The sequence below is a fragment of the Drosophila ficusphila genome, unplaced genomic scaffold (assembly GCF_018152265.1).
Source record: "Drosophila ficusphila isolate 14025-0441.05 unplaced genomic scaffold, ASM1815226v1 contig_47, whole genome shotgun sequence".
NCBI classification, from domain to species: Eukaryota; Metazoa; Arthropoda; class Insecta; order Diptera; family Drosophilidae; genus Drosophila; species Drosophila ficusphila.
In genome coordinates this window covers 770,643-842,731 of record NW_025064388.1, presented here as the reverse complement: position 1 = coordinate 842,731, position 72,089 = coordinate 770,643, and the positions used below count along the sequence as shown (strand labels likewise).

The 72,089-nt window shown below is 36.8% G+C and overlaps 1 protein-coding gene across 3 annotated transcripts; it reads left to right on the top strand.

The window, feature by feature from the left end:
* Positions 1-15,393: 15,393 nt before the first annotated feature.
* On the top strand, positions 15,394-56,850 carry LOC108098771 (catenin delta-2). 3 transcript variants are annotated; one of them, XM_043208423.1, is made up of 5 exons: positions 15,408-15,466; positions 15,522-15,670; positions 28,140-28,970; positions 44,913-45,469; positions 55,750-56,850. In XM_043208423.1, the coding sequence occupies exons 3-5, from the start codon at positions 28,147-28,149 to the stop codon at positions 56,688-56,690; spliced, it is 2,322 nt and encodes a 773-aa protein (XP_043064358.1). In that variant the 5' UTR covers positions 15,408-15,466; positions 15,522-15,670; positions 28,140-28,146; the 3' UTR covers positions 56,691-56,850. The 3 variants fall into 3 exon arrangements, with proteins under 3 accessions (XP_043064359.1, XP_043064357.1, XP_043064358.1); XM_043208422.1 differs by having other exon boundaries at positions 15,400-15,670; XM_043208424.1 differs by lacking the exons at positions 44,913-45,469; positions 55,750-56,850 and adding an exon at positions 41,167-41,185 and having other exon boundaries at positions 15,394-15,670.
* Positions 56,851-72,089: the final 15,239 nt, after the last annotated feature.

Sequence of the window (72,089 nt, the reverse complement as noted above, 5' to 3'; positions counted from 1 at the left end):
CGACTATGACGCATGAGCCGTATCAGGATAGCCTTATGAACGACACACATAGGGCAAATGCTTTGCGGGTATTCATTTCTGGCCTCAAGAAGAACCTTAAAGACATATTGTTTGCGACTCAACCTAAAGATTTGCCATCGGCACTTGCACTGGCGCAAGAGCTTGAATCCAATCATGATCGGTATGCGTTTGCGTCGCAATATGCGAAGTCAATTGAGGATAGAGGTCATAGACAGACACAACAACAAGGGCGTAATGGCCAGAGATGGCCTGAAGGGGCTTTTGACCAACAAGCTAGGCATAGTGGGAAAGTTCCATTTTTTGTGAGAGAGCGAACTCCTCGTCAAGTCAGCGCAGCTGCACTGGTCCCAGTAGAGGAAATGGATGTGGATCCGTCGTCTTCAAAATTTAGGCAGTCTACCAACTTCCAGCAGCAACAAAGCCAACGAACACTTGCTCAAGGCCCACCTTTTCCTCAATCGTTCGGAAGTAGTCGTCAGCAGGGGACATATAACAGGTTTGCAAGTTCGCAGAGGGTATCGGTTCAAAGGCGCCAGAGAATACATCATCTTTCCTAAGGAGGCCAGGCGCAACCTCAGTCGGACCGGCAGTATGATGAGGCGGCCGAGGATGCTGTGGACAATATAGAAGCTGGCCAGGAAATTGATTATGAGGATGACGATGTTCATTTTTTAGCACAGCTTCCCTGCTTCCGTTCGTACAAAGAACAGTAGCAGGGAAACATAGAAAATTTGTGATAGATACAGGGGCAGCAAAAAGCTAAATCAAAGACAGTATAGAAATGCCAACCCCAGTCCCTGTGCAGTCTTCTTTTAATGTTAAATCTATGGCTGTAATAAGATAAAAAAGAAGTGCTACTTGAATATCTTTGGTGTCTTCTACCCGGACTTACAATTTTTGATGGTATTATAGGACTCGACCTACTAGCACAGGTAGGCGCATACATTGACCTGGAAAGAAAGACTATAATTGTCAATGGGTGTGTTGAGGCACTGCAGTTTCACAGTTGCGCGCAGATCAATTTCACGGATATCAGTGACATAGTTGTTCCACCTGAAGTGCAGACGGAGTTTTGGGAAATGATGTCTTCCAATTTGAATGCTTTTGCTGACTCGAATAAACTGCTGCCCTTTAGCACAAAGGTTGCGGCGTATATCCGAACAGAAAATAATGAGCCAGTTTATTCAAAAATGTATCCATTCCCCATGGGAGCTGCAGATTTCGTACACAAGGAGATCAAAGATCTGCTCAGAAACGGTATTATCCGACCACCGAGTTCCCCCTATAATAACCCTATATGGGTTGTGGGAAAGAAGGGTACCGATGGATGAGGGCTGCCTAATAAAAGACTTGTGGTTGATTTTAGGAAATTAAATTCGAAGACTATTGCCGACAAATATCCAATGCCCAGTTTTCCAATGATACTTTCAAACTTGGGAAAGGCAAGCTATTTCACAACCCTTGATCTTAAGTCTGGGTATCACCAGATTAATCTCCCGGAGTGTGATCGAGAGAAGACATCTTTTTCGATAAATAGTGGAAAGTACGAGATCTGCCGATTGCCTTTTGGTCTAAAAAACACTTCCAGCATTTTCCAAAGAGCAATCGACGATGTCCTTCGAGATAAAATTGGCCATTGCTGCTACGTCTACGTAGATGACGTGATCTTTTCTCGAAAACAAAGGAGGAGCATGTTTCTCATGTTGGCGAAGGTGTCAAAAGAAAAGTCACAATTTTTTATGGAAAGCGTTGAGTTTCTGGGATTTGTTGTCTGCAAAGAGGGAATAAAAACGAGTTTAGATAAGGTAAGGGCCATAAAAGAATTCAAAAAGCCCAGTAACGTTTATGAGCTTAGGTTACTTTTGGGTCTTGCTAGTTACTATCGTTGTTTCATCAAGGATTTCGCAACGATAGCAAGACCTTTGACTAATATTCTAAAGGGAGAAGCGGGTAAAGTTAGCAAATATCGATCAAAAAATATGTCTGTTGATTTAGACGATGCCGAACTCAATGCGTTTGACAGACTTAGGAACATCCTTGCCTCAGAAGACGTAATCCTAAACTAACCAGATTTTTCAAAACCATTTGACCTGACAACAGACGCTTCTTCTACAGGCATAGGTGCGGTTTTATCGCAAAATAAAAGACCAATAACTATGATTTCGAGAGCGCTAAGGGATAGGGAGGTTGACTACGCCACAAATGAGAGAGAACTTGTGTCGATTGTATGGGCTTTAGATACCCTACGTCATTACCTATACGGAACAAATGACATCAACATCTACACTGACCATCAGCCTTTCACGTTTGCGGTCTCCGATAAAAACCCGAACTCTAAGATTAAGCGCTGGAAAGCGCGCATCGAGGAGAGCGGCGCTAAGGTTCTGTATAAGCCTGGAAAGGAAAATTACGTAGCGGTCGCCTTGTCCCGTCAGGACATTCATGCTTTACACAATGCGCCAGAGTCGAATGCCGCGACAATGTACAGCGAAGAATCATTGACCCATGTTATTGAAGCTGCTGACAAGCCAGTCAACTGCTTCCAAAATCAGATTGTTTTAGAAGAAGCAACTACCTCTAATCACAGGATGTTTATATTGTTTGGATCGAAGACACGGCACATTATTACTTTTAGCAGTAGGGAGGGTTTATTAGATTTGGTAAAAGATGTCGTAACTCCGAACGTAGTAAATGCGTTACACTGCGAGTTGTCGATTCTGGCCCATATTCAAGATAAATTGGTTAAGCTATTTCCTGCTACTAAGTTCTGGTACTGCAAGTCCAGGGTAGCTGACATTGTCAGAAGGGACAAGCAAAAGGAAATAATGGTTATAGAGCATAACAGGGCTCACAGGGCTGCCCAGGAAAATGTTAGGCACATTTTACTCGAATATTATTTTCCGAAAATGGGCAAGATAGCAACTGAAGTGGTCGTCAACTGTAGAATTTGCGAGAAGGCGAAATACAATAGGCATCCTAAAAAACAAGAGCTTGGAGTGACCCCTATACCTACGCGTGTGGGTGAGATGGTACATATTGATATATTTTCAACAGCCGGAAAATATTTCCTCACGGCAGTCGACAAGTTTTCCAAGTTCTCATTGGTGCAGCCCATTCCCTCGCGTACTATTGAGGATGTAAAAGCTCCAATTTTACAGTTGGTCAATGTTTTTCCGAGAATAAGGACTATATGCTGCGATAATGAACCGGCTTTTGTTTCCGAAACGATCCGATCTTTGTTAAAAGGACAATACGGTATTGATATGGTTAATGCTCCGCCACTGCATAGCACTTCAAACGGCCAGGTGGAGAGGTTCCATTGCACGCTAACAGAGATAGCGAGATGCCTTAAGCTGCAAAAGAAGATAGGTGACGTTGTCCAGTTATTTATGCAGGCAACAATAGAGTATAATAGATCGTTCCACTCTGTAACGCAGAAAAAGCCAATTGTGGTTGTCTATGCGAGTACTGACCTTGCTCCGGACATAGTGGAAAGATTAACAAAAGCACAGCAGGAGCAGCTGAGTCGAAATAATCCTGCTCGGCAAAATAGGGTATTTGAAGTAGGTGAAACAGTTCTCGTGAAGTCAAACAGACGCTTAGGAGACAAACTTAGCCCACTCTACGTAGAAAACACAGTTGAAGCTGATCTGGGTACCACCGTTCTGATAAAAGGAAGGGTGGTTCATAAAGATAATATCCGATAGACATCACTTTACTAACTTCTATTTCTTTTGCTATCCCTAGGCGCATTTCGATCTTTTTTGTTTTATTACTTAAGCGACATAGACCAAGACAAGAATAGCCAATTTTGCTCAATAAACTTAGACATTGCCATACTTTTTTCTAAAATAATCACAGAAAGTAATTAAATTGAGTAAATTAAAGGCGATAATGAAAGAATTTCTTTGAAGGTCGATGTAACTCAGCTACTTGATTTGGCCAAATTGAATGTAGTATTAATCTATAAGATATTCAATATTTTGTTTTTTTCTTCTTTGGCAAAAACTAAACAAATAAGCATAGCGGCGACACACTCAGCGCTTCCTTGTACAATGGGCCAAATGCTGCATTATTTAGAAGAAGATGCGAAACCTGCAACCCGCATGGAGTATCTAAAAGAACGTTCTACAACTTGGGTTTCTGACCTGGCTCAACGTTACACGCCAACGGCTTTTCCTTGGTTATTTAATGAATTGGTGAAAATCTCTTGCTAGCTGGCACTGCTGTGTGAAAAGTCATGGGTAATATGGACGCGGTCGATTGTGACACATCAATAAAAATAAGAGCTGATCAATATCGTGTCTCTTCATTTATCCACGTGGTGAAGGTCTCTGGTGTGGGACTTCCAAACTCTACTGGCTAAGACTCCATCGAGTCCCTAGCAGTAGCACTCAAAATAGCTGCAGGCCTTCGCCTCCGCCAGCCTCAGAGGGTGCAACCGAGATCCGGTGCACAGCGATCTTGGAAGCCACGTCCACCACGCACAGTGGGCGATTTGGTCTCGCTAGCGGCATTTAATTAATAACTTCTGAACTAAAATAGATATCTTCAGTCGGTTTTTTTTCACCGATCAAAAAAAAAATCATACAATTTTTTAAGTTTAAAAAAATTTTTTTTTTTTTTTTTTTTTTAATTTAAAAAATAATTTTTTTAATTTTAAATTTTGTTTTATTTATATGTTTTTTAAACTTGAATCAACATATTTCATAAATAAACTGAACTAAAAAAGGCTAGAATGTTATTCGGAATCATCGGAATCAGAGAGAGGAATACTAAAAAATACTAAAATATACTACAAAAAGATCCTTTTTTGCTACTGACATTGTGCCTAAAAAGTTCTATAGTTTGAAGGCTAGCTGGTAATAGCAGTTGATATTACACATTTTGGACGCCACTGATTCACACTTTCGGCTAATAAAAGAGTTAGACTGAATCCACTTGAATCAGGTAAGTTCTACTCCACGAAAGACAGGTGTACGCTAATTCGGACTCGTTGTTAATACACTGAATTACCACTACGTTTTATGAGCTACACATTTATAGACCGGTCACAAACATTAATATTTTTTGTAATTAATCTTGAGTAATCTTGAAATTAATAAAAAACCAAACTTTTAATAAATTCACTAAAAATTCTAAATTTCCGAGGAACTTGAATTCGATGCACGCAAACAGGTAAAATTTTATAGAGCTCTTTGCAAAATCGTATGCTGTGTTTTTCCGTTCACAGCTAATGATCAGCTGATCGTAGAGCTTTTAAAAAGCTTGGATAAATCTAATCAAAGTATCTATTATCGAATTTTGAAAAAAAATCATCGCTTTTTAAAAGTTGAAATTTGAATTAAATGCCGCTAGCGAGGCCAAATCGCCCACTCTGCAACAGAGAGGATTTATTCAGAATTAATTTGTACATATATGTCCATATGTAGATACCCTGCAGTTCTGGCTGTCACCTGGTGTCTTTTGGCATACAAGCAATCAATGTGTAGGAAAGGAAAAGGGATATTCCTAAGTTTCCCCCTCTTTCTCACTCTTCGAATACGATCTCGTTGCTTGCACCCGACGGCGGCCCGACTCCAAATTTGTCTTCTATTCTTTCGTTTTTCTAATTGCACTGTTGTCATTCTCCGTTAGAAACAAAAAATTGGTTTTCGATGGAAAATACGGCTAAGGGGCGCTCGACTTATGTATACTCTTTTGATGTTAAAGTTCTTAAAATATTAAATATAATATATATATAAAGTTATATACTTATATAATATATTTTATATATACAACATTATTTAAATTATTAAACCAAGATAACCATAACATAACATTGATTGCAAATATAGATATAATATAACTCGCGTGTCATTTATGGTCGGTTATACCCAAAAAAGAAGGGTATACTAAAAGGGTGCAAAATAAAATTTAACTGCTCATTCTTTTGCGTTGTACGTTGACAGTTAGTTGTGAAATTACTTAATTTGCGCAACGGGCAGCGGAATTGTTTTAAAATCATGTAAGTGTCGTTAAGATTACAAAAATATTATGTCTTTTACTACAAACTTATTTAAATCTTTTTAGGATTCAGCCTGTATGTACGATAATTTCGTTTGAAAGGTAAGTTCGCTTTAAATTAAAAAAAGTAATACATATATAATATGTAATAATAAAAATATTTTTTGTACCATAGATGGACGCAAAACAGCCGTTGTCCTGCAAATATTCCACATAAATGGTAAACAAAAACTTTCTTATTTCATATTATTTATATACTTATCTCTTATGTTTCAAAATAAGATTAATTAATAAAATAAATATATATATATATATATATATATATTGTTTTTCATATGAATTTGGGGATGACATTTTAGACATTGGCATAGATGACAACATCGCCTCCACGTCAGCAACGAAAGCTTCAATAGCTTATACGAATTTTCTCCATACAAAATTCGTATAAGCCATCGATGCCTCGCTCGATGACTCGGACAAAATGGTCATCGAGAGCGACATGCATGTCAAATCCTTTAATGCCATACAACAACTTTATATGAAATGGCATCAGTGCTGCTCCAGGTGCTTCGGACACTGGCATCAGTGGGTAGTCGTCCATGTCATCCACGAAAAGGCACTTTTGGAACTGCAGGGGTGTTATGGTTATCTTGGTTCAATAATTTAAATAATGTTGTATATATAAAATATATTATACATATATATAAGTATTATATTTAATATTTGAAGAACTTTAACATCAAAAGAGTACACATAAGTCGAGCGCCTCTCAGCCGGATTTTCCATCGAAAACCAATTTTTTGTTTCTAACGGAGAATGACAACAGTGCAATTAGAAAAACGAAAGAATAGAAGACAAATTTAGAGTCGGGCCGCCGTCGGGTGCAAGCAACGAGATCGTATTCGAAGAATGAGGAAGAGAGGGAAACTTAGGAATATCCCTTTCCCTTTCCTACACATATGATTGGCAATTGCAAAAATTCACTTGTAAACAACCAGAACTGTAGGGTTTGAACATGCAAATTCCAACAAAGAACATAAGAAAAAGAATAAGGAATTCTAGAAATATAGAAATTTCAGTAGGAGATAAAGTACTGTTAAAATGAAGTAGGGCATAAGTTAGAATACAAATATACAGGTTCGTATAGAATAACGGAAATAGGAGAAACCGAAAATATTTTAATCTCTAATAATAAAAACAAGAAACAAACAGTTCATAAGGATAGACTTAAACTTTTTGCAGAATTAGATTTTTTAGTATAGAAATTTATAGTATGGACAATGGCCATACATAAAAAAAAGTAATTCAAAAATAAATAAAAAAAATTTAGATTCTATGCATTACTCTAATTTTCTTACGTTTTAAAATTAAAACAAATAAACATTTGTACTGTCAAGTGTATTTTGAGAAATCGAATAAATAGAAATAATCGAAAATTTCTCCATTATATTATGTTATTTTCCAAAAGGACGGAGATGTAATATGTTCACATATCGGGTACCCACTGTACCCCTTATATTTCAAATAAATACATAGTGACATTTGCCCAAAACCAAATGTTAATAACCCATGGCATGCGCGACCGATTTTTGTTATGTCCCCGACAGCGTAGCTGCGCAGTCCATAGCTTGACTAATTCTTAGAGTAAAGATAAGAAAGCATTGTATTCTGAATGGCCGAATAATAAAAATTCGGCCGCGTTTTTTTTGTTTGTTCATTTTAATTCACAAAATGAGTGTCAGTTTTGTTATGAATGCCCTTTGTCATACAAAACTCTACAATATAAAGATAAACACAATAGAAGTGCAAGTGCAAGTGGATGCATTTGTTGTTTTTGTGTCTCTGTCACTTTCAAAAAGCCTTCCTTTTAAATAATTATTTTGCAGTCTACCCGGGGGCGCCCTGAAAATGAAGAATAGTTTTTCAAATTTTTAAAAGACGAAAACTTTTGGATGGCTGTACATAATTAATTTACTTCATTTGGCGAAAACGAAAAATGTACGTGCTCTCGATCTGATTCACTTTCAACGATTATATTTTTCTCTTTTTCACAAAGCCTAACAAAGGTTGGCGAAGACGGGGCGAACTCACAGAGAGCGAAAGAGAAGAGAGCTTTATTGCCCTAAACTAACTTTCACTAGACATCAAAATTCAACTTCAATAATAACTTATATTATATTATATTCAATTCAATTCTAACACCATTAAAAAATCAAAAACTTTCTTCAGCCAACACAGGTCGTGTGGCAGCGTAACTACTACCGAAAGACTTTAATGTGATGACTGGCACACAGTGCTTGTTCAATAATGTGAAAGTTGTCACGGGTGCGTACGCAATTCACACACCAAATAACGCTACATCGCCACCATATAAAAAACTTTTCTGGGAGAGCATATTTTATCACAAATGGATATGTATATACAGTCGAATCCCGATAATTCGTACCCCGCTAAATCGAATATCGCGATAATTCGTAAAAAATTCTGTTTCCTTGATAAATCGAATTCCCGTCCAATTCGTAAAAAAAGTGATCCCCTTGCCATTTCGAATTATCGGGACTCGACTGTATTACTGTTCGCATGGGGACGAAGGTGTCCACGGCAAATTTATTGCGATAACGGAAGATCTTTTGTTGGCGCTGCTACTTTTCTGCGCATAATTTGTTGCAAGCTGAAAAGAATCTATGACTTCCTGGAGCACCCCATATGGGAGGCCTTAGGGAGACCGGTAGCCACAGGAAAAAACGCTACAAAGTGCTTTGCATGGTTCTAAAAAAAAATTAAAGCCTGCATTAGCATGGCCGCTGTGTGCCATGATAGAGAAATCGGCCGATATGCCACTTTCCGATTGGTGGACCTCTCCTGTCTACCGTCAAGCCCAAAATCAAAGGCTCTTCTTTCCATAGTTAACTTCTGACAACACCTAAAGTCTACCCAACAGCAGTGGACAATGGAAGCAGGAGTATATTATATTTTGATTGTCACTGACCCGAAGCAAAAACCACCGCAGCGGACGCCAACGACGTCCTGCCCCCAGCTTTATGGACTTTTGCTGTAGAAATGATTTGAATTATTCAACCAATGCCTGATGCAAGGCATCTTCTAATACGTTAGCTTCACCAGATTTTCACTTGATCTCGCGATAAGGTCTCTTAAGGGGCACAACTAGTGTAAAATTTGAAAAAAAAAAAATCAAAAAAATTTTTTTTGCATGTTTCGGTAGATTATACCTTTAAAAATAACATATTAAAATTTCAAAAACGATATCTCTAATAGTTTTTGAGTTATAGCAATTCAAACAGCTGCCGCTCTTATAACAGCGCAAACGATCATTTTATCTTTAAACGCGTTTTTCTGAAAACACCATTTTCCGAATTTGCTGCGGTCATTACTCAAAAGCTAATGATCCGATCACTATCAAATTTTTTTACATTTTCTACATATACATAGTTCTCCGTACAATGAACTATCGATTTTTTGATTTGAATAAAAATCGAATTTTGGCAGTCCTAAAACGACCAAAATTTTGGGAAAAATTGGATTTTTTTTAAACGCCACCATTTTGTCAATTTTGGTGTTATTTTTTATTGTACAGTCGTATCCCGATAATTCGTACCCCGCTAAATCGAATGTCGCGATAATTCGTAAAAAATTCTGTTCCCTTGAAAAAATCTCGATAAATAGAATTCCCGTCCAATTCGTAAAAAAAGTGATCCCCTTGCCATTTCGAATTATCGGGACTCGACTGTAATTCATTATACAATATTATCGAGTTTAACGAGAATTTTTTATTTTTTGATTTCATCAATCACTACAGCAGTTAAGGACCTTTTTTTTAGCGTCGTTGGAGATCGACTATAACTTAAAAAACAAACAAAAAATGTTATTAGCCCGTTATTTTGTTTCAAAACCGCGTCAATTGCGTAACTCGAGGCATTGGTACTAATGTGTGTATATAGTAGGTATACAGTCGAGTCCCGATAATTCGAAATGGAAAGGGGATCACTTTTTTTTACGAATTAGACGGGAATTCGATTTATCGAGATTTTTTTCAAGGGATTTTTTTCAAGGGAACAGAATTTTTTTTACGAATTATCGCGATTTTCGATTTAGCGGGGTACGAATTATCGGGATTCGACTGTAGTTGGTAGTTTTTTGAGCATTGAATCTAACGGCTTTAATAAAAATTCTCGGCTCGTCGATCAAATAAAGCATTTAATTTTTACCGAAATGGTGCCAGCTGGAAAGGCATAAATTCTTTGATAAATTTACAAAACCAACTAGGATAATCATCGTATTTTTTTTATCTATAAATAATATACAGTAGAATCCGCTTATAGCGACTTTCAAGAGACCGACGTTTTTTCGTCGTTATACCGGGAAGACGCACTAAGCAGAAGGATTTAAGTGTATAGGTCTGTCTGGGGACCAATCAAGCCATCGAGTTTTCGTCGCAATACCCGGACGGACACTATAAACGGAGTCATTATAACAGGATTCTACTGTATTTACAACTAATTTATTCTTCTCTGAAATTTTGCTGTTGGTAGAGTGGTTTCCAAAGATTTAAAAAAATCTTTATTCTCTAACAGTTGCTGGAACCTTGCAGTTCCAAACTCATCGATTCATTAAAAACATCTTACATTGAAACCAAAAACTATGTATTGATGCAATTCTTGAATAGCAAAATTTAAGTGTTGTTGGATAATTATGATTTTTTATAGTTAGTAAAAGTCTGGTACAATCATCGATGATTATTCTATGGAAAAAAGGCCGTAGCTAGCATGGGTGGAGTGGTGCCCCAGAGCCCCCGAGAGGAGTGGGCACCGCCGGAGCCCTTTATTGTTAGCCATTTTTTAGTCCTGAAAAAGTCTTAATCTGCCAAAGGCTTTAGGACGCGCCGTTGCGACTTTGACATGAAGTGTCAGAAACTTGATACAAGCAATAAATAGTTGTTGTTTTACACTGACAATCGGACTAATTTTTTTTCCTTTACGCTAACCTCAACAAGAGTAATTGCGATGGAAATGTGTGAGAAGTTTGAAAAAAGATTTGGTAATACTTCGGAATTTTGACTCCAGCTATATTTAAGCCCCAAAAAAAGCTGCAAATCAAATCAAGGGTTTTTTCATAAGATAATAACCCCCTTAAGAGGGGCAGAAGGTTTTTTACCTTGGAAAATGGAAATTTCCTCGCAAAATCGGCGAAAAACTCTTACATGCACGTCAGTGATCGGCACCCTTGCTTGTGTGCGTAGCAGCGACACGAAGGATCTTGCACTGGCACAACTCTCTGTTAGTTTTAGCTGTTGCCTTAACAACGCTGCTGCGAGAGAGAGAGAGTCGAAGTGCAATGCCGACGTCACACTGTGTGTGCAGACCTCATAGTCAATTTCATGAGATGTCCCGTTATATTTCTAGTTTTTTCTGCTTTTTTCCGAGTAAAACTGAATGTTTCAATTTGCCAAATGCAATATGTGCAATAATAAGCTCATTCAGTTTTCAGTATTTAGAAAAACCTATGTTTTTGAATTTAATTTATTAAATTTTTCGTTTTAATTAAAAAATTAATTTGATTTATTTTAAAAACCTATAAAAAACACAGCAACCATAAAATAATCAAAAAAAAAAATTTATTCCTCCTTTTGCTTAGTGCGTCTTCCGGTTATAACGACGAAAAATGGTCGGTCCCTTGGAAGTCGTTATAACCGGATTCTACTGTAATTAATTTACTTCATTTGGCGAAAACGAAAAATGTACGTGCTCTCGATCTGATTCACTTTCAACGATTATATTTTTCTCTTTTTCACAAAGCCTAACAAAGGTTGGCGAAGATGGGGCGAACTCACAGAGAGCGAAAGAGAAGAGAGCTTTATTGCTCTAAACTAACTTTCACTAGACATCAAAATTCAACTTCAATAATAACTTATATTATATTATATTCAATTCAATTCTAACACCATTAAAAAATCAAAAACTTTCTTCAGCCAACACAGGTCGTGTGGCAGCGTAACTACTACCGAAAGACTTTAATGTGATGACTGGCACACAGTGCTTGTTCAATAATGTGAAAGTTGTCACGGGTGCGTACGCAATTCACACACCAAATAACGCTACATCGCCACCATATAAAAAACTTTTCTGGGAGAGCATATTTTATCACAAATGGATATGTATATACAGTCGAATCCCGATAATTCGTACCCCGCTAAATCGAATATCGCGATAATTCGTAAAAAATTCTGTTTCCTTGATAAATCGAATTCCCGTCCAATTCGTAAAAAAAGTGATCCCCTTGCCATTTCGAATTATCGGGACTCGACTGTATTACTGTTCGCATGGGGACGAAGGTGTCCACGGCAAATTTATTGCGATAACGGAAGATCTTTTGTTGGCGCTGCTACTTTTCTGCGCATAATTTGTTGCAAGCTGAAAAGAATCTATGATTCCTGGAGCACCCCATATGGGAGGCCTTAGGGAGACCGGTAGCCACAGGAAAAAACGCTACAAAGTGCTTTGCATGGTTCTAAAAAAAAATTAAAGCCTGCATTAGCATGGCCGCTGTGTGCCATGATAGAGAAATCGGCCGATATGCCACTTTCCGATTGGTGGACCTCTCCTGTCTACCGTCAAGCCCAAAATCAAAGGCTCTTCTTTCCATAGTTAACTTCTGACAACACCTAAAGTCTACCCAACAGCAGTGGACAATGGAAGCAGGAGTATATTATATTTTGATTGTCACTGACCCGAAGCAAAAACCACCGCAGCGGACGCCAACGACGTCCTGCCCCCAGCTTTATGGACTTTTGCTGTAGAAATGATTTGAATTATTCAACCAATGCCTGATGCAAGGCATCTTCTAATACGTTAGCTTCACCAGATTTTCACTTGATCTCGCGATAAGGTCTCTTAAGGGGCACAACTAGTGTAAAATTTGAAAAAAAAAAATCAAAAAAATTTTTTTGCATGTTTCGGTAGATTATACCTTTAAAAATAACATATTAAAATTTCAAAAACGATATCTCTAATAGTTTTTGAGTTATAGCAATTCAAACAGCTGCCGCTCTTATAACAGCGCAAACGATCATTTTATCTTTAAACGCGTTTTTCTGAAAACACCATTTTCCGAATTTGCTGCGGTCATTACTCAAAAGCTAATGATCCGATCACTATCAAATTTTTTTTACATTTTCTACATATACATAGTTCTCCGTACAATGAACTATCGATTTTTTGATTTGAATAAAAATCGAATTTTGGCAGTCCTAAAACGACCAAAATTTTGGGAAAAATTGGATTTTTTTTAAACGCCACCATTTTGTCAATTTTGGTGTTATTTTTTATTGTACAGTCGTATCCCGATAATTCGTACCCCGCTAAATCGAATGTCGCGATAATTCGTAAAAAATTCTGTTCCCTTGAAAAAAATCTCGATAAATAGAATTCCCGTCCAATGTCCCGATAATTCGAAATGGAAAGGGGATCACTTTTTTTTACGAATTAGACGGGAATTCGATTTATCGAGATTTTTTCAAGGGATTTTTTTCAAGGGAACAGAATTTTTTTTTACGAATTATCGCGATTTTCGATTTAGCGGGGTACGAATTATCGGGATTCGACTGTAGTTGGTAGTTTTTTGAGCATTGAATCTAACGGCTTTAATAAAAATTCTCGGCTCGTCGATCAAATAACGCATTTAATTTTTACCGAAATGGTGCCAGCTGGAAAGGCATAAATTCTTTGATAAATTTACAAAACCAACTAGGATAATCATCGTATTTTTTTTTATCTATAAATAATATACAGTAGAATCCGCTTATAGCGACTTTCAAGAGACCGACGCTTTTCGTCGTTATACCCGGAAGACGCACTAAGCAGAAGGATTTAAGTGTATAAGTCTGTCTGGGGACCAATCAAGCCATCGAGTTTTCGTCGCAATACCCGGACGGACACTATAAACGGAGTCATTATAACAGGATTCTACTGTATTTACAACTAATTTATTCTTCTCTGAAATTTTGCTGTTGGTAGAGTGGTTTCCAAAGATTTAAAAAAATCTTTATTCTCTAACAGTTGCTGGAACCTTGCAGTTCCAAACTCATCGATTCATTAAAAACATCTTACATTGAAACCAAAAACTATGTATTGATGCAATTCTTGAATAGCAAAATTTAAGTGTTGTTGGATAATTATGATTTTTTATAGTTAGTAAAAGTCTGGTACAATCATCGATGATTATTCTATGGAAAAAAGGCCGTAGCTAGCATGGGTGGAGTGGTGCCCCAGAGCCCCCGAGAGGAGTGGGCACCGCCGGAGCCCTTTATTGTTAGCCATTTTTTAGTCCTGAAAAAGTCTTAATCTGTCAAAGGCTTTAGGACGCGCCGTTGCGACTTTGACATGAAGTGTCAGAAACTTGATACAAGCAATAAATAGTTGTTGTTTTACACTGACAATCGGACTAATTTTTTTCCTTTACGCTAACCTCAACAAGAGTAATTGCGATGGAAATGTGTGAGAAGTTTGAAAAAAGATTTGGTAATACTTCGGAATTTTGACTCCAGCTATATTTAAGCCCCAAAAAAAGCTGCAAATCAAATCAAGGGTTTTTTCATAAGATAATAACCCCCTTAAGAGGGGCAGAAGGTTTTTTACCTTGGAAAATGGAAATTTCCTCGCAAAATCGGCGGAAAACTCTTACATGCACGTCATGCGTTGCATCGCCCGCTACCAGCCCTCACTATTATCGGAAATTTAAGGCTCGATATCTCGTAAACGGTGCGAGAAATCGAAAAATTGTTTTTATTAAAAAGTGTTTATTTTGGGCCAATTACCCAAAATATGTCGCGCGGAAATGCATGACGTGCATCTAAGAGTTTTCCGTTGATTTTCCGAGGAAATTTCCTTTTTCCAAGGTAAAAAACCTTCTGCCCCTCCTATTATTATCTTACGAAAAAACCCTTGATTTGGTTCCCAAGTTTTTTTGGGGCTGAGATATAGCTGGAGTCAAAATTCCGAAGTATTACCAAAGATTTCCGTATGGGGTGCCCCAAATTTACTCATTGCCTCAAAGCCCCTGAGGCTCTAGTTACGGCCCTGTATGAAAATGATTCAAGACGTTGATGCGTCCCTGACGCATGAACAACTTGGTTACTTAAACTTAAACTTATTTTAATGTATCAAAATCATATACTTCTTAAAATAAATTTCCCAAACTTATTATATACGTTTTGGAAAATAGGAACCTTATGGGACAGTTCAGCAAATTGGATGGTGTTCTGTGGAAACACACTATAAATTTATTTTCCCATCTCTAAACCACAATGCCAAGCCCTTTAAAAACAATGTCAACAACCCGAAACTTAAAAGTAGTTTCAACAGGACAGTTAACGTTTCTAAATGTTTGACTTAGTGTGAATACCTTATCCCTGATTTAATGAATAGTATAAATGGTCTCTCTCGTAAAAAACCGTACTTAAACTAGTTTTTTTTTTATAGCTAACTGGATCTTTTGTTGTATTTGAATAAAAGCAAAACATTGCAAAACCATTTTGTTTTACTATTGGACGCGCAACATGATTTTCAAAGTGTAGTGAATGTGTAACTTATCATATGCAAGAAAAATAACGTGTATCTACATCTTTTGGGTATGTGAAATTGCACGCAATATGTACAATTGTTGTAAAGTTCTGGGTCCTACAAAAAGGTTTTATGCTTAGAGTTGTCTTGGCTCTAAATTAATACCTATTGAAATTTTATCTTCGAAGAAGAGCTTATTGTTAATGTTACTCATATAAAAGTTTGAAAAATCAATACAGAAGCATGACTTAAACAAATATCATCCTAAAAAATAGAGGTTTAGAAAAAGTTTAAAAATTATATAAATTTATTTTGTTTATGTGTTATACGTTTTGCAAAACAGCTTCAACCGTATAAAACATTGCTGTCCACAGTTATTTTCTATTTATGTACATATGTACACCAAAGCGGGTGTGGTTTTTCTTCAAAAAGCAACTGCTTACAACTTACACTTCAAAAAAGAATGAATGAACAAGAGTGGCTGCCTTACTACGTGTGAAAAAGAAACAAACATTTCTCGGTTAATTTTTTAGTTTTTTATTCATTCTACTTATAGCCAAACAAAAGACATAAAGATTATAACCTTATAAAAGGATCCTACATACATATGTATATTAAAGTATGCAAATATCTGCACATACAAACATATGCATATGAATATTGCTAGGTTTAAGGAATTTGAGTTCGACACGTCCTGGCTAACGCACTTTACAAGTTTTAACTAAAATCGATAGAAATACAATTTTTTAAACTAAAATACTAATACCATCATAAAAAAAACAGTTTTTCGCGGACTCCCATTAAAATTCCAATCTTTTCTTTTTTAGACTTCTGATAAACACAAAAAATGTAAACATTAAAGTGGCCTTAATATACTAAATCTCGAGTTATAAACTTGGGTTTAAAAACAGCGTAGTTTTGCTCAGTAGCTTGCAAAGCTGTGGAGCAGACACCTCGGACCCAATAAAGTACAAATTATCTACATATATATACATATGTATATACGTTAGTGCGCGCGCACTTATCATTGATACATATGCTACATTATTTTTTGAGGTAATTTTTATTAACAAAAAAATCCGTCAATTTTTCTTAAAAAACAAAAAAATTTCATTAATTAAAAAAAAAATTTCCCAGTAATTTTTCTAAAAAAAAAAAAAAAAAAAAAATTCAGTAATTTTTTTCGCCCGTATCTCGCCCGCCGTGACGTGTAACGGCCGCACTATCAGCCGACATTTAAGACTTATTAAAAAGTGTTTGGCACGATTTTAGTTTCCGGGCCAAGATTTTGGGTAATTGGCCGAAAATGAACACTTTTTAATAAACAAAATTTTTCGATATCTCGCACCGTTTACGAGATATCGAGCCTTAAATGTCGGCTAAGTGCGGCCATTACACTGGAAAATTTTTTTTTTAGAAAAATTGGCGCGCACTTTTGCATTGATACATATGCTATATTATTTATTGAGGTAAATGTTATAAAACTTCAAAAAAATAATATAACATATGTATCAATGCATAAGCTAAAAACTGAAAATTGGCGGAATTTTCTTTTATAACAATTAACTCAAAAAATAATAAATAATAAAATCGTGTATCTACATTTCGTTTCTGTTTTGCTTAATGATGCCTATTATACATTTCCTCCTTTGTTTCCTCGAAGAAAACTTTTCCTTCATGAATATACAATTTATTAAATGTATCCTCTGTTAAAATAGTTCCTAGTTTATCTGGATATGGGACTATTTTGAAAATTCAATTAATTTATTAGGAATTTGAGAAATACATATATTGATATATTGATTTTTATCCCAAGGACATGATTTTTGGAACATCGATTTTTTTTTACTACCCTTCAATCGAGAAAAAAAATTCCATAGAAATCGGACTACTCTAAAATATAGCTGCCATAGGAAAGATCAAAATATCTATGTAGAATAAAAAAAAAAAAAAAAAAAAAATTTACATTCTGTTACTCCACCCGGGAGCTTAGAGCCCCTACAATTTCTTGTAGAGGATTCATTATCATTGATTTTCGATCGTACCGGTGATAAGCCAGTAGCGACTTATCCTAGCGGTGGGGTAACCACCTGGCGCCATCTAGGAGTGACGAAAATTCTATTGATGGGTCCATAGTAACGTGGACGAGGGGGTGTGCGGGTCCGGGGAGCCGAAATTTGTTACTAATGTTAAGTGAGCGATAGAGCATAGAAGTGGTGGAGATTTGGAAAAAGAGACCGTTTCTTTTTCTCGGGGAGCCTGAGGCTCGACTTGAACCCGGGCCTTCCGGACCGGAGGCCAGCGCTCTACCTGCTGGGCCACCGTCCCCTAATAATAGAATAAACCTAAATAAAATTATAATTATAAAAGGTTAAAAGTATTTTTTTGGTTTTTTTATACCCTTGCAGAGCAAAAGGGTATTATAATTTCAGTCAGAAGTTTGCAACGCAGTGAAGGAGACACCTTAGACCCCATAAAGTATATATATTCTTGATCAGGATCACCATTTGAATCGAAATATGTATGTACGTCTGTCCGCCTGTCCGTCTGTCTGTTTCTCTTCAAACTTGTCTCTCAGTTTTAAAGCTATCTTGCTGAAACTTTCCCAAAAGGTGTGTAGTTATTGCACGCAGTATATAAGTCGGAACGAGCCGGATCGGCCGACTATATCGGATAGCTCCCATACGAGGGAATGAAATGAAAAATTCTCACGCCGTTGTTTTTCATCAGATCGACTTCAATTCTTCAAGATGGCGTTTTCTAACTGTTATTGAATTTCGGATTAAATTTGATCAAAATCGGATAACTCTATCATATAGCTGGCATAGGAGAGATCAAAAATTATATATAGAATTAATGGAAATAAATTGATAACATCGTTGTTTTTTATCCCACGAGCATGATTTTTTGAATATCCAGTTTTTTAACAACCCTTATATTGAGAAAAAAGTTTCATAAAAATCGGATAACTATATCTCATAGCTGCCATAGGAAAGATCGAAAAATCTATATAGAAATAACGGAAATAAAATTATAACATCGTTGTTTTTCATCAGACAAGTTTGACTTTTTCGGTATATATACTTGTCTTACGACTCTTGAATTACAAGTTAAATTTGATCAAAATCGGACAATTATATCATATAGCTCCCATATGATCTATAGTCGAAAATATGGAAAATTAATAGAAAAATCGTCATAGGTTCGATGTTGTTTAGCCTTTATGCATTTTGTTCGACATATTTTATGACTGCAAGAGTATATAAGCTTCGGCTTGCCGAAGCTAGCTTCCTTTCTTGTTTCCTAAAAGACCAATATGTTCAGAACATTGTGTAAACATTTTAAGACAATTAGAGTCAAATTTACGGAGTTACAGAGTTTTAAATCAAACCAAACCAAATTTTGACTTATAAAAAAACTTTAAATCGATTTTCCGAAAACGTTATTGTGAAAGTCGGTGAACATTAGGAGGATTTTTTTTAATTTTTATACCCTTGCAGAGCAAAGGGTATTATAATTTTGGCCAGAAGTTTGCAACGCAGTGAAGGAGACACCTCAGACCCCATAAAGTATATATATTCTTGATCAGCTTCACGATCTGAATCGAACTACGTCTATACGTCTGTCCGTCTGTCCGTTTCTGCCCAAACTAGTTTCTCAGTTTTAAAGCTATCTTGCTGAAACTTTCCCAAAAGGTGTGTAGTTATTGCACGCAGTATATAAGTCGGAACGGGCCGGATCGGGCAACTATATAGGATAGCTCCCATACAAGAGATTGAAATATAAAATTCTAACGTCGTTGTTTTTGATCAGATCGACTTGATTTCTTCTAGATGGCGTTTTCTAGCCACTTTTGAATTTTGTATAAAATTTTATCAAAATCAGATAACTCTACCATATAGCTGCCATACAAAAGATCAAAAAATATATTTATAAATAATGAAAAAAAATTATAACGTCGTTGTTTTTAATCCCACGAGCATGATTTTCAAAACATGGAGTTTTTTAATAACCCTTGCATCGAGAAAAAAATTTCATTAAAATCCGACAACGTTATCATATAGCGGCCATAGTAAAGATCGAAAAATCTATATAGAAATAAGGGAAATAAAACTATAAAATTGTTGTTTTTCATCAGACAAGCATAATTTTTGGAATATAGAGTTTTCTAACTGCTCTTGAATTGCATATTAAATTTCATCAAAATCGGACAACTACATATATCGTATAGCTGCCATACGAACAATAGTCGAAAATATGGAAAAGTAAAAGAAAAATCGTCATAGTTTCAATGTTGCTTAGCCCTTATGCATTTTGATCGACATATTTGATGACTGCAAGGGTATATAAGCTTCGGGTTTGCCGAAGCTAACTTCCTTTCTTGTTTTTATATTTTTTGAAATAATGAATTAAAAGCGATCTTTTTTAGGTTAAAATCGCACTTTTCACTTTCAAGGGCTGGAGAACATACACAAAAACAAGAAAGGAAGCTAGCTTCGGCAAGCCGAAGCTTATATACCCTTGCAGTCATCAAATATTTCGAACAGAATACACAAAGGCTAAGCAACATCGAAGCTACGACGACTTTTCTATTAGTTTTCCATATTTTTGACTATTGTTCAGTTTTGATCAGTTTTGTCCGATTTTGATCAAATTTAATTCGTAATTCAAGAGTCGTAAGAAAACTCTATATTCCAAAAATCATACTTGTCTGATGAAAAACAACGATGTTATCATTGTATTTCTGTTATTTCTATATAGATTTTTCGATCTTTTCTATGGCAGCTATAAGATATAGTTGTCCGATTTTTATGAAACTTTTTCTCAGTATAAGAATTGTTAAAAAACTTGATATTCAAAAAATCATGCTCGTGGGATAAAAAACAACGATGTTATCAATTTATTTCCATTAATTCTATATATATTTTTCGATCTCTTCTATGGCAGCTATATGATAGAGTTATCCGATTTTATTAAAATTTTATCTGAAATTCAATAACAGTTAGAAAACGGCATCTTGAAGAATTCAAGTCGATCTGATCAAAAACAAAGGCGTGAGAATTTTTTATTTCGTTCTCTCGAATGGAAGCTATCCGATATAGTCGGCCGATCCGGCCCGTTCCGACTTATATACTGCGTGCAATAACTACACACCTTTTGGGAAAGTTTCAGCAAGATAGCTTTAAAACTGAGAGACTAGTTTGCGCGGAAACGGACAGACGGACAGACGAACAGACGGACAGACGTACATACATATTTGGATTCTAATCGTGATCCTGATCAAGAATATATATACTTTATGGGGTCTGAGGTGTCTCCTTCACTGCGTTGCAAACTTCTGACTGAAATTATAATACCCTTTTGCTCTGCAAGGGTATAAAAAAGTCCCAGATTCTCTCGAGAAAAACATCACTTTTGAAACCCATTTAAAATTTTTTGGTTCGGTTGATCCGCTAACGAGTTATGATGTTCACCGCAAAACTACTTTTTCAAAGTTTTTTCTAATAGGGGAATGTCGTCAAGGTTGGACAGTTGTCAGGGTCGGACATGAATGTGGTATTAATTGTTTTCACTGTGGGAAACTTTTCATCCCAAGCCGCATCCCAGAACTGTTAATTTTCCTGTTTTGTTGACATAGTGTCGTGATAGTGACGAAAAAAGTATTGGAGAACGCGCAATAAAAGTGGCATAATTCAGCGGAAAATATGCCATCCGCAGGATAAGTTTAAAAATACGTTAAGTTGTTTCCCCTTAACGAAATCCTAAAAAAAAATTTGTTCTAAATAAAGCGATTTGGTGGTTATGTTGTGCGGTAGGGTTATGACCAGGGCTAACAGAGTTATGTTTTTAAATGAAAAAATATTTATTTCCATATTTTCGCCTTTTTTCCTATAAATCCATATTTTACACAATCACTTGAATAAATCCATATTTTGAGCATTTAAGTGTCTGAAAACCTATAGAAAGATATGTTTGGCTCAAATATTATGAAATTTCTGTCGTTTGCCTTAAACAAAAAAAAACAAAACATCGTTGCGTCGTTAATCAATCAAAATATGTATCATCGAATGTAACAATTGAGCGTTCATTTTCATCATAATATGATTATATTATAAATTTATATTATAAACACATATTGAGTGACAAACGCCGTAGTTTTGTTTTTACTAATCTGACACAACATTTCATATTGTTCTGCAATGATCTTTGAGACAAACGGCGCACTTTTGTTTGTAGCGATTTCTAATTGTTCATTGTCATAAAAAGTTAATATGATCGATATAATCGTCTACGTTTATCCATTTTTATACCCTTGCAGAGCAAAAGGGTATTATAATTTCAGTCAGAAGTTTGCAACGCAGTGAAGGAGACACCTTAGACCCCATAAAGTATATATATTCTTGATCAGCATCACCATCTGAGTCGAAATATGTATGTATGTACGTCTGTCCGTATGTACGTCTGTCCGTCTGTCCGTCTGTCCGTCGGTCCGTCTGTCCGTCGGTACGTCTGTCCGTCTGTCTGTTTCTATGTAAACTAGTCTCTCAGTTTTAAAGCTATCTTGCTGAAACTTTCCCAAAAGTTGTATAGCTATTGCACGCAGTATATAAGTCGGATCGGGCCGGATCGGCCGACTATATCGGATAGCTCCAATACAAGAGAATAAAATAAAAAAATCTTACGCCGTTGTTTTTGATCAGATAGACTTGAATTCTTCAATATGGCGTTTTCTAACTGTTATTAAATTTCGGATTAAATTTGAACAAAATCGGATAACTCCATCATATAGCTGTCATAGGAGAGATCGAAAAATATATATAGAATTAATGGAAATAAATTGATAGCATCGTTGTTTTTTATCCCACGAGCATGATTTTTTGAGTATCAAGTTTTTTAACTAGCCTTGATTTATAAAAAAAAATTTCATAAAAATCGGACAACTATATCATATAGCTGCCATAGGAAAGATCGAAAAATCTATATAGAATTAACGGAAATAAAATGATAACATCGTTATTTCTCATCAGAAAATCAAGATTTTTGGAATATAAAGTTTTCTAACAACTCTTGAATAACAAATAAAATTTCATCAAAATCGGACAACTATATCATATAGCGGCGATATGAACAATAGTCAAAAATATGGAAAACTAATAAAAAAGTCGTCGTAGCTTCGATGTTGTTTAGCCTTTGTGTATTCTGTTCGAAATATTTGATGACTGCTTGCCGAAGCTAGCTTCCTTTCTTGTTATACCTATATTTATCCGTTTTTTCGTCTATATTTATCCACTTTTTTCCATATTTGTCAACTTTTTCGTCCATATTTCGTCCATATTTCTCTATTTTTTCGTCCATAAATCCATACATATTTTGACGTTTTTAAGAACATAACTCTGTTAGCCCTGGTTATGACTCATGTTGTCAGGGTTGGACACTTTTTGTTGTCAAGGTTGGACACCCTTGGTTTTTCCCTTTTGTCAGAATATTTTAATTTTTCCAATGTTTTTTACAGTTACTACAGTCGTAATTAATTACTTGATTCAACAAAAAGTGAATTAATTAGTAAATAAGTAAAAAAAAAAAAATTCTTTGAGTAATGAAGAGGTTCACGCTACAAGCAAACGACGGAAAGAGGTAAAGTCGACTTGCATAATGCTGTCCTGGCCATTAAAGCAGTTAAGTTGGAGAAAGGAAAGTTAAAGACAGGAGCAAGAGCTTATGACCTGCCTAGAACGACTTTGCGGCGATATATTAAAAAAGTAGATTTAGAATATGAGGACATTTCTACTGTTACTGACGACGATCTCGAGAAGACCCTGAAAAAGTTATTTTGTTTGTCCTAATTGCGAATCTGATTAATTTTTTTTCATACTTGGTTGTAAAATTTGTTGTTCACAATAAAAAAGAGTCAAAAGACATAAAATACACCTGATCCATGGATAATGTCCTCTTTTATTGCTACTTTTCTGAAGTAGCAATTCAAGTGTCCAACCCTGACTCCAGTGGCCAAGCCTGACTACATTTTTTTTTTTTTTTTTAAATACTCGCCCTTTTTTATGTTTTTCATTTCACAACATAATTGTCATAATTGTCAGACATACCTTTTGCCTTTACCTTTCAAACTATTTACGCAAATGATCTTAATTCTTATTAAAACGATAATTATGGGCAAGGGTCGAAAGTGTGTCCAACCCTGACGACATTCCCCTACTCTTCAAAAATTTTACAGTAATATGTCATTAAACTTAACGGGAGGTTCTTTTCTTTTTTTTTGAAAAAATAGATTTTTTTTTTTTTAATAAAATGAAAGTTACATGTATACGTGCCAAAGGATATTTCGATACGACGCGTATTTCTTGAGCTAGAGCGTGTCAAACATACCCATGTCACATGCGCTGTGGTACGCTCTAAAAATTTTAAACGCGTTTTTCTCGGAACCATGTTTTCAAACCTCTTGTCGCGCACAGGGGTCGTTCTATTGATCCGATTTCCTTCATTCAAAAAATTTTTTGAAAGTATATACATTTTTGTATGCCTTATACCTAAAATTGGCATAAAAAATTGTTTATTTATAATTTTTAAACGAGATCAAAGTAAAAAAAAAAGTCCATTTTTTTTTAAATGTCCATAAAATTGGTTTATTTTTACCAAAATTGATTCTAGTTAGGTATAAGGCATAGGAAATTCCATCAATTTTAATAAATAATTTACATTTTTAATTTCGGTTCACTGCCAGCGGCCCGACACTCGACAAAGCTGAAAAATAGAGGTCTACGAGATCCGCCATTTTGAAGCCGCCATTTTGAATTTCCTGAATATTGAATTTTTTTTAATCGTTAATAACAACGAAGAATCGGCATACGAGTCGGGAGGTGTTTTTTGAGCAGTGTGACGATAACGAAATTATATTAATATAAAATTTGTTTTTTTCAAAACAAATTCCATAAATAATTATTGTGTTTTATTTTTTCGATTACTAGCTAGTGATTAATTAAAAACAAAAAAAATAAAAACGGGTAAAATTACCCAGAGGAAAATGGCCTCCGAGGCCAAGGGAAAAACCCCATCCTCGGAGCAGAGTATTTTCAAGAAACCAAAGTTATCACCGTTTTCAAAAAAGAAGAAAATAATAGAGGATGTAGAAACAAGTTCAGATAACGAAGTGGAGATGAAAGAGGTCATCGAACCTGGTAGTCCAAGCAAACAAGTAAGTGACAGTATTACGGTTCCTTTTAACAACGAAGAGGCAGTAAGAAATGAGGATGTAAGCGAGAAAACTGAAAATAACGGGTTCCTATACCACAGCTCCCACAAAGGTCCGTTTGTGGTATATATTGACAAAGCGATTGAAACAAACACAGACAACCGTCATAATAGAGTACCAATCAACCCACTGGAGTTGAATGCGGTTTTGCTTAAGTTAAAAATCAAAGATATAATTTCTGTCAATAAAATAGGCTATGGGCGCTGCAAAGCTGAGTGCAAGTCAGCGGCGGCAGCCAACAGTTTGTTATCTTCAGATTTAAAAAAAAATGGATATGAACCTAAAATTTTTAAACATTTTATTTTCAAGATGGGCATTATTTTTAATATCCCAGTAAAATTCTCGGACTCAGAATTAAAAGAGTATATTTCCTCCCCAGTGCCAATCCATGATATCATTCGTGTGAAAACCAGAGATAAAAATAACAAAGTTGCCTTTATTAACACTTCAAGAGTTAAAATTCTGTTTAAGGGCGCACAAATCCCTAATGAAATTGTTTTTTTGTATACAAAAATTAGTGTTAGTCCCTATGTTCCCTTTAGTCAATGTTTTCGGTGCTTTAGATTTGGACATTTTGCTCAGAATTGTAAACAAAGAGAACAAAAATGTAGTAAGTGCTCACTCTCTCACCCTAAAGATCAGCAGTGCAATCAGACGGTCTGCGCTAACTGTAAACAAAACCATCCAGCCACCTCTCTTGATTGCCCAGCGCGGAAGAGAGCGTATGCCATCCAAAAGTGTATGACTTTAGAAAACTTGTCGCGAACAGAAACTAAAATTAAATACCCTTCCCTTTTCCAAATTCTAGACGAAGTTGATATCAACGATATTTCCCAATTTCCTCAGCCGTCATGGCAAAAAAAATCGTCAATCCCTGTTTTACAAAACAACACTAAAGCTGTGGCTCAGCATATACACCTCCAAAACCCATATAGCAAAGTAGTTAGAAACTCTCTTAACAAGGTGAACGAAGAGAAAAATGCCCGGGAAACTATGACCAGCTGGAAAGCTGCTCTTAAAGATCAAGAATACACTGCAAATGAAAAGTTCACTCACATCCATAGTAATATTTCTAGTCAATCAGCTTCAGACAACGCTGCTCTTGTAGCGGCGGAAAAAAGTTTAACTCAATTTGCTTCAGATATTTCCTCTTTTCTAGTCAATGAATCTATTAATTTAGTTCCCGAGTCTAGAAATTTTTTAGAAAACCTCAGAAATAGAATTGCTGTGACGAACAACAAAATTGATTTGTTTAAAATTAATCAAGTAGTTTAATTATTACTACTAAATTTTAAATAATTCATTTTTATTTATTTATTTTATTTATATTTTATTTACTTTTTCTGTATTTGTTTTTTATTTATTTATTTTTTTGTTTTTTATATGTTTATTTATTAGGCTTTGTCTAAATACTTGTTTTAAAAAAAAAAAAAAAAAAAAAAAATATAATACAAAATTAATGACTTTTAAAATTTTACAATATAACATTCAGAGCTTAACTGCTAATAACAATAAACAACTATTGGAACTTTATTTAGTGAATAACAATATAGACATTGCATTATTATCCGAGGTTTGGATTACAAATAATTCCAGGTGTAGTTTGGTGTATTGCTCCAATTTGTCCTTTCTCTCTTTTCACACGAAAAATTTTCTTGGATACTAAATTTTTCAAAGGCACCTGCCCTAATAAGAATTCTGCTAATGATCTTATTATAAAATCCCTGTTAAAAGAAAAGCTAAATAACCTTGTCAGCAAAAACGTTGAAATTATTTATACAGATGGTTCCGTATCCGAGAATTTTACAGGTAGTGCTTTCGTCCACATGAAATCTAATACAGTACAAAGTTTTTACTCAGACAAAAAACTGTCGTCGCTGACTGCTGAACTCACAGCCCTAGAAAAAGCCGTTGACTTTGGCATTTCTAACATCTTTTCAAGTTTTGCCATATTAACAGACAGCCTTGGAGCTATCCAAACTATTAAAAATCAAGACTCCAAAAATTGTATTGCCCAGAGCATTTTGAAGAAAATCATAAACTGCAGCACTCTTCGTTCTGTTGAATTTCATCACATTCCGAGTCACGTTAACATATGGGAGAACGATCTTGCAGATTTGGCTGCAAAAAATGCTAGATACAACGGCTCATTCATAAACATCAGATGGACTCTCAAGGATGCCATAAACCATTTGTTCTCGCAAATCAAACAAGATTGGGAGAGATCATACAGTCAATTCTCTCTGGAACGCAATAAAGGTTACTCTCTTTTGTATCCACATTCGACCTCCAAGCCTTGGTTCCACAATAAAGAAGATTTCTTTAATCGCTTAGAGACTAAACAACTTAATCGTATCTTAAGTGGACACGCTTTTGATAAACACACCTTGTCCAAAATGAAAGTTTTTAATAACGATATCTGTGATTCATGCAACACTTCTGAAGATATTTCACATATTTTATTAAAGTGTACAAAATATACACAAATAAGACAAAACTACCCAACACTGCTCAAGTACAACGATATATATAGCCTATTTAGACATGAACCTGTTGAAAACTGGACCTCGATTACAAATTTTATTAACACTGCTAATATCGATATCTAATACACATAATCACACCACACAACTCTGCTCATTTCATTCACACGTTTAACACTCATCACTCATACAATAACAATTCATAAAACACGATAACGCATTCATCGATTACACCTCATTATTCACCGTTATCGTACACATTAAAAACACCATAAAACACGCATTTTATCTAAATAATCTCGGTTTCTTGAAAGATAATTTCACACATTGGCGGTGGCGTTAACCCGTTCAACACGGGGAGGCCAAATAAATCTTCCACCTAACGGACAGGAAGTAACCTAATATACAAAAAAAAAAAAAAAAAAAAAAATCGTTAATAAACAACGAATCAAAAGTTCAAAAGCATAAGTTCGTATGTCTTTTCATTTTTCCGCAATTAATTCTCAAAGTTTGCTTAATTTTCGAAAAAAAAGAAAAGAACCTCCCCCTAATAAAATGAAATCACTTACATATGTCGCCGCAAAAACACAAATATAGCCCTTTTTTGCATTTAAAACTTTACCCCCTCTTACGAACATTGAACATTTTAGGTCTTTAGAAATCTTATATCGCTCCTACGTGTATCTAGCCGACAATATTCTAGACATATGCAAAATTTGTGTACTTTTTTTTAAATTTTTTTTTTACCAATTTTAATAACTTATTGTAATACCTTATTCTTTATTTCAGTTTTAATATGAATCCGATACACAACATGAATATCGATCGATCTTTGGCAGCCGAGTCTGGAAATATACAAACCCAATATGCGTCCTTTCAAAATTTTGAACAATTCTCAGCATCTGGATTTTCAAATGCGCCCATATATATCACAAAACCACCTGGAATTACTGCTTTACCTCACATGACTCCACATTGTTCAGTTCTCGGCCCTCAAAGTAAGGTTGAGAACACCCCTTCTGACAATTCCATTCCACGCATTGAAAGTCATTCACTAGCTCCAACAGTAAGATATGTACAAGCAGGCCAGTTTGAAGAAACGCCAGAATATGGCGTAGCTGGAATACCCTGTGTGGAACCTGAATACACCGATGAATCAGTTGCCCCTTACTGCTATACGTCCGAAGCAAACTTCACCGGAGTTCAAAGCACAATTTCAAATCTTAAACCCTTTTCTGGAAGACCTTTTAACGATAACCTGAACGGAACTGATTCAGTAGCGGATTCACAATGTCGACCTTTTGATAGTTCAGCTGAATTTAAATTACCACAATTTGCTATGAGTTCTTTAAATGCTGTAAGTCAAGGATTTGGAAAAAAAGATGAATATATTGGAGGATCAGAAAATGATCTTTGTTCAACAATGAGGTGGAGGGATCCAAACCTTTCTGAAGTTATAGGTTTTTTAAGCAATCCGAACACTGCTATAAAGGCGAATGCGGCAGCATATTTACAACATTTATGCTACATGGATGACCCCAACAAACAACGTACAAGATCCCTTGGTGGAATACCTCCATTAGTTCGATTGTTATCCTATGATTCTCCAGAAATACATAAGTAAGTAAAAACATTTTAAGAACATGAAGTTAAAATAATTTTAATAATATAAATAAAATTTAATAAAATAAAATATAGATGAAATTGATAGTCTTCTTCGATTACTTATCCGCGTATGATTGATGATAGCAATAGTAAATCGATCAATCAGTACTATAAATAAAAAGGTTTTAAAGGCCAAAAAAAGGGCCATGTTTGATTTTTTTTTGCGGCGAAATGAGTAAGTTTATTGAGCTTAATTACATGTTATTGTTTAACTTTTGAAGAGTATTAGAAAAGAAAAATTATTAAAAAATATTTAGAAATAAGCCTGTGGCGGTTAAGCGCCCAAAGAAAAAGTTGTTTTGCGGTGAACATCATCTATTTTTGGGAGCACTTGAAAGTGAAAAGTGCGATTTTAGCTTAAAAAATCGCTGTTCATTTATTTTTTAAAAATAGAAAAAAATTAAAAATTAAAAAAAACTCTTTCTGATTACCTGCGTATTTATGTTGAGAATTTGTGTTAAAAATTTGAAAAGGATCGGTTTGATTTTGATTCGATCAGTAGATTTTGAGTCCTGATGTTCACCGACTTTCAAAATAACGTCTTCGGCAAAATCAATTTAAAGTATTTTTATACGTGAAAATACGTCCAAATACGGTTGTTTAAAACGCTGTAACTCCGTTAGTTTGACTTTAATTGACCCCACCCAGTGGGGTAAAAACGCCATTTTGGTTTCAGTGTAGTTTAGTACCCAAATAATGTCAATAACTTCTGAGAAAATTTTTTATTCAATTCAAATGGATATTACATGTTACAACGAATATATAAAAGTAAAAATAAGAAATTGAAATTAAAAAAAATAGGAAGGGACATGTTTATGGGGAAGACAACCAATATGCCACCCTTGTAATTAAATAACGCACGAGTAGGTTAAGTTAATTAAAGTATGTTTATTTTGGAGTTGCAACTCTTATGCTTTTTTCGTTTTTCGATATTTGCGCGAACAGAGTATATGTATATGGCGAGTGGTCAATTGCTTTGACTGAGGCGAGATAAGCCGAAAGCGCGGCTTATTTATACTGTCGCTTTGACAATTATAGATAAAATAGATAGATAACATAGATAAGCAAAGAGAGGCTTGAAGAGCGGATTACAAATATGCAACTGCAGCGGCACACCTATGCGCACCAGATTATGTGCTGGCGTTCTGCTCCGAACATACTCCCCCGTTGGAAGAGGCAGGGTTCCAACTATATGGAAATCGATGAGCAGAACGGTTCGGAGACGGTTCCCAGGATGATGCCCGTAGCTGTACGGACCATAGCTACTCTGATGATGTCCAAGCGGCCATGTTAGAGATGGAATGTGGTCCTCCTTTAACAATACGATGCATCCGATCGCAGTCTTCAGGCAACGAAACTGGCTTTCCTGATGAGAAGTCCTCAATGTTCAAAGACCGCTTTCCTATGGAAGTAATAGCAAAACAATCAGTAGGATCCTGGACAATGGCAGAGGAAATAGATCTTTGATTTGGCAGCCTTGACATCCTTCCAGAAACGATCCAACCAAGCTTGGTGTTCTGAAGAGTTGGCAAGTTGCTATCCAAATGCATTTGCCCCATGGCAATTATTTGGAAAAATAGACCAGCTCCAATTAGCAGGTCAATATGTTGCGATTTATTGAAGTGAGGATCAGCGAGCGAAATATCCTTTGGAGTCCTCCATCCTGTTGCATCTATGTCGAAGTGAGGCTGATAGTCAGTGATAGTTGGCGTCACAACTGCTGCGAATGACGCACGATAGCTTGCATCCCGTGATTGCGCAAGAATGTCGATTGACCTATCCGACTTTACGGACAATTTTCCGATCCCCGAAATGGGCGTAAGCGATGGCCTATGCTTCAACTTTAATTGGCTAGCTAGGCGCGAAGTTATGAAGTTGGATTGAGAACCGGAATCCAATATAGCTCGACAAGGTATAAGCGTACCAACTCTATTTTTTAGGTAGAGAATAGCAGTTGGAAGCAACACGTAGTCAGTCGGCGTAATATTTGAGGTTCTGGGTGGAGGGTTTGTCAAATGATGATGAGACTGTGATGCAGATGAGGTGGATGGTGATAGCTGAGAGTTCAGGAGTGGGTCGGATGATGGAGACGAAAATGATTTGGAAGATGCTGAAGGCTTCGGGGTCATATGCAATAATGAGTTATGCTTCCTGCGACAATGCCTGCAATGAGACGCCTTGCATTGCTGCAGTTTATGCCCCTTGCGCAAGCAGTTTAGGCAAAGGTGCATCTTCTTTGCTTCTCGAAATCGAAGGTTCGAACTCAAATTCAAAAACCGGGAGCACTTCGGCAAATGATGGCCCCTACCATTGCAAAATAGGCATACCATGGGATTTGAGTTGCTAGCAGAAGCGAAAAGTACATTCGAATAATGTCTATGCAAGTTTTTTCCCACCTGCTGGCCTGGTGTTTGAGTCACCAAGGCTTGATCCAAATTTTCCATCATCCTACACCTCCTCTCCAAAAACGACTCCATGGCGGTCCATGTTGGAGCCTCAGCAATGGGCAAGACCTCTTCCCATTTTTCCAGCGTCCTCTGATCCAGCTTGTGAGCGACGATGTGAATCAACAGTCCATCCAAAATTTGCTCCGTAGTAGCCAGGGTTCGGATTGCTCGAAGATGAGAATTTAGTAAATCGCTGAGCTCCCGTAGACCCTTGGCAGATCCCTTCTCGACACCCTTCAACCCAAATATAGCCTTTACGTGTGCCTGGAAATGTAAAATTTTATTATCGAATCGGTTTATGAGTAAATTCAAAGCCTTCTGGTAGTTTGCATTTGACGGTTCGAGCGAGCGTATGGTTTCCAAAGCCACGCCGCCTAAACTAGACCGTAAATACTGAAGTTTTTCGATATCAGCTAGCTCTTCATTATTTCCAATAACCGTATTGAAAGTGGCGAAAAAGTCCGGCCAATCGGAGTAGGATCCATAAAACCGCGCGATCTCCAAAGCTGGTAATCGAGGCTTTCTAGACCGCAAAGAAAAATCTGGATTATTTGTGATATCAAAACACGTCGAGTTGGCAGCTGTGGCCCCAGCAAATTGCAATTTGCGTTGCGCCGCTAAGCCTCGATTCAGCCTAGCCTCCACATCCATTATGACTTCCGAAAACTCCATCCGTGTGTCCAGCACCAGCTCCTCCAAGTCCAGCCTTTCCAGCGCTGTCTGGGCAGAATCAAACGCCAAGTTTTGTGCCTCGATCCATTTCAACCGCACGAGAAAATCGGCTTCATTAAACTGGCTTATATTGTTCTCCACTAAATAATTTTTCAAAGCGTTGACTTGCCGCAATATGGATTGCACTTTGGCCCGAAAGAATTCAATTTCATTTGGGCCATTTTGGGGCTGACTATCGTTCACCGAATTTTGCATTTTAGTTATTCACAAAAAAAATAAAAAGCAAAAAGTAATTTCTTATCGAGTTTGCTTTGCACACAACACCCTGTGGTTTAAAGCGCGAAAATTTAGAGCACTAAGCGTCACCGAAAGGTTAGGGAACTTTGTTTTGTTGTTGTTGTTTGTGCACAGTTTTTGCCCGATTAGCAAAAGCGAAAAAACAGCGCGAAATGTACAAAATCAAACGCCCGGCTAAATGCACTTTGTATGCGCGTTGTGTGTTTGTGACTGAATGCCCGCAAACGACGACAAATGACAAAATGTTTAAGCGAAATTAAAACGAACGAAAACTAAGTTGCAGACTCCGAACTAATATTACGTGAACGAATATCACGTCGGGGTCACCAAAATGTTTATGGGGAAGACAACCAATATGCCACCCTTGTAATTAAATAACGCACGAGTAGGTTAAGTTAATTAAAGTATGTTTATTTTGGAGTTGCAACTCTTATGCTTTTTTCGTTTTTCGATATTTGCGCGAACAGAGTATATGTATATGGCGAGTGGTCAATTGCTTTGACTGAGGCGAGATAAGCCGAAAGCGCGGCTTATTTATACCGTCGCTTTGACAATTATAGATAAAATAGATAGATAACATAGATAAGCAAAGAGAGGCTTGAAGAGCGGATTACAAATATGCAACTGCAGCGGCACACCTATGCGCACCAGATTATGTGCTGGCGTTCTGCTCCGAACAGGACAATTAATCCTCTGTGTCATCGCTGTCTTCGACAATTTTTGGTTTTTTTCTTGCGTAATTGCGAGGCATGTTGATGAAAGACATTCATTCTCGATTAAAACGAGTTTTTCCGTTATCAAATTGTGTGGCGTTTTTACCCCACCTTTTCGCGGCTTTTTTTACCCCAAGCGCCAATTTTTTGTCGAGGTTACATAGTTTGTACAATTTTGGAAATATTGGCTAACTGGATACATGTACATCAGTATCAAGGTTCGTACTATAAGCGGACACTTACCCCTTTTTTTTCAAGCCGTTCATTTACACTTGATTGATCAATGTTAATAACAAAAATTTTTTGCTGCCGTCGAGTGAAACAAAAATGACGCAATATAAATTGTCACGACAAAGCTGCAGTATTCCGACCGTCTGCAAAAACCGCGCACTATCGATCAGAATCCACATTATCAACGGTTATTACTCGTTTCGGCGCTTCATTTGAATTTGAAATCCAAATGGCGGTTTTACCCACCGTCGGTTTTACCCATCTTACCCTACACTGTAAAGTTAATTAAAGAGTCAAAATGTTACTCCTACAACGTTAATAAAATTCCAATTCTCAAAGTTATAAATAAGAAAAATAAAAAATAAAACAACAATTTTTTTTTTTATTTTACTCACAAAACTCGCTGCTATTTGACTGTGCAGATCACAATAATGTAATATAAGGCGCTCCTCTTGGCCGGGCCTGCCATTAAGTATATACAGGGTCCGGCACTCGAAGTGTAACCAATAAAAAAGGTTATAAATTAAGTTTGGAAAGTTAGTTTTATTTATTTCCCAGCTCAATATGTGTAAAAATAATCTTAAATTTAAGAAAAATTCATTTTTGCTCGATATGACCACCTTTTGCCTTGACTATAGCCTTGAGACGGTCGAAGAACGTTGCTTCGCTGGCCCGCAAGTGAGCAATTTCCGAACATTGTGTTTTCTGATAAGAAAATTTTTACAATTGAGCAATTCGTAAACACCCAAAACGACAGGGGTTAACTTAACTGACTGTTCGTACGAGAATTTGAGCCATCGATTGGCAACCAGGAGCCACCACCCGCCACATTTGGGCCGCTGTAACCCCAGATGGGCGCTCTCCAATCGTTTTTATCGAGCCTGGCGTCAAGGTAAATGCAGGAAAGTGTTCTTAAGGTTGCCTTGAAGCCGTGGGCAGACAAACATTTCGATGGCAGACCATGGACATTTCAACAGGACTCAGCACCGTTTCAGAAAGCCTGAGTGAACCAAGAATGGCTGGAAAACAATGTTCCGAACTTCATAACGTCCACACAATGCGAATCCGCTGGATTATTCTCTTTAGGCTATTTTAAAGAGCAAGGTCTAAACTTAAAAATACACCAGTCTAGAGGCGTTGAAAAAAGCCATTGTCCGCGAGTGGGCAAAAATACCGGCAATTCACGTTCGGCCAGTTGCGATTCTTTCTTCGACCGTCTCAAGGCTATAGTCAAGGCAAAAGGTGGTCATATCGAGCAAAAATGAATTTTTCTTAAATTTAAGATTATTTTACATCTCGACCCAACTGGATCTATTGTATCTGAGCTTAAAGCTCACCCATCAATCCTGTTCCTCCGATAAAGTTAAGGAGCTCTGTTGAGTCGATGCCTCCAGAGGTCACAAGTGTAAGGAACCTGGACCCGAGGGTTCTACTCCTCAGGCTACTTAGTGCTGGGCAGTCTGATATTATGTGTAGGGAGGTTTCATCCTCGCTATCACAGAATCTGCATGTCTTGCTGTTTGCAATCCCTATATTAGGAGAATGTTGTCAGGCTTGGGCCATCTCAATATTTTGAATATTCGTACCAGTGCCATCTGTTTGTGCGTGTCAAGAAACTTCTATCGGTCACAAGAAACTTTCCACGTGACTACTCATTTCGGGATTACTTTTTTCTACGTTTCGTTGATATGTGAAGGAAAAGTGTTCAGAAAAGTTTTTTTAACCTGGCCAAAAGGTGTCATAACTCAAAATTACAACATGTCATCCGCAATTTGAGCATAAAAATATGTTATATAGTTGTTATATTACAAAATACTAAGTTATTTTCATTGACAGGTATAGTTTGGCTATGTCATACCATAATAGATTAATAACGCATGTCGTCAGGGTTGGACCATTTTTGTAGTCAGGATTGGGCCATCATAATTTTTACATTTTATTCGTGTATTTTCGATTTTTGTTGAAATATTTTAGTCTTTTGTAGCAAAAATATGCAAAAGAGTGAATTTTGATTGAGACAAAGAAATTATTCCTAACTTTTATTCGACAAAAACAACGAGCGAAAAAAACAATTTTTGCACCAAAAGCATGCACCAAAATAACAGCGAAACGTGGTCGTCCCCCAAAGAAAATGCATGAATAAACTCTCTGCTGATGAAGATGAAGACATCAATTTCTGCTTTATATGTTTGGAAACTATGCCACGGTATACAAATCGCAACAACTCTGTTACGTTGCAAGAGGGAAGTTCACCTGAAGTGCGCAAAAATGCGAAAAAGTTATTTTATATGTCAAAACTGCAACTCTGAATCATTTTCTTGAACCGACATTTACTGTAAAATCCCGAATAATAAAATAAATGAACAAAATAATGTGAGATTTACCTGGATTCAATTTTATTCCACCACGTTACGATATTGTCAACGATTGTCAATAAAATAAAATTACTCATTTCGCCGCAAAAAAAACAAATATAACCCTTTTTTGGCCTTTAAAACCTTACCCCAGGTTTTGTGCCGGTTCTATTTCTTGTTGTGGTTCTGATTATTTTTTTCTCGTCTTCTAAATTTTGTATATAAAATGGTAAGTGGATTTAGTTTAAATAATAAGAACAATAACTACAATTGTTATACTTACGTAAAGTCTGGTATTGTTTTCTGAAATTAGTTTTAAAACGTCATTGTGTTTTTTTTATCTTAGTTACATAAATTGATGAATACAATGGTGTTAAATCAAATTCTGGACTTAACGAATTTTTGCTTAAGATAACATTTCCAATTTTAACTCTACATTGTTTTATTCTAATAATTTTGCTTCCATTTATTTTTAAAGGCCAAAAAAGGGGCTATGTTTGATTTATTTTTGCGGCGAAATGAGTTAGTTTATTTTATAGAGCTAAATTAAATGTTATTGTTCAACTTTTGAAGAGTACCAGAAAGAGTACTATTAAAAAATATTTAGATATAAGCCTGTGGCTGTTAAGGGGGGCTTCTCATGTAAAATTAAAAAAAATCGAAATTTTTTTTTTTCATAAATCGATAAAATAACGTCTTGAGAGTATATTTCCGAAGTTTTATGACTCAACTCTCAATATTATGGAAAATATCAGTGATTGAACGAGCGCGCTCAAGTTCAAGACCCACATTAACTCAAAACTTTAAATCGTTTTTTCTCAAAACTATGATTTTAAAAACGCGGTACACGATTACCAAAAAACTACTGAACCGATTTTTGATTTCTAAAAAGTGTTTTGCAGATTATACATTGAACGAGTGCATGAATATCTGAAATTGTGAAAAAAAGTTTTTTTTTTTTACACTTTTCAACCCAATTCAGCAAAAAAAAAGACGAAAAAATGGCACTTTTTTTCAAGACGTGATTTCAATATTTTAAAATCTAATTTTTTGAAGTTGCAGACATTCATGCACTCGGGGGAACCTTGCTGAATAATACAAAATTTTTTTGTATGTTTCAAATGAAAACTTTGGGCTCCACACTGTACCGCAATAAGTCCCTCATCCAAGTCGAGCCACACGCGACCTTGAATAGGTCCGCCATTCTTCAAATATATGCAAAAAATTATTCATGTAAATTTTCATTTTCCAAGTGAAAAAAATTCCCAAAAAACAATTACTTTTTGACATGTTACATGAGAAGCCCCCCTTAATCTTCTGAAGCGCCTTAAGAAAAAGTTTATTTGCGGTGAACATCAACGCCCTATGATAAACGGATCAATTAAAAATTAAAAAAAAAACTCTTCCTGATTACCTGCGTATTTATGTGGAGCATTTGTGTTAAAAATTTGAAAAGGATCGGTTCAGTAGATTTTGAGTTCTGATGTTTACAGACTTTCAAAATAACGTTTTCGGGAAAATCGATTCAAAGTATTTTTATACGTGAGAATACGTACAAATTCGGTCGTTTAAAACTCTATAACCCCGTTAGTTTGACTCTAATAGACTCAAAATTTTTACACAATATTCTCAACATATTGATCTTTAAGAAAAAAATTTAAAAATTTTTTTTTTTTTTAAATGGAAAAAAAATTTGTTTAAATCACTTTGAGTCATTTCTCAACCTTTACAGCGTTCAGTAGTAAAATTGGCAGTTCAGACATGGTGAAATTGTTCAATTTCTTTTGTTTTTAAATTTTTACACAATTGCAGCTCTCTTCCCCCACAATACATTCTTCCCGGTGAAGTTTTTCGCTTGAAAAACATGGCAATGTTCTAAAAACGGGTTGTCTCGCGGCAGTGATAATTTCTATTTTATCAAATAAATAATTAGAAATAACGCTTTCCGCCACTTTTTTTTATTAATGTTTAAGTAGTAGCTTTTTTAAAAAAGAATAAATTTCCTAGCCCATTTTTAGCAAAAGCCACACTTTATCGAAATAAGTATTAGTTCGTTATTTCGGAGGTCAATCCAAGTTGATGTTTTGATTAAAAATATATTTTAGCTGTTAATGCTAGAAGCTTGTCATAATTGAGTAACTTTGGGTTAAAAAGTCCAAGACGTGAAAGTTGCATTTCTATGTCTTCAATGTACTCAATAAATTGCATGAGTTCATAAATAATTATGTCAATGCTATTGTGGTTATTTTCGTAGTAAGTAAGTTTCTGCAGTCCTGCAGTCCTGCAGTTTATGACATCATTCAATTTATGAAGTTGGATTGAATTTTCTGCCATTAGATCTATTTTTTTCGTTTCTGCCTATTTTGCTGATGAATATTTATAGCATTTAATTCTTTCAGAAGTTTATTATACAAATATTTCATTCTGGGCGAGTTTGTGGTCTTGTTACCAAAAGATTTAAATTTATTCTTAGATAGTGATGTTCATACACTACCGGTATTTGAATTGGAATGCTCGAGAACAATAGAGGTCGGAATCTGAGTTGGTCATTTGATTTGTGAGTGTGCCCCGTGGTGAATAGTAGAAACAACATCATTGGGTAGAAAGTTCTTGTGGGAGTTAAACGACATTAGTTATGTATCTTTTGTTTCTTAAATTGTGTTTTGCAGTATTTGGTTGCCCTATATCGATTAGTAATTTTGTAATGGTCTTCGTCTATTTTTTCTATATTTTTTTTTTTGCTTTAAATGAATTTTCTAATTTCCCCTTTTGAATTGGACCATTTCTGTATTTAGTGCAAATCAGCGTTTGAAAAACTGCCGTAACTGTCATTTTATATGATTTTGCTTCTGCTTCTGCTTTTGTAAAAATCAGAAGTGGCATTCGAAGCATAGGCCAAAATCATGAAAGCAATTCGCGGACTTTGGACCGATATAACGGTGAGTCTGCGGACTTCGGACCCGCACAAAGAGGAGACACCAAGAACTAACGGGACCTCGATGCACTTTGGACCCGATCACGTGAGCCGGCTGAAGAGGATAACGGGACCCGCAGAGGATATAAAAGGACGGCGCAAGCGCAACGCGGGGAGTTAGAAAGGAACCGCCTTGGAGGACGGTCGTGTCCATGACCCGCCAGGACTTTCAAGTGAAAGTCGTGCAGGAGACCGTACCATCGTGAGTGAAACCCAAGTGAATACCAAGTGCCAATATATCCGGATCAAGATCGCCGAGTCAAGAAGCCCAACGACGGTCACGTCTACATAAGCTGAGAATACCAAGCAGAGATCCCAAGGGTGCAAGGAAAGCTGTAGGGCGCCTCTACGAGTCTTAAGACCGACGAAGTTGGTGGAGTCTTAACAGTGGATGTTGTGCGAAAGGTACCCGGTGTCGGTTCACACAAAGGTGAGGACCTGCTGAGGGCCAGGCCGACGAAGTCCCGACCGAACTCCGGGGTAGAGCGAAGAGTGGTGACTACAGGCATTACTGCTTAGCGCCGCTAGGGAGGTTCGGTTTCACATCCTCCAAGTTGTGAGAGACCCGTAGCGAGCCTATTACGCGACCGGTACCCGAAAGACTCTGTAAGGCAGAGGTCGCGAGACAGGCGTGCTGCCGCGGGAGTCATCACCGGCGTAAACGAGGGCAATATAGTCGCCAGACAGCAGCGGTCAAGATCAAATCAACTTTAAAAACCGAGAAACAATAATAAACCAATCTCCCTATTGCCAAATCTAACCCAAATTCTGTGTATTTCTTGGTCGGGATCACGCAACAATAAATTTGGTGGGACGAGAAAAAAAAAGCAGTTCGTTACAGTGTAAAGAATTGTTTGTATCTTGCTTAATTTTACTTCTTCATCATTGGATAAATTGACTATTCGGATTTTTTGATTTATTGTCGGATATCGTCTTTCGACGTCTGCCACGTATTTGTATTTGTATTTTTTTGAGTTGTATTTCCTTCTGCTTCATCCCTTTAAAGTTAAGCTGGAGAGATCTCCGTCTCTATCTGCCTTTAGTAATTTGGGCTTGCCTAATTGATAATGATTTAAAATAAATGTCGATGCAACTGATGTAATGTTTTCCTTTAGATGAATAAATATCTACTACAAATTTGTCTCGACAATGGTCCAACCCTGATGATTTTCAAAGACATTTCTGTGTTTCTTTGTTCTGTTTTAGCGAAATTGCATATGTTGCAATAATTTATTATATTCTGAATTAATAATTGGCTATTTGGAATGAAGTGATTTTCTTTGAATAATTTTGTCATTTTCTGTATACCTGGATGTAAAAGTTTTTCATGTGATTGAAGTATAATTTCTTTGAATTCTTTGAACATTCTTTAATAGGTAGAGGCTGCGAATTGCTTTAGTGCAAGTGGGAATAATAATTTCTCGGTATACTCTTTAAATAAATTCAAAATCTACATCGCTCCCAAGATAAATGGTAATGTTTCTGTGAATAAAACAAGAAAGGAAGCTAGCTTCGGCAAGCCGAAGCTTATATACCCTTGCAGTCATCAAATATTTCGAACAGAATACACAAAGCCTAAACAACATCAAAGCTACGACGACTTTTCTATTAATTTTCCACATTTTTGACCATTATTCATATGGCAGTTATATGATATAGTCGTCCGATATCGATGAAATTTTATTTGTTATTCAAGAGTCGTTAAGGGGCAAAACTAGTGTGACGGCCTAAGGTGATTTTTATAAAAAAAAACTACTTGATCAATTATTTTCAAATTTTAAGAATATATTTATACATGTTTTAAGAACATACAGTGAAATTTTTAAAGAAAAAAATTAAATATATAATATTTATATATTTAATATTTAAAAATTAAATATTATAAGTTAGAGTCGATCTCCAACGGCGCTAAAATAAAGTGCCTTAACTGCTGCAGTGATTACGGCCCTCCGTGGATGAAATCGAAAAATGAAAAATTCTCGTTAAGGGGTTATATATATACCTTTTTTTATTTTCAAAAAATCGAAAAATTTTTTATTGCTTTATCTTAAAGAACAACTCTTTGAGAACAGTTTCCCAAATTTTCATAGAGATTCGAGCAGTAGAAAAAAGTTACAGCGCTCCTAACCGCGCGGCCCGAAACTGAACTTGAAACTTTAAACGCGAATATCTCGAAATGGTGTTTCTTGAAAAATGACTTTGCGGTGATAACGATTGGCGGAAAACTACTGAACCGATTTACTTCAAATTTTTTCAAATGTTCGTAATGAAATTGTCTTGTGCTTGAACGATCGACTTTTCACGCAAAAACTTTTTTTCGCCGAAATGAATTTTTTAGTAAAAGCTCATTTTTAGCATAAAACGTTCCCGTATGCATACAAAAATAAAATAAATTTAAATCGTTCGTTCAAGCACAAGATATTACTCTAAACTAATGAAATTTTTTTACTTTAATGGTTTCAGTTGACCGGTTCGACCAGGAGCGTTATCACCGCAAGGCTCTAAAAAAAAAGCCTCTAAGGGAAACAGCCACCCCTTAAAAACTAATTGATATTTTTCCACGAAATTTTGCACAAACATAGTTAATAAAGTGTATTATCAAAAAATTAAAACACCCGTGTAATTAAATAATTGCTACATACCTAAAAAAAAAATCCGAACTTTCCTCTTTTTCTTCGACAAAGAAGGTATATAACCCCTTAAACTAGATGATATTGTCTATACCATGAACTAAGATAAAAAAAATATCAAAATTTAAAAAAAGGGCGGGGTTTAAAAAAAAAAATCGAATTTTACCCAAAATTTTGGTCGTTTTTGGCCTGCCAAAATTGTATTTTTGATCGGATCAAAAAACGGATAGTTCATGGTACGGAGAACTATATATAGAACATGTAAAAAAAATTTGATAGTGATCGGATCATTAGTTTTTGAGTAATCACTGCAGCAAATTCGGAAAATGATGTTTCGAGAAAAACGCGTTTAAAGATAAAATGATCGCTTGTACTGTTATGAGAGTGGCAGCTCTTTAAATTGTTATAACTCAAAAACTATTTGAAATATCAATTTGAAATTTTAATATGTTATTTTAAAAGGTGTAATCTACCGAAATATATAAACAACATTTTTTTGATTTTTTTTTAAACTTTACACTAGTTGTGCCCCTTAAAAAACTCTTTATTCCAAAAATCATTTGCTGATGAAAAACAACGATGTTATCATTTTATATCCGTTAATTCAATATAGATTTTTCGATCTTTCCTATGGCAGCTATATGACATAGTTGTCCGATTTTTATGAATTTTTTTTTATAAATCAAGGCTAGTTAAAAAACTTGATATTCAAAAAATCATGGTCGTGTGATGAAAAACGATGACGTTATCAATTAATTTCGATTAATTCCATATATATTTTTCGATCTTTCCTGTGGCAGCTATATGATATAGTTGTCCGATTTTAATAAAAATTTTATCCGGAATTCGACAGTAGTTAATAAACACCATCTGGAAGAAATCAAGTCGATCTGATCAAAAACAACGGAGTCAGAATTTTTGAAGTGAAACTTCTTTAGGGGCGTTATGGATTTTCGGGGACGGAGTAAAATCGATTCATGACCGTCACGAAAAAGCGAGGATCCCATCCCTCTCTAACCGCTGACGAACGATCTCTATCCTCTTTTTTACTCTCTCGCTCTCAGCGCGCTCGCATAAAGTTGAGAGCGTAAAAATCTAAAAATAGAATGCGGTTGCGTGTGTGAGAGCGGGAAGACGATTTTTAAGCCGAAATCATTTCTGTGCCAAAACGATTTCATTTACAGCAGTAGAAAAAAGGGTGAGAGGTGTGAGTGTCAAAAGAAATTCTAATTGAACAGGTTGCATATATATATTAACAGTTTAATTGATGTATGTGGGTGATTCCATATCAGATTTACAGTCGATATCGGGAAATTCGATGAGATATTTTTTTTCATGCTCTTTATTGAAAATAAATCGACACGTATTTTTTTATTTGGCTCAGAAAATTTTTTTGACAAAGTTATGATTTTTTGAATTTTTGATGAACTGCCCTTTTTTTGATGACAGTCGCGTTTTCCAGCCCCAATAACTCGAAAACCGTACGTCGCAGAAAAAAAATGAATAGGAAGTACAAATTTCATCCTTTCTTCTTCTTTGCAAAACTTTCGTGAAAAAATTTTTTAAACAATTTTTCACCACAAAAAGTTCAAATGTTTATAACAAATTCATTTTTCTCCAACTTGGACATTTTTGATTTTTTTTTTTTTTCACAATAAATCCTTCAATTTCTTCTGATGAACATACTAAAATTTCAGAATGGGATCAAAATTAGTTTTTGAGTTATAGAATTTTAAAGATTATCATGCACGGTCCGCGCGCTCGGTCTCAGGGCGTGCGCCGACCAACGACTCTAACGAGCGTCAATTCGCTTCGTGCGCGTATAGTAAGTAAGGGTCAATGGAAGGAATTTCAATTTAATATTCAACATCTGAAATTTTACTATATTATTTTTCAAAAACAATACCTATAGAAATCGCTTCGAATAGTGTAAATAATAAAGAAATAAATTTAAACCAGATAGGAATCTAGCTTCGGCAAGCCGAAGCTTATATATGTACCTTTGCAATCATCATGTATGTCGAACAAAATACATAAAGGCTAAAATGCATCGAAGCTATGACGATTTTTATACCCTTGCAGAGCAAAAGGGTATTATAATTTCAGTCAGAAGTTTGCAACGCAGTGAAGGAGACACCTTAGACCCCATAAAGTATATATATTCTTGATCAGCATCACGAGCAGAATCGGAATACGTCTGTACGTCTGTCCGTTTGTCCATCTGTCCGTCTGTCCGTTTCCGCGCAAACTAGTCTCTCAGTTTTAAAGCTATCTTGCTGAAACTTTCCCAAAAGGTGTGTAGTTATTGCACGCAGTATATAAGTCGGAACGGGCCGGATCGGCCGACTATATCGGATAGCTCCAATACGAGAGAATGAAATAAAAAATTCTTACGCCGTTGTTTTTGATCAGATCGACTTAAATTCTTCAAGATGGCGTTTTCTAACTGTTATTGAATTTCTGATTAAATTTGAACAAAATCGGTAACTCTATCATATAGCTGCCATAGGAGAGATCGAAACATATATATAGAATTAATGGAAATAAATTGATAGCGTCGTTGTTTTTTATCCCACGAGCATGATTTTTTGAATATCACGTTTTTTAACAACCCTTATATTGAGAAAAAAGTTTCATAAAAATCGGACAACTATATCTTATAGCTGCCATAAGAAAGATCAAAAAATCTATATAGAAAAACGGAAATAAAATTATAACATCGTTGGTTTATATTTGACAAACATTTAAAGTTTTAAATCGGACAACTATCATATATCATATAGCTCCCATATGATCTATAGTCGAAAATATAGAAAATGAATAGAAAAATCGTCTTAGCTTCGATGTTGTTTAGCCTTTATGTATTTTTTTTCGATATATTTGATGACTGCAAGGGTATATAAGCTTCAGCTTGCCGAAGCTAGCTTCCTTTCTTGTATTAAAATGGGATAACTATATCATATAGCTGACATATCGTCGAACATACAGATTTTTTTATTACTTTGCTTTTATTTATTGAATCTTCTTTTCTTAATTTTGAGACTAACAATAAGTTTACGAATCTTAACATTAAAATTTAACTAACACTAAATTTGACTAAGACTGCATTCTGGTTGCGCGTCACTCAGGTGACCCACTCAGGGTGGGTAAGTCATTGCGACGGAGACGTGATTGGTTGCGCAACCTGGTTAGGGTGCAACGATAGCTTAGTAAAGTACTTTCCTTAATGTTTAAGTTGTTTATGTTGTAATGTCATAGCCTTTATGTATTTTGTTCGACATATTTGATGACTGCCTCCTTTCATGCTTTAAAGTTAAAATTTTTTAAAAATTAAAAAAATGAATATGTCCGTCAATCTTGCCGCACGTTTTTTCCCTCGGTCAGTTGGGACTGCGCTCGGGCACTAACTTCACGAGTGTAATCTCGTTCTTACCGCACTAGATACACAAGGTACTATTTTTAAATTTTTGTTTGTCTATTTTTGGGAGCACTTGAAAGTGAGAAGTGCGATTTTATAAATATTAAATTTTAAAAATATGTTTCTTGCATTGTAATTGTATATGTATGTTTTCTTTTAAGAAACGCTTGCGGTGCTCTTCGGAATTTATCTTATGGGAGACAAAATGATGAAAACAAACGAGGAATAAAGAACGCTGGTGGAATAGACGCTTTGGTTCATCTTCTTTGTCGGTCTCAAGAAACAGAAGTAAAGGAGTTGGTGACTGGAGTCTTGTGGAATATGTCTTCCTGTGAAGATCTAAAGCGGTCAATTATTGATGAAGCACTCGCTGCTGTAGTTTGCAATGTTATTAAGCCGCATTCTGGTTGGGATGCTGTTTGTTGTGGAGACACATGTTTTTCTACAGTATTTCGGAACGCTTCTGGAGTGTTACGAAATGTCAGTTCTGCTGGAGAACATGCTAGAGGATGTCTTCGTAATTGCGAAAATTTAGTTGAATGCCTGCTTTATGTAGTACGAACAGCGATTGAAAAAAATAATATCGGAAATAAAACGGTAGAAAATTGCGTATGTATACTTCGCAATCTATCGTACAGATGTCAAGAAGTTGAAGACCCCAATTACGACAAACTTCCTTTTATAACACCAGAAAAAGTCACGCCATCCTCATCTAAAGGTAAATAAATATATAATATCAAATTTTTATTTTTGTCAAGAATTTGTGGTAATTGTTTAAAATCATTTGACTTATTAACAAAAAACAGTTAAGGCGATTATACACTTTCTTAAGTAACTATTTTTTCAGTTTCTAATTAAGGTTCCCACTCAACGAGAACTTCCGTTTTTTGTGAAGTACCTACATATGTACTAAACTGGTATTGGATTTATTGAGCCCAGAATTTACCCTATTACAGGATATTATAGTTTTGAAAGCAGTGAAGAAAGTATTTAATGTTCTTGATCAACATCTCAGTCAATCTACACATGCACGTTTGTCTGTTTCTATGTGAACTAGTCTTTCAGTTTTAAAGGTCTCTCGCCAAATCTTTCCATAAGTTTTGTAGTTATTGCACGCAAAATATAAATCGGGCCAGGTCGGACGACGGATAGTTACCATAATAAAAATCAAAAAAATAATCGAAAACAAATTTTTACGCCGTTGTTTTTTTTTTTTTTTTTTTTACTATTGACTTCATTTTTTCCATATCGCTATTTCCTTTGACCACCCCCTGCGTCGGCCCCTGGCACCCACTATGTAAGTCGGATCGGCGACTATATCAAATAGTTCGCATACGAGAGATCGAAAAATTTTTTTGATCAAAATCAGAGAATTTTCGAATTAAATTTCATAGAAATAATCTAGCGATTGAATCATATAGCTGTCTTATGAACAACCGTCGATAGTATAGAAACTTAATATTGGGTTGGCAAGAAAGTCATGTCGTTTTTTTCAATATTTTCAAAGATGATTTATTTATATCAGGACTTATAATTAATCAATTATGTATTGGCCGTTTTGTTCGACCCCTAATGACCATCTTTCGGGCAGCTGCATAATTCCGCGCCCGAAGAACTTTTGGTCTTTTCCAGCAAAGAATCGAGACAAGTGGTTTTCGACAGCCTCATCTGAATCAAAGTTTTTACCATTCAAAGAACTTTGAAGAGAGCGAAACAAATGGTAATCTGAAGGTGCTAAGTCCGGACTATAAGGTGGATGTGGTAGCACTTCCCAATTCAGCTCCGTTAATTTTTGCCGAGTGACCAAAGATGTGTGGGGCCTAGCGTTGTCATGGTGAAAGACTATACCCTTGCGATTAGCTTGTGCCGGCTCCTTTTCTTTAATTTTTTCCGCCAAATTGAATAGCTGGCGACAGTACACATCTGAATTGATGGTTTCATTCCGTCCCAGCAGCTCAAAGTGCACTACACCCTTCCAATTCCACCAAACAGACAGCATAACTTTCCTCTGATGGATATCGGCCTTTGATGTGGCTTGGGCTGGCTCAACTTTCTTGCTCCATGATCTTTTTCGTTGCACATTATGGTAAACAACCCACTTTTCGTCGCCAGTAATGATCCGCTTCAAAAAAGGATCGTTTTTAATCCGTTGCTGCAGAGAATAGCAGATGTTGAATAAAATATTGGGTTGGCAAGAAAGTCATGTCGTTTTCAATATTTTCAAAGATGATTTATTTATATGTTCGACCACTAATGACCATCTTTCGGGCAGCTGCATAATTCCGCGCTCGAAGAACTTTTGGTCTTTTCCAGCAAAGAATCGAGACAAGTGGTTTTCGACAGCCTCATCTGAATCAAAGTTTTTACCATTCAAAGAGTTTTGAAGAGAGCGAAACAAATGGTAATCCGAAGGTGCCAAGTCCGGACTATAAGGTGGATGTGGTAGCACTTCCCAATTCAGCTCCGTTGGTTTCATTCCGTCCCAGCAGCTCAAAGTGCACTACACCCTTCCAATTCCACCAAACAGACGGCATAACTTTCCTCTGATGGATATCGGCCTTTGATGTGGCTTGGGCTGGCTCATCTTTCTTGCTCCATGATCTTTTTCGTTGGACATTATTATAAACAGCCCACTTTTCGTCGCCAGTAATGATCCGCTTCAAAAAAGGATCGTTTTTAATCCGTTGCAGCAGAGAATAGCAGATGTTGATACGCTTAGTTAGGTGAATTTCCTTTAAGTTATACGGAACCCAAACATCGAGCCTGCTTACGTAGCCAAGTTTCTTCGAATGGTTTTCAACCGTTGTATGCGACACACTGAGCTTCTCTGACATCTCCCGCGTTGAATAACGCCGGTTTTCATCCAGCAAAGCCTGAATTTGTTCGTTAAAAACGGCCGATGGTCGACCAGAACGTGGGGCGTCTTTAACTCCAAAATCTCCAAGCCTGAATTTGGCAAACCAGCGCTGACATTGGCGATCACTCATTGCATCTTTACCATACACTTCGCAAAATTTTTCGCGAGCTTCGACCGCTTTTTTTTCCTTTTTGGAAGTAAAAAAGCAAAATATGCCGAAAATGCTCACTTTGGTCCTCCATATTTAATTTGCTATAGCTTCCACAAATGTTATCGAATAATTACCAAATTTTCGTCGATAGTACCTAAGACAATAAGCTTTAAAAAGATACTAAATAGTGTGACCCTGGTGCTCGATTAGTCGTAAATAAATTAGATTAAAAACGATTACTAAAAAAAACGACATGACTTTCTTGCCAACCCAATAGAACAAGAAAGGAAGCTAGCTTCGGCAAGCCGAAGCTTATATAGCCTTGCAGTCATCAAATATTTCGAACACAATACACTAGGCTAAACAACATCGAAGCTACGACGACTTTTTATTAATTTTCCATATTTATACCCTTGCAGAGCAAAGGGTATTATAATTTCAGTCAGAAGTTTGCAACGCAGTAAAGGTGACATCTCAGAACCCATTAAGTATAGATGAGCAAAACAATCTAAATCGAACCAGACGTGTACGTCTGTAAACAAGTCCATCTTGCTATCTTCCTGAAAATATATCAAAAGTCATATAGTTATTGCACGCAGTTGTATAGTTATTGGAAAGATCGAAAAAATAACGGAAGAAATTATCACGCCGTTGTCTTTAATCATAGCATTTGAAAGATCGAAAAATCTATGTAGGGGAATGTTGTCAGGGTTGGGCCATTTTTTTTACCTATGTCCATAAGTTCTGAACGAATGACAATTCAGAATAAGTTTATACATTTTTGGAAAGGTACAAGCAAGAGAAAGTGTTCACCAAAAATAGAGAATAAAAAAAACAAAAACAAAAAAAGTTATAGGTTTTTGAAAAAAAATGTAGTCAGCGTTGGGCCATGTAGTCAGGGTTGGGCCATTTTCAGAAAATCGTTGACAATATCGTAACGTGGTGGAATAAAATTGAATTCAGGTAAATCTGACATTATTTTGTTCATTTATTTAATTACTATAGGTCCTGTGCCCGCTTCGCTGGTCAACACAATTTAACAACATAATAGTCAATGTTGCAACATTTTTCAAATATATGGAAGTATAGAAAGATGGTGATTTAACACTTTTCCAGTTTGACTTTTCCACTTGCGCAGCACAATCCGGCCGTTTCTCTTTTAAGGGGCACAACTTGTGTGACAGACAAAAAAAAAAAGGTGATTTTTGGGAATTTTTATTAAAAAAACTACTTGATCAATTATTTTAAAATTTTCAGAATATATTTATACATGTTTGAAGAATATACAGTAAAATTTAAAAAAAAAAAATTAAATTTTTTTTAAGTTAGAGCCGATCTCCAACGGCGCTAAAAAAAATAAGTGCCTCAACTGCTGCAGTGATTCCGGCCCTCTCCGTGGATGAAATCAAAAAATGAAAAATTCTCGTTAAACTAGATGATATTGTCTATACAATGACCTACGATAAATAAAAAATATCAAAAATTGACAAAATGGCGGTGTTATAAAAAAAATAATCGAATTTTACCCAAAATTTTGGTCGCTTTTGGCCTGCCAAAATTTGATTTTTGATCGGATCAAAAAAATCGATAGGTCATTGTAGGGAGAACTATATATAGAACATGTAAAAAAAATTTGATAGTGATCGGATCATTAGTTTTTGAGTTATCACTGCAGCAAATTCGGAAAATGCTGTTTCGAGAAAAACGCGTTTAAAGATAAAATGATCGTACTCACTGTTATACGAGCGGCTGCTCTTAAAATTGCTATAACTCAAAAACTATTTGAGATATCAATTTGAAATTTTAATATCTTATTTTAAAAGGTGTAATCTACCGAAATATGAAAGAAAAAAAAGATTTTTTTGAAATGTCACACTAGTTGTGCCCCTTAAACTTTAACGCACTGCAATATCGGTATATAGTCGCCATTGGTCCAATATCTAAATTTTCATTATCTGTAGTTCGCAGTGGGATCATATTGGAATGCCAAGCGAATGAATGATGCCAATGATCTCCATGTGCTCAATTGTTTTTCTTCGCTTAAGTTTTGTGAATATACTGGCTGCTGGCTTGGATGTCTGCGGCCAATGTTTGCACGTCGTCCTCTAAGCATTTTGGACTATGAACAGAGTGGTGAATTTATCCTCAAATGCATGATCCACATAATTTTCACAGTTCAACTTAAATTGAATAAAAATTCTTTTTTTTTTTACAATTTCACAGTGAACACAATACCCGTTTATCCATGAAATTAACTGAGCAGAGAACACTAAGTTTGCATAATATGTAAAAAAAACTTAATTCACTTTGAAATGATAAATGAAAACTACAAAAATTGAGTTAAAATGCTATGGTAGCGTGTTTGTCAGTGTGATGAGGTAGCAACTCACTTTATATGCGACAATATTGCAATTTTCTTACGGATCCCTAATTTTTTTCAAAATAAATTATGGCCTACTTTACTCCACGATAATGTAGCTTTCTATCGGTGAAAGAATTTTTTAAATCGGACCAGTAGTTCCGGAGCCTATTCGCTGCAAACAAACAAACAAACAAACATATTTTACCTCTTTATAATATTAGTATAGATTAGTATAGATTGTATAGACTAACAGAAAAATCGTCGTAGCCTGCTCGACATATTTGATGACTGCAAGAGTATATAACAGTGGTTCCCAAACTTATTTGGTTTGCAGTAGGTAACATACAACGGCGCTTAGGTCTCAAGTTCTGGGTCTCCCACCGCCCCCCTTGAGACCTGCAGCGCCCACAAGGAGGTGTTATCGCCCACTTTGGGAAAGATTGGGAACAATCGGTGGAAAATTGTATGATGTTAAGCTGCATTTTGCTCGACATTTGTAATGACTGCAAGGGCTTATAAGCTTCGTTTATGGGGGGCTTCTTATGTAACATGCCAAAAAGTAGTTTTTTTTTTTTTTTTGGGAATTTTTTCACTTGGAAAATGAAAACTTCCACGAATAATTTTTTGCATATATTTGAAGACATGTTTAAGGTATGAGAAAAACATTTTTTGAAAATTCTAAAAAAACAAAATGACTGACTTTTTCAAGGTCGCGTGTGGCGCGACGCGGATGACGGATTTATTGCGGTACAGTGTGGAGCCCAAAGTTTTCATCAGAAACATACAAAAAACATTTTTTATTATTCAGCAGGGTTCCCCCGAGTGCATGAATGTCTGCAACTTCAAAAAATTCGATTTTAAAATATTGAAATCACGTCTTGAAAAAAAGTGCCATTTTTTCGTCTTTTTTTGTTGCTGAATTGGGTTGAAAAGTGTAAAAAAAAACTTTTTTCACAATTTCGGATTTTCATGCACTCGTTCAATGTATAATCTACAAAACACTTTTTAGAAATCAAAAATAGGCTCAGTAGTTTTTTCGTAATCGTGTACCGCGTTTTTAAAATCATAGATTTGAGAAAAAACGATTTAAAGTTTCCGCTGCGCTGCCCGAAAAAGATAACAATAACAAGGAAAACACTAAGCCGGCTGTGCAGACTGGTATGGATCGGTACATCCAAATCAAAAGGAAGCTGAGCCCCCTTAACTCTCAACGGAAAATAACCCGTGGCAATGCTAACATAGCTGCAGTAGAAACGCCCACGAACTCAAACCGATTTAAAATCTTGGCAGACTATGAGGATGACGCCGAATCTACAGAAGTCGAAAAAAGGAAGCCTAAGCCCCCGCCAATTTACATACGAGAAAAAAAGTTCCAACGTTCTTGTCAACAAAATTATAGAGCTTATTGGCAAGGACAACTTCCACATAATACCACTCGTAAAGGGCAATATCCAGGAAACAAAAGTTCAAACGAAGTCTGAAGATAATTACAGAGTATTATCGAAATACCTCACCGACAAAAAAAAGAACTTTTACACGTATCAGCTAAAAAGCAGCAAGGGCCTGCAAGTCGTACTAAAGGGCATAGAGCCCGAAGTATCGCCTGCAGAGATAACAAAGGCGCTACAAGAGAAGGGATTTAGCGCCAAGACAGTCTTCAATATCCTCAACATGGAGAGAAAGCCACAGCCACTCTTTAAGGTTGAGCTCGAGCCACAAATTAAGCCCCTAAAGAAATACGAAGTGCACCCTATATACAATCTTCAGTTCCTGCTGCACCGCAGAATTACAGTTGAGGAGCCGCACAAACGCAATGGCCCGGTACAATGTGCGAACTGCCAAGAATATGGCCATACAAGGTCTTACTGTAAACTGCGCCCGGTGTGTGTAGTTTGTGGTGAGCTCCATGACTCCGCACACTGCCCAGCGAGCAAAGATGACCAGAACTCGAAAAAGTGCGGCAACTGCGGTGGAAATCACACTGCTAACTATAGAGGTTGCCCAGTTTATAAGGAGCTGAAAAGTCGCATCCACCAGAGGGGATCTACTGCCCGCACCCAAAATAATCAGTTCATAGCTTCCAGGTCAAACCCTGAAGTCTTCTTCTCGACTGCAGCCAGATCCTCACTACGACCCATAAACTCTGCCAAAAATGTCACATACGCAAGCGCTTTAAAATCAGGACTGGCTACCCCAGCCCCAAAAATCTCACTGCCGCAATCTGCACACCAAGAACCGAACACGGCTCAGCAGCATCAACCGCCGGAGCAGCCAAAAAGTAACTTTGAATCTTTGATATGCAGTCTACAACAAAGCCTTACGGAGTTTATGTCGTTTATGCGTACAACTATGCAAGATCTAATGCGTAACCAAAATCTACTTATACAAATGCTGGTTTCACAACAATCCAAATAATGACTTCCCTACGAATATCTACGTGGAACGCTAACGGCGTTTCGCAGCACAAACTCGAGTTAGCGCAATTCCTTCTAGACAATCAAATCGACGTAATGCTGCTTTCAGAAACACATCTTACAAACAAATACAATTTCCAACTACGAGGATATACATTCTATGGAACAAATCATCCAGATGGTAAAGCACACGGCGGGACTGGAATTTTAATCAGAAGCCGCATTAAGCACCATTACCATACGAAATTTGCTAAAAACTACATACAGGCCACATCAATAAATATACACCTAAATACTGGCAAGCAACTAACTCTAGCCGCCGTATACTGCCCCCACGCTTCACCATAGCCGAAGATGAGTTTATGCAGTTTTTCAACTCACTCGGAGACCACTTCATAGCAGCAGGAGACTACAATGCCAAGCACACACACTGGGGATCTCGTCTCGTGACCCCAAAAGGAAAGCAGCTCTATAATGCAATTATCAAAGCTAAGAACAAGCTAGACTATGTTTCTTCTGGCACTCCAACATACTGGCCGGCAGACCCAAAGAAACTTCCCGATTTAATAGACTTTGCGATTACCAAAAACATTCCTAAAAATATGATAAGCGCCGAATGCCTTTCGGATCTTTCATCTGACCACTCGCCTGTCCTCTTTACTCTACTCCGACACCCAGGAACATGGGACCACTCATCAAAACTGACCTCACATAAAACCAATTGGGTTAAGTACAGGAAGTATATCAGCTCACACATTGAGCTGAGTCCTCACCTCAGCGACGAAGCCAACGTAGACAGTTTTGTTAATTCACTGGAGTCTGTACTCGTCTCTGCAGCTCGAGTTTCAACACCTCAAACTACAACCACACAATACATTCAAAAGAAGACAAATCTACAAATCGAACAGCTCGTCCTCGAAAAGCGACGCTTACGCCGAGAATGGCAATGTCACAGATCGCCATCTGCTAAGCAACGCTTAAAACAAGCCTCACGTCAACTTGATCAAGCTCTACAGCAAGAAGAAACGTATGTCCACCGCCGCTACATAGAGCAATTGTCAACTAACAGTACAAAACACTCACTATGGAGAGCTCACCCAACTATGAGCTCACCGAAAGAAACCGTGATGCCAATTAGAAATTCCACAGGCGGGTGGGCGCGCAGCGACGCAGACAGAGCCAGCACGTTTGCCAAACACCTTAAAAATGTCTTCCAACCAAATCCTGCCACCAATGCGTTTACTTTGCCGACTCTATCATATGAACCCCAGCCTCAACATGAGCCAATCGAGTTTCGCCCAAACGAAATCGTTAACATCATCAAAAGACAACTGAATCCGAAAAAATCCCCGGGCTGCGACCTCATAACTCCCAAAATGATCATTGAGCTCCCATACTGCGCCGTTTGCACTCTCACCCAGCTATTTAATGCCATCGCAAAACTTGGCCACTTTCCAGTGAGATGGAAAAAGTCAATTATAATAATGATAGCAAAGCCGGGGAAAGACCACACTATCCCCACGTCGTATAGACCTATAAGCCTACTCTCTTGCCTATCCAAACTCTTTGAAAAATGCCTAATGACTCGGATAAACACACACCTGAGAATCCAGGAAGGAATCCCGTCACACCAATTTGGGTTTCGTGAAAAGCATGGAACAATTGAGCAGGTCAACCGAATAACATCCGAAATTCGGAACGCGTTCGAAAAACGGGAGTACTGTACTGCCATATTTTTAGATGTCTCTCAAGCATTTGATAGAGTCTGGCTAGAAGGTCTAATGTACAAGATCAAGACAATGCTCCCCTACAGCACCCACAAGATTTTAGAGTCTTACCTTTTCGACAGAAAATTTGCCGTGAGGTGCAACACTGCTATATCTGACGATTACACTGTTGGAGCTGGAGTTCCTCAAGGTAGCGTGCTAGGACCAATTTTATATGTCCTGTACACAGCAGACATCCCGACAAGCACACGTCTAACAACATCCACGTTTGCCGATGATACAGCTATTCTTAGCCGCTCAAAATGCCCGATTCAAGCAACTGCGCAGCTAGCTCTTCATTTGGTCGATGTTGAAAAATGGCTGTCAGATTGGCGAATTAAAGTGAACGAACTAAAATGCAAGCACGTTACGTTCACTCTGAACAGGCAAAACTGCCCGCCGATTACATTAAACAACACCCTACTCCCACAAGCAAACGAAGTAACATACCTAGGAGTACATCTCGACAGAAGACTCACATGGCGCCGGCACATTGAAGCCAAAAGAACACACCTAAAGTTAAAAGCCAGCAGCCTACATTGGCTTATCAACGCTCGGTCATCTCTTAGCCTTGAATATAAAGTCCTGCTGTACAACTCGGTCCTAAAACCTATATGGATGTACGGCTCCCAGTTATGGGGGAACGCCAGCAATGGCAACATTGACATAATTCAAAGAGTTCAGTCGAAGATCTTGAGAACTATCACCGGGGCACCGTGGTACGTTCGCAACGAAAACATACACCGCGACTTAAACATCCTACCAGTCAAAGAAGTGATCGCTGAACAGAAGGCAAAGTACTTAACCAAGCTATCGGTGCACCCTAACCACCTGGCGAGAGGTCTAACAAGGTTGAGCAACCAATCACGCCTTCGTCGCAACGACTTACCCACCCAGCGAACGACCTGAGGGACGCGCCACCAGAATGCAGTCTAGTATACTGTTAGTTAAATTTTAATGTTAAGATTCGCCAACTTATTGTTAGTCTCAAAATTAAGAGTAGATTCAATAAATAAAAGCAAAGCTAAAAAAAAAAAAAAGTTTTGAGTTGGTGGGTCTTGAGCGTCCGAGCGCGCTCGTTCAATCACTGATATTTTCCATAATATTGAGAGTTGAGTCATAAAACTTCGGGAATATACTCTCAAGACGTTATTCTATCAATCTATGAAAAAAAATTGATTTTTTTTTATATTTTACATTTTAATTTAAAGTTTAATAATTTTGAATATTTTGTAAGTGAAATTTGTTTTGTAAAATTATCTAGTGGTGCTACAGTTTAAAGCGCAAACTTTTTTTTTAATGATAAGAAGCCTGGCTAACACGTTCTTATTACCTTATATTTTTTCACACACTATTAAGCAACTCTTTTAAGGTTTATATAATAAATACCAAATATTATAAAAATTTAACCTTTTCTAGCTATTAAAACTATACTTTCCTCTTTGCAGGAGAAAATTTAGGATGTTTCGGAACAAGTAAAAAAAAGAAAGATGCTATCCACAATTCCGAAGCGTTACAGGAATACAACATTGCAACAGAATACTCGAAAAGTTCTGTGTCATATAACCAACTCAATAAAGGATACGAGCAATTATGGCAACCTGAAGTAGTTCAATACTATCTGTCATTGTTGCAAAGTTGTTCTAATCCAGAAACACTCGAAGCCGCTGCAGGTGCAATACAAAATTTATCTGCATGCTATTGGCAACCGAGTATTGATATTCGAGCAACAGTGCGCAAGGAGAAAGGTCTCCCTATTCTTGTAGAGCTTCTAAGAATGGAAGTTGATCGAGTAGTCTGTGCGGTTGCCACAGCACTTCGCAATTTAGCTATTGATCAACGTAACAAAGAACTCATTGGAAAGTATGCGATGCGGGATTTAGTACAGAAACTTCCATCTGGAAATGTGCAACATGACCAAAATACTTCAGACGACACAATAACAGCTGTATTAGCCACAATTAATGAAGTTATTAAAAAAAATCCTGAGTTTTCGCGTTCGTTATTAGATTCAGGAGGAATTGATCGGCTTATGAATGTAACAAAACGAAAAGAAAAATATACCTCTTGCGTATTAAAATTCGCTAGTCAAGTTTTGTACACTATGTGGCAACATAATGAATTACGCGACGGTTATAAAAAAAATGGATGGAAAGAGCAAGATTTTATTAGTAAAAGTTTTACAGCACATAGTACCCCACCAAGTTCACCAAATAACGCAAACAATACCCTTAATAGGCCTATGGCTTCACAGGGACGTACTCGCTATGAAGACAGAACTATTCAGCGCGCACCAAGCACTTCATATAAGGCCAAGGATTCCAGTGTTGCCGTTATGTCAAATAATGAGGGTGCATTGCTTTCGGAAATGGTTAGAAAGAAATTATAAAATGTGTTTTAATTTTGTTCTTAAAGGAAATTCCTACTTTAAAAAATTAAAAAACGCATTTTTAATAATCCTTTACAAAAAGGTTTTTACAGCATTTACATTTAACCAACTTAATTGTAAAATATATTATTTAATTAATTAGTTCACCAATCTGATAACTCAATAAACAAAATAAGATATATTAAAGTATTAAAAATAACTGTTTAATTGTTGCAAAACTTTATAACCTTTCAAAAGTGTTAGATGTCCGGAAATGGTAAGCTAAACATCATCAAAAAACTGTCCATATTTTTTTCGTGTGAACAATATTAGAAACTTTTAAATGCTCATGGAGTTGCTAATTTAAATTTCTATAGGAAAAAAGAATTTTTTTAAATGTCCTCTTTGGCCGTTATTCTGTATAATACTTTCGTAAAGTTTAGCTTGAATTAAAAAACATTGTTTTTTTATATGTAAGCAAACTATTGATAATAATGTTTAGTAATTTTTTTTCTTTTCTTTGCGAGTCAAAGTTCATGTAGCTTTCGCATGATGGATAGAATTGCTAAATAAAAAGGAAATTCTGATGAAATAACCCAATTGAAACCATAAGATATAAGAAAGCGGCTTAAACTAAATTATATCGATTCGAAAGATCAGAGCGACCGGTAGACGACATCGTTGAATGTCCTTTTTTTTTTAATGTGGAGTTTTTTGGTTAGAACCTAAAAACCTAATTTTTTTTCTGTTAACTTCGTTATATCGTACATTGCATCGCTCAGAATTGCCGTTATTTGGTAATAGTTGTGTTAAGGGGGAAATACAATTAGAAATTTTTTTTTTTGAAATGTGTCTGGGAATAAGCCTTTAAAAGCATAAAGCCGTCCGGTACTTATTTTCAAAGAAATACGCAATTTAGTGAGTGCGTTTCAAATGGCTGAAATGGTAAAAGTAAACTTTTAAAGCTTCTACTGAAAAGTCGTGTTTTCAAAGTCGCCGTGCAATGTACAGATTAGAGATTTCAATTAAATCGATTGCGGTTTTTATACCCTTGCAGAGCAAAAGGGTATTATAATTTCAGTCAGAAGTTTGCAACGCAGTGAAGGAAACACCTCAGACCCCATAAAGTATATATATTCTTGATCAGCATCACGAGTAGAATCAGAATACGTCTGTCCGTCTGTCTGTTGCTCTTCAAACTAGTCTCTCAGTTTTAAAGCTATCTTGCTGAAACTTTCCCAAAAGGTGTGTAGTTATTGCACGCAGTATATTAGGTTGTCAAAAAAGTCTTGCGGTATTTTCGGTAGTTGGCGCTGAGAGCGCGTAGTTCTTGTTTTATTCGTCGCATCAGGTCATACTATACCTTTTTGGAAAGCTCATTTCACGCGCTAATACGTGTTTGATTGACTTTTCTTTTAAGTCGTTCGTTAGTTATAGCGTCGCAATCATGGAGCAAAATAAAGAGAAAATACGGCATATTTTACAGCACTACTACGATAAAGGCAAAAATGCATCTCAAGCCGCCAATAAAATTTGTGCAGTTTATGGACCCGATATAGTTTCCATATCCACCGCACAACGATGGTTTCAACGTTTTCGTTCTGGTGTAGAGGTGGTCGAAGATGCGCCACGCTGCGGAAGGCCCGTCGTCGAAAATTGCGATAAAATCGCTGAATTGGTTGAAAGAGACCAGCATAGTAGCAGCCGTAGCGTGGGTCAAGAGCATGAGTCATCAAACCGTTATTAACCATTTGAAGAAGCTTGGAGTCACTAAGAAGCTCGATGTATGGGTGCCACACGAATTGACGCGAAAAAACATCTTTGACCGTATCGACGCATGCGAATGGCGTCTAAATCGCAACAAAATCGACCCGTTTTTGAAGAGTATGGTGACTGGCTATGAAAAGTTGGTTACTTACGATAACGTAAGGCGCAAACGGTCGTGGTCGAAAAGCGGTGAAGCGGCCCAGACGGTGTCCAAGCCTGGATTGACGGCCAGGAAGGTTCTTCTGTGTGTTTGGTGGGATTGGCAGGGAATAATCCACTATGAGCTGCTCCCCTATGGCCAAACGTTGGTTACGGTTGTTACCAATTTTATGAACAATTGAAAATTCAATAAAAATTCCGCAAGACTTTTTGACAACCTAACATAAGTCGGAACGAGCCGGATCGGCCGACTATATCGGATAGCTCCAATACGAGAGAATAAAATACAAAATTCTCAGGCCGTGTTTTTGATCAGATCGACTTGAATTCTTCCAGGTGGCGTTTTCTAACTACTATTGAAAATCGGATTAAATTTGATCAAAATCGGATAACTCTGTCATATACATGGCTGCCATAGGAGAGATCGAAAAATATATATAGAATTAATGGAAATAAATTGATAACATCGTTGTTTTTTATCCCACAAGCTCTTGAACTACGAATTAAATTTGATCAAAATCGGACAACTATATCATATAGCTGCCATATGATCTATAGACAATAATATGGAAAATGAATAGAAAAATCGTCCCAGCTTCGTTGTTGTTTAGCCTTTATGCATTTTGTTCGACATATTTGATGACTGCAAGGGTATACATATATGTAAGCTTCGGCTTGCCGAAGCTAGCTTACTTTCTTGTTTTTAAAAAACAATACTTATAGAATAAGTAAATGTTGTAATTATTGAAGAAATAAATTTAAAAAACTAAATTTATAATTTATATTAATTTTCAACAGTTTTAATATTTTATTGACAATTAAAATCCTAACATATTTTCCTTTTTCCCTTTCTTTAATTTTATTTCTTGTTTACTCCTTGACTTGGAGTTTTTTTCATACTCTTGCAGAGGGTATTACAAAAGTCTTGCGGTATTTTTATTGAATTTTCAATTGTCCATAAAATTGGTTATAATAATGCGATTTAAGTCAAATATTCCCGTTTTGTTCGATGACGAGTTCCCAACGAGATGCCAACTTCATAATGCCCCTCTCATAGAAGCTCGCTTCCCTCTTGGCAAACAACTCGGAGAGCCAATTTTCACAGGACTCTCTTGTGGCCAACTTCCGACTATCAAGCTCGTGCGCCATGGATAGAAATAGGTGGTAATCACTTGGTGCGAGATCCAGACTATACGGTAGATGCAAAACAGCCTCCCATCCGAGCTCCCGGAGCTTCTGACGCGTCACCAAAGATGTGTGTGGCCTGGCGTTGTCCTGATGGAAGGCAATTCGCCCTCTGTTGATCAAAGATGGCCTCTTCTGCATGAGTGCTGCATTCAAACGGTCCAGTTGTTGGCAGTACAAGTCTGAATTGAGCGTTGGGCCATAGGCGAACAGCTCATAGTGGATGATACTACATACATATATTTATATTTATTAAAAAAAATAATAAAGTTTTTTTTTCATTCTATATAAAAGAGAAAAAAATAATATGATTATTGTTTATAACAATTAAACTATTTTCAAAAATATTTATTGTTATTTTCAAGTTATATTTCAAATTTCAAGTGAATCGTTTAGTTAGTGTCCGGCTAATATTAAAAATACAGTTTTGAGATACACGTGTTTGGAAAAGGAGACGAAAAAGAGAGAGGAAAAGAGAGATTTTCCCGGTCACAAGTTTTTTAGGACATTAATTTTGGGGTCAAGAAAGGAAGTTGATATACCCTTGCAGTCATTAAATATGTATATCGAACAAAATATGTACATAAAGGCTAAACAACATCGAAGCTACATATGTCGATTTTTCTATTAAGTTTCCATATTTTCGACGATTTTTTATATGACAGCTTTATGATATAGTCGACTTTTATGAAGTTTAATTATTTAGTATATATATTGTAACTTTAGTATATAAATTATAAAATCTGGTTGATTCAAGTTTTATATCATTTATTAATCCTAAACTCTTTAGAGTAAAGGATAAATTATTATTTTGTTGATTACAAGTTTGATTAAGCCAAAGGTAATTACTATTTTATTTCGCATGTGCGTTAGCCGACGGAGTGTAATTAAAACTAATTCGAAGGTCTGATCCGGCCCCAGCTCGAGGCCTTTACCTGGTTGCAGCGCTGACGCCAAAGTGCAAGGTCAGCACTTGGTATTCGGCCACTCGCGATCATTCGCTGAGCAAGTGTTCCCAGCGCTGCCGCTAAAGCGCCGGGTCAGCACTTGGTATCTGGCCAGCGACGGTCACCTGATGCGTGCGCGTTTCTGGCCGGACTCCGGGCGATGAACCCCAGAGTGTCGATTCGGCAGTTCCCTTACTGCGCGTGTTGGCCACCGGATACGGGCTGCAACTCGACAATTTTGCTCCGTGGGAACTAGTTGTGTTTAAGTGGTCGCCGTCCCGGTGACCTGCTAATTCCGCGTCACTTCCTGATTCGCCGTGACGTCTGGTTTTTAGGAGATGGTAGCCGAGCCAAACTGTAGAGCACAGTAGGAAGCAGGCGAGTAGGGCGAGGAAGTAGCTGAAGGAGGAGCCCAAGGTCAGTTCTTCTCTAAGGGTCCCAATGTGGTGCAAGTTCCTCAAACTCAGCTCGTGGAGAAACGGAAGACTCAGTCGGTTTTGGTGGTTCGTGATGTTGACCGCGGTCATGGCCGACACAGCGGGTTTTTTCATCGAACTTCCTAGCTGATTAATGAACCAGGTTCCGTTTAGGCTTACTTTGTCGGAATAGGTTACCAGGTAGGTTCCGGATATTTTTTGGTCCCGTCCTTGGTCGTCGGTCATGGTCATATTGGCATCGTTCACTATGAGAGTGCCGTGATCCACCACAGTGACTGGATCCAGATGGCCTGGGAGTGTGGAGCAGTGCGCAACAGCTCCGGAAACTATTTGTTGGGCGCAAGTGCCGTTCTGGAGTTCTCTGCAGAAGGTAGCGCCGACCGTCGTCTTGCAGTACCCGATATTGAGGTTTCGTCCTGGGCACTCGGCGACTAGGGTTCCACTTTCGAAGTCCAGGATTTTATTGTGGTGCTGGACCGGATAGACCGTTATCTTCTTACAGACAAGCTTAGGGTTAAGGAATTTAATCAGAAAATGGAGGATATCGGAATTTTGAAAAACACTTATACTAGATACTTCTAATATTTCAATTAAACTAATGTTAATAGGCTGTCTGCTTTTAAATTCGCCAATATCGGAGCTATCTAGGATTGCCGGACTTACAATATTTAACTTTGCGAGGGTTAAGCCCATTAGGATATTTTCCAAATCTGTAATGACAATTCTATTTTTGGCTAAAATTATTTCTAAAAGATGAGTTTCTTTATTTGTTTCGAATTTTTGAATTTGATTCATCGCGTTCGCGAGCTCGTTTAATCGTTCCTGAAACTTGATATTTAATTCTGTTTGGCCTTCATCGGCTCTCATTAATTGTTCTTGGTTGAATTTTATTTGTTCCCAATCATTAAAGTCGTGTGTGCCTGCAATATCCTTTAAAGCTGTCCCAATTAAATTAATACTCCTAGCGGCCCTATGGTGTATTTTTAGGGTAGCTACCAACTTGCAAATGTGTTGAAGGTCTGTCATTATAACCGGTGTTGTGTGGTCGTCTGTAAACGTCTTTGTCAAAGTCTCGGTCTGGTCAGCGTAGTCTTCGTAGGTCGTCATGTTTGTCGCGTGCTGTAAGTATCCGTACGATTCCCAGACAACGATGTCACCGTCCTCTATCGGGATATAGTCCGCGTTCGTATAGTCATTTAGTCTTATTGTCGAGTCCGTTCCAGCAGTCATTAGTGCCCAAAATAAAATGTATTTTCCTAACCTAGATAATTAAAAATATTGAAAATATAAAATGTGTAAAAAGGGTCGGAAGTCTAGCGAAGGTTGTCTTTATGGACCACCCTCCCCTTAATTAGGACCGTGGTCCCCAGGTCTGCTTCAATAACCTCTTCCGAACAGAGCGGTGAGAGCTTGTTTCCTAATCGCCTATTTGCCTTCAGGAAAACCTTTTCGCCGACCTGATAATCTTTATAAATCCTATCTTTGTTTACATGGTCAAGGGACTTTTCTTGGGCCTGTTGAATTTTTCTGCTAATTCCCCTTTCGAATTCTGCGGATTTTGAGTGGACTATTTCTATTGGTTTTCTGTCAGTTACTGAGTGAATGGAATTATTATATTTATTGGTTGCCAAAAGGATCAATTCAATAGTATCGTTAAGTTTGCCCTCCAGTTTCAGGCATCTAGCTATTTCTGCCAGGGTGCTATGAAACCTTTCTACTTGGCCATTTGAAGTGCTATGTAGGGGCGGGGCGTTAGAAATAGTGATATTGAAATGGTTCAGAAGAATTGATTTAATAGTTTCGGAGTTTAGGGATCTTTCGTTATCGCAATATACGGTTTTTGTTTTTTGAAAAAATTTATTATGTGTAATAAAGGGGCTTTTGTGTCCACAATTGCCCTTGATGCGATGGCCCGCACTGTGGCGAATTTCGAGAATTTATCGACGCATGTACGGAAAAGGGTTCCGTCTGTTGAAAAAATATCAACGTGTAAAATTTCTCCCACAAATGAAGGTATAGGTGTTTCTGCTACCGCTTGTTTAGATGGATGGCGTTTGTATTTTGCCATTGAACAAGTTTTGCAGTTCGAGGTTATCTCCGTTGCTAACCGAAGCATTTTTGGGAAAAAGTAGTCTCTTAGGATTTGTTTCACATTTTCCTGCGCTGCTCTATGAGCCCGGTTGTGCTCTGTCACAACGATTTCCCTTTGCTCGGTTGTGTCCGTTATGTCCTGCACGAAGCTTTTCGTGTACTTGAACGAAGTGGAAGGGAACGACTTGACCAGCCGGTGTTGGATAAATGCCAAGGTTGGTAAGGAACAATGTATTGCATTTACCACCTCCGCGTTTACTACATCTTGTAGCGCGTTCAGCAGATTTTCCCGGTCGGGGGTCCTAATTATGTGCCTTACTTTGCTCTTAAACAATATGAAAGTATCTACTGAAAAACTGTTTCCATCCTCAATTATTATTTGATTTCTGAAACAGTTTACTGGGTTATCTGTCGTGTCGATAGTGTAGGTTAGCGACTGTTCGCTATGTACGGTGGCTGCAGTTGATTCTTGCACGTCTTCTAGGGCGTTTATGTTCTGTCGAGATAGCGCGTCTGCTACGAAATTTTCTTTTCCCGGTTTATAAACCAGTTTCGCGCCATGGTCGTCAATAATCCCCTTCCAGCGCTTTAACTTTGCGTTGGGGTCTTTGTCCGAGACGGCAAAGGTAAGCGGCTGGTGATCAGTAAATATCTGCAAGCCCTTTACTCCGTATAGGTAATTCCGGAGGTTTTTTAGTGCCCAAACAATGGCGAGGAGCTCTCGCTCGTTTGTTGCGTAATTTTTTCGCTGTCGCGTAGGGCACGTGATATCATCGTGATTGGGCGGCCATCCTGAGATAATACCGCCCCTAGACCGAAGCCTGACGCATCCGTTGTTAAATCGAATGGCCTCTTGAAGTCTGGATATGAGAGCAATACGTCTTCTGACGCCAAGATTTTTCTCAGTCTGTCAAACGCTTCTCTCTGCTCTTTGGTCAAATTGATCTCAATCTTTCTTGACTGGTATTTACTGGTTTTCCCATTTTCTCCCTTTAGGATATTTGTTAAAGGTCTTGCGATAGTCGCGAAGTTTTTAATAAAACACCTATAGTAGCTGGCTAACCCCAGAAAGGACCTGAGGTCGAAAAGAGTTTTCGGTGGGGGAAATTCCTTTATGGATTTTACCTTTTCAGGTGAAGTTCTTAGCCCCCCTTGTGACACTATAAACCCCAAGTACTCAACGCTCTTTTTAAAGAACTTTGACTTCTCTTGAGATACTCTCATGCCTGCTTCTATCCATTGTTTATGGAAAAAGCTGTCTTTTCCCTGTCTTTTTCCGCCAGTTCTATCTGGTGGAAACCTGATTTAAGGTCGAGTGTCGTAAAAAATTGCGACTCGCCCATGTTCGACAGTATTGTCGAAATTGTAGGGATGGGATACCTATCATCTACGGTTCTTTGATTTAGTTTTCTGAAGTCGATAACTAGTCGCTTCTTCTTGACCCCATTTTTATCAGTGCCTTTTTTATCTACAACCCAGGTGGGGTTGTTATACGGAGACTTGGATGGCCTGATCACGCCGTCCGCAAGGAGTTGTTTAACTTCTGCATTGACGAATTCGGTTACACCCATGGGGTGGGGGTATGACTTGGAATATACCGGCTCCCCGTCAGTTTTAATTGTGGCAATTGTGTTTATATTAAATGGTAGCGCTTCGTCCGGGTCGGCGAAGGCTTTATGATTTTTTACAATCATTTTATCAAATGTGGCTTTTATTGCCAGGGGGACGTCTTCATCATCAATTTGAATGAAGTTGACGTTTTCTGCTTTAGTAAACCGGATCTTTTCATTTCCGTTACTTGTGTGCAGGACATTGCCGGTAAAATCGAGTTTCGCGTTCGCTTGTTTAAGCAAGTCGAGCCCGATAATACCGTCAAAGTCTTTAAGGTTTTTTAAAATAAAAAAGGGTGTTTTTACGTTAAACACCGAAACTAAACATTTTTTATCTATTTTAGTAAAGCCATGGATTGACTTCACTGTGAAGGGTTTCTCCGCTGCCACGATGCCTTTCAGCCCCGGGATTGGAGAAATATAGTTTTTAGAAGTACCTGTATCTATTAGTAATTTTACTTCCTCTCCTGCCACCTTACGTGTTATGTAAGGGAGGAGGGACTTTACCCTAAACAATTACAGGAGTCCTCTGTGTCCAGGTCGTCCTCTATTTCAGTAGCACAGGCTTGGGCGGCGGAGTCATAATCCTCATCGTCGGTTTTGTCTTCCGGCATGAAGTTTATTTTTTGTTGAAACCGCTTTGACTGCCCTTTTTGCCATGTTGTGGGCTGCCTAAACTTGGAGGAGGAGATGTCGACATCCATTGGTTCCACCGTCTGGCTCTGAATGTTCCCCGTACTATTTTGAGGTCTTTGCCTAGAAGAACCGTTTTGGTTATTGTGTTCCTTCTGAGTCTTAGCGAAATGAGGGTTTTTTCTCATAGCCCCCGAGTTTTGGTTTTGTTCGTAGTGTGCCTGGGGATTTTTCCAACCCGCTTGCCGCTGGTTGTTTGGCTTAAACGATTTCTCTTCATTGTGTCGGGCAAAAGTGGCCGCAAAGACACTTCTTTCATGACTTGATTCAGCTTCTTGCGCTAGCGCTAATGCTGAAGGTAAGTCCCGAGGTTGCGCCGGAAAAACGGCTATTTTGAGAGATTTTTTTAGACCAGAAATAAACACGTGCAAAGCGTCTACCCTGTGTTGCTCGTTTAGGACGGCCGCCGCGGCTGCGTCGTGCGTCATAATGGTTTTGTTAGTAAGGAGCGTCAGTTTTCGCTCTATTTCATCATAATATTTAAGCAGGGGTAGTTCCCCTTGTCTTGACAAATTAAGTTCTTGTTTAATTACGTGCGCCGGGTTTTGTCCGCGTACGTAAAATCAAAGCGTGCCAGTATGGCATGAAAATTAAAAACTGTGTTAAAAGAAGATAACACAGCGGCTGCTGGACCCCTTACTTTATTTTTAAGTATTCCTACTGCCTGATAGTGACGGCTACTGCCATCGTATGACTCGAATACCTTATAAGCTGCTGTGGCAGCCTGCCTCCAGGAAACGTAATTTTCCTGTTTGCCATCAAATTCTGGGACTGACTTTACCATGTCCAGGGGTTCATTACATATTACTTCTGGTCTTAATTCAATTTTTTGAAAAATCTGAATTTGTAGGGTGTTATCTTTAATTTTAAATGAGTTTAACTCCCCTATTACTGCAGCTATTTTTTTTTATCAAATAGCTCCCGCTGCTCTCTGAGGGCGTTGTTTATGGCGGCCTCCATATTCGCAAGTTGCTCCGGTTGCATTTTAAGTGTTTGTTGTGGAGCTTTTGTATTGAGAACGCTGTCTCGAATAATTACTGCCCTACTGATAGATGGTTGGCAACCTGCCTCAGTTTCCTGATCTTGTTCAAGTTTTCCCTTTCCTACTCTTGTTTCCAAAAGCTTCCTATATTCTGCAAGAATTTCCTCATCCGATGAAATTTCCCCGTTATTTCTATACATGGGCCCGTATTTAAAACGATTTCATTGGTCTAACAGAATTCAACCAAGGGTTTATTGAAAGATTTATTTTTATTCAATTAAATTAATTGATTCGCGACGATACGAGAAAAAATTTACTTGATACTTATTTTATAAATCAAAAGCGTAAAAGTTCCGTACGAATAAAAATTCTATGTTGTCAAGCACCGGCAAAATTTACTTTCCGAATAATTTATTGGCAAATATTAAACAAAAAGCCTACTCACATTTCTTATTTTTTGTCGTTGTCGCTGTTGCTTCTGCTGCCGCCGTCGCTGCTGCCGTTGCTGTTGTTTTCGTTTTCTTCCTTCTGGAGGGGTGATGGAGGGGTGCCTATAGCCCCTATTGCTCAATTATTCCCGCGGAGGGGGGCGAGGGTTTTCCCTACAGCTCCCTGTTGCTCAGTTACTCCCACGGAGGGGGGCGAGGGGTTTCCCTACAGCTCCCTGTTGCTCAGTTACTCCCACGGAGGGGGGCGAGGGGTTTCCCTACAGCTCCCTTTTGCTCAATATTATTCCCGCGGAAGGGAATTTTGTTGCGCGTTTTATATTAGTTCCACTTTTTTTGATTTGGACTTTTATTTTTTTTGCAACTTATTTTTTTGCAATTTATTTTTTTCGGTTGTATTTGAAATTTTGTTTTGCACTTTTGTTTTTCTGTAATTTTATTTTTTCGCAAATGTTATTTTTATGTTTTGCACTTTTATTTTTTTGAACTTTATTTTTTGCAACTTATTTTTTGCACTTGTATTTGTAATTTATAAGTTACTATAATTATTTAGGTATGCACTTTTATTTTCCTGCAATTTTTATTTTTTTGAGTTTTCTTTTAAACGCACTGCACTGTATCGCGCGAGTATTCCCGAATTGCAAATTACTTTTGCAAATGTACTTTCGATCGCGTGAGTCGATTTACGTTGGGCGACAATTATAAAATCTGGTTGATTCAAGTTTTATATCATTTATTAATCCTAAACTCTTTAGAGTAAAGGATAAATTATTATTTTGTTGATTACAAGTTTGATTAAGCCAAAGGTAATTACTATTTGATTTCGCGTGTGCGTTAGCCCACGGAGTGTAATTAAAACTAATTCGAAGGTCTGATCCGGCCCCAGCTCGAGGCCTTTACCTGGTTGCAGCGCTGTCGCCAAAGTGCAAGGTCAGCACTTGGTATTCGGCCACTCGCGATCATTCGCTGAGCGAGTGTTCCCAGCGCTGCCGCTAAAGCGCCGGGTCAGCACTTGGTATCTGGCCAGCGACGGTCACCTGATGCGTGCGCGTTTCTGGCCGGACTCCGGGGGATGAACCCCAGAGTGTCGATTCGGCAGTTCCCTTACTGCGCGTGTTGGCCACCGGATACGGGCTGCAACTCGACAATTTTGCTCCGTGGGAACTAGTTGTGTTAACTTATATATTGCTTACTTTAAGGCGAAATGATATTTGGTAATTGCTTTTGTGTTCAATGTCTAAAAAAAATATTAAAATAATTCCTCAATAATGACAAGATAGCTTACAAATCTGACAAAGTATCGGTACAAAAGTTTACATAATTTGTTCAAGTTGGCATATCCGTCAGTATATCTGTCACTCCGAATTCTAAACTGAACAGTGAAACTTGATCTAATCGACTAATTCCAGGGCTGCAGCAATGGAATATATTACTTTTGCTCGTTCAGCAGATTAATTTCCATAGATAGCGCTGAAGGAAGCAAATACCAGTTGAAGAGAACAAAATCTGAATTGTTTAAAAACATGAAACATCTTTTAGTACGTCATACTTAATGCTTAAAATATGTAATAATATGCAATATTATAATGTTTTTTGGAAAACATTATTAACTTTTCTTTCAAAATATACCAAAAACCTAGTTATTATTATTTTAAAGATATTGTTCTAAAACGCTAACTACTAACTTATATATAGATTTTGCACAGTTTTGTAATCTTATTTTTGCATTTTAAACTGTTACGAAAGGGACATCTGCCGGCGTGCTTCTGTTCCCATTTTCCAAATCGTACCTTATAAAAGTTCCGTAAGTAGAACAATTTTATCCGGAGTCCGGAACTAGTGTTTTGGTTGAGACACAAGTTCTCGGATAAAAAGCCCTCCCATTCTTAAAGTTCAGCTCCTCAGAGTTGTACATCACTTGATACTAAATTTCCAAAAGCATTTTACGCCATCTAGCTGTGAACAATAATTTTGGGTTTCCCATATTTGGTATTTTTTGTAGGGAACTCCTTTTCATTCATTACGGTAGTTGACTTAAATATGTTATAAATTGTTAATGTTAGCTCTTTAAGACAGAGACTATTTTAAGTGTTAGCAATTTATTTTTTTAAGTATTTTAATGTCCAGTTTTTGTCTTATTAAGTCCCAGCAAAAAAAAAAACTTCTATAAATTTATAAGAAATGCCACTTTTTCAGACCGTAAATAGACAAATACTAAAACGAACTTTTTCGAAGGACAGCGATTTAGTAAAACTAATAACAGAATTAGAAATTTCCAAAATAAAAGATTGCACGGCTTTTCTAAAACAATATTTCAATATAGGGGAATGTTGTCAGGGTTGGGCCATTTTTTGACCTATGTCCATAAGTTTTGAACGAATGACAATTCAGAATAAGTTTATGCATTTTTGGAGAAAGTGTTCACCAAAAAACCCAAATAGAGAATAAAAAAACAAAAACAAAAAAAGTTATAGGCGTTTGAAAAAAAAATGTAGTCAGCGTTGGGCCATGTAGTCAGGGTTGGGCCACCTTCAGAAAATCGTTGACAATATCGTAACGTGGTGGAATAAAATTGAATTCAGGTAAATCTGACATTATTTTGTTCATTTATTTAATTATTTGGGATTTTACAGTCAATATCAAATTATTCAGAGTTGTTTTTTCGTTTGTAGCGAGAAACACTAAAGAAAAAGATAAAAATGATTCATCTTCTTTCAATCCATCGAAATATTTTTTTAAGGAAATCTATTTAATTTATTTTGCATATTTATGCTACAAAAAACTTAAATATTACAACAAAAATCGAAAATACACGAATAAAATGTACAAATTTTGATGGCCCAAGCCTGACTACACAAGTGGCCCAACCCTGACGACATGCGGTATTAATCTATTATGGTATGATATAGCCAAACTATATCTATCAATGAAACTATATCTTAGTATATTGTAGTATAACACCTACATAGTATATAACGTATTTTTATGCTCACTTTGCGGATGACATGTTGTAATCTAGTGTTATTCCACCTTTTCGGCCAGGTTAAAAAAACTTTTTCGAGCACTTTTTTTTCACAGAACAACGACACGTAGAAAAATGAAATCCCGAAATAAGTAGTCACGTGGAAAGTTTCGAGCGATAGAAGTTTCTAGACACCCACAAACAGAAGGTACTAGAACGAATATTCGAAATACTAAGAGGCCAACTCTGACAATGGCCCAACCCTGACAACATTCCCCTATGTATTTATTGTTGTATTTTATACAAATTTAAAATCGAACTGTGTCATTGTTACTGGGTGCGGTAAAGAAATAATTGTTGTCTACAACTTAACAAGGAATACATCCTGTGCATTGACAAACCAATAAAATCCAGCAAATTTGTCGCGTAACGTCATTTGCAGTAAACGCTGATTTTTCATCTACTTAAAATATTATTAGCACTTATGCAGTGTAGAAACAGTGAGTTAAATTTATAAATAAACTTTATGAATAATATTCTGTGATAAATTTTAAAGGCGTCCTGTATTAAGCCGTTACTCGAAGTAAGTAATATAACTGTTATCTTTTTGTTTATTTACAATTTTTAGGCTAATTGGCTTGAAGGTTAGGTAGTTTTATTATTTGTAAATAACATGTTCAATTTCAACTTGCCACTCGTCATTTAACAATTCAATAAATCATTTTTCATAAAATAAAAATATTTGATAAATTCGCTTTTCTAAATTCGCTTTTTAAGTTCTGAAACAAAATTTAAATAACTTTTAATATTTTAATGACAATTAAATTCCTAACATATTTTCCTTTTTCCCTTTCTTTAAGTCTCGGAAATCTAAAGTTGTAGATTTGTATAAATATAGACAAGACTGATAAATTAGTTCGCCAAAGAAGTTTCACTTCTGACGTGTACTTTGTACGCACGCCCTTTTTTTAAAGTTAGAGCCGATGCAGTGATTCCGGCCCTCTCCGTGGATGAAATCAAAAAATGAAAAATTCTCGTTAAACTAGTTGATATTGTCTATACAATGATCTACGATAAATAAAAAATATCATAAATCGAAGTTTAGCCAAAATTTTGGTCGTTTTTGGGCTGCCAAAATTTGGTTTTTGATCGGATCAAAAAATCGATAGGTCATTGTAGGGAGAACTATATATAGAACATGTAAAAAAAATTTGATAGTGATCGGATCATTAGTTTTTGAGTTCTCACTGCAGCAAATTCGGAAAATGCTGTTTCGAAAAAAATTGCTATAACTCAAAAAATATTTGAGATATTGATTTGAAATTTTAATATGTTATTTTTAAAGGTGTACTCTACCGAAATATGAAAGAAAAAAAGAAGATTTTTTTGAAATGTCACACTAGTTGTGCCCCTTAATAGGCTTGACTTTACATACGCGGACAAACGACCGATATATTTAATAGAACAGGAGATGTCAACACTCCGTCAAGGAAACATGAGACTTCTGCAGTACTATGACGAAGTGAAGAAAAAACTGACTCTGCTTATAAACAAGACAATTATGACCTACGACATTTATTTGGGGCACAAGAAAATCGCTTAGCAACCAATGGACATCGATCCTTCATTATCCCGTTTTAGACAACCAACCCAAAACCAACAAAGTGGACCGTTTTCAAGACAAATTCAAAGCACTTACCAAAATATTCAACCCAAAGGTAGCAATAATCAGAGACAGACGATTAAAAGGCCAACTAGTAGTAGCGCTAGATATATCATACAGGACCAAAACACCAGAGGATAAATCATCTGGCTGTAGAAAACGACCCTCCAAATGAAACCAATAATGAATACCCGGCAGTAGCCGAAGAGGAATATGAGAACATCGACGATGACCTAGTAGAATACGATGAAATAAATTTTTAGGCATAACTCCCTGTTTCCATTCATAGAAAGGAATATCGCAGGGAGAAAAATAAAACTTTTAATTGACACTGGGGCTTCCAAAAATTACATCAAACCTATTAAAGAATTAAAAAACGTTGTTTTCGTAAATAAACCATTTTCTATAATATCTATAATTTTATATTATTGGTCATAACACAATTATTAAAAAATGTATAATGCATTTTTTAATACAA

What these genes read in the sequence shown, in the direction of transcription:
- LOC108098771 (XM_043208422.1), top strand. Translation starts at nt 28,147, where the DNA reads ATGAATCCGATACACAACATGAATATCGATCGATCTTTGGCAGCCGAG. An exon ending in GATTCTCCAGAAATACATAA is followed by an intron (nt 28,971 to 44,912) that starts GTAAGTAAAAAC and finishes TTTTCTTTTAAG; the next exon opens with AAACGCTTGCGGTGCTCTTC. An exon ending in CACGCCATCCTCATCTAAAG is followed by an intron (nt 45,470 to 55,749) that starts GTAAATAAATAT and finishes TCCTCTTTGCAG; the next exon opens with GAGAAAATTTAGGATGTTTC.